The sequence below is a fragment of the Nannobrachium achirus genome, assembly GCF_963921795.1.
Source record: "Nannobrachium achirus genome assembly, chromosome: 4".
Lineage (NCBI taxonomy): Eukaryota > Metazoa > Chordata > Actinopteri > Myctophiformes > Myctophidae > Nannobrachium > Nannobrachium achirus.
Window position 1 is genome coordinate 22444648 of NC_137813.1, and position 72089 is coordinate 22516736.

At 44.1% G+C, this 72089-nt stretch overlaps 4 protein-coding genes across 4 annotated transcripts in view; all 4 read left to right on the top strand.

Annotated features, from left to right (window-relative positions):
* Window positions 1–14125: 14125 nt before the first annotated feature.
* Window positions 14126–38599, top strand: LOC308283732 (cytohesin-3; the record flags this gene model as incomplete). The annotated part of the gene is made up of 7 exons (XM_080724203.1): window positions 14126–14186; window positions 16231–16379; window positions 17858–17969; window positions 22909–22985; window positions 24313–24384; window positions 25107–25261; window positions 38475–38599. The coding sequence occupies 7 exons, from the start codon at window positions 14126–14128 to the stop codon at window positions 38545–38547; spliced, it is 699 nt and encodes a 232-aa protein (XP_080580329.1). The 3' UTR covers window positions 38548–38599.
* A 5180-nt stretch (window positions 38600–43779) lies between these two features.
* On the top strand, window positions 43780–50869 carry LOC308282763 (glioma pathogenesis-related protein 1-like). Its single transcript, XM_080723152.1, has 4 exons — window positions 43780–43979; window positions 49181–49435; window positions 49622–49734; window positions 50836–50869. The coding sequence occupies exons 1-3, from the start codon at window positions 43788–43790 to the stop codon at window positions 49685–49687; spliced, it is 513 nt and encodes a 170-aa protein (XP_080579278.1). The 5' UTR covers window positions 43780–43787; the 3' UTR covers window positions 49688–49734; window positions 50836–50869.
* A 4618-nt stretch (window positions 50870–55487) lies between these two features.
* Window positions 55488–61711, top strand: LOC308284449 (volume-regulated anion channel subunit LRRC8D; the record flags this gene model as incomplete). Its single annotated transcript, XM_080725067.1, has 5 exons — window positions 55488–55868; window positions 57104–57715; window positions 58579–58829; window positions 59854–60231; window positions 60589–61711. The coding sequence occupies 5 exons, from the start codon at window positions 55488–55490 to the stop codon at window positions 61709–61711; spliced, it is 2745 nt and encodes a 914-aa protein (XP_080581193.1).
* Window positions 61712–66300: 4589 nt separating this feature from the next.
* LOC308283865 (ATP-dependent RNA helicase DDX39A) overlaps window positions 66301–72089 on the top strand; it is an 8101-nt gene continuing 2312 nt past the window's right edge. The window contains exons 1-7 of the mRNA XM_080724371.1: window positions 66301–66389; window positions 67684–67903; window positions 69285–69412; window positions 70172–70448; window positions 71015–71133; window positions 71556–71687; window positions 71875–71984. Of these exons, the coding sequence (XP_080580497.1) occupies window positions 67693–67903; window positions 69285–69412; window positions 70172–70448; window positions 71015–71133; window positions 71556–71687; window positions 71875–71984 (977 nt within the window). The 5' untranslated portion in view covers window positions 66301–66389; window positions 67684–67692. The remainder of the gene's footprint in view (window positions 66390–67683; window positions 67904–69284; window positions 69413–70171; window positions 70449–71014; window positions 71134–71555; window positions 71688–71874; window positions 71985–72089) is intronic.

Genomic DNA, 72089 nt, shown 5'->3' on the forward strand with positions numbered 1-72089 from the left:
ACAATTACTACACACTTACCAGCCACAATCCCATCTATACCTGGGAGGGAAACGACTTAGGATCCGCAGATTCCACACGCCAGTTCACCAGTACTGAGCTATGTTACAGACCATTACAGACTAACATAAGGACACAGACTTCCTGATGGAATGTCAGTCATGGGACCAAGACAGAGAAGTAGGCAACGATATGGTGCGTATTTCCGTCAGGCAATGAAAAGCTTTGCAGGCATGAGACAAAGACCTGGGCTGGGTGAGATGCGTTCAGAAATCTTTAAACAATTTCAACCTGGTTGTCCCTATTTTGGGCATTTAATTAAAGGTCATTCTTTTTTATTATTATTATTTTAATTTACACATTTTGAATTTTACAAAATAGCAAAGATAGCACATCTACAAGCTCACAACACGTTTTGGTGTGATTCATTGTGATCTTGTAGATCACCTATGTTTGTCATACAACAAAGTATAGCAGTTAAAAGATCTTTCTACTTTCTACTACTCTATTTTATAAAGGATTTACTGCTATATATTGCATTAGTTGCATTAGTCATACAGGATGTTTTTCATTCAGTCACACTGTAGTTATCTTATTTTCACTTGAGAGCTCCTGCATAATGTTGAGTTGAGAGAGAAGTTGTAGACTGAATTGAATCTTAACATCTTTCCCACAGGGTTTGTTTGTCTGTGTGTCACCGAGCGTGGCACACTTTTCCAACCTACTTACATCATTTGGAATTCAGCTGGGTTGCACATACTTGCAGCGATTGCAGCAGCACAACGTGGAGGCTGTAGTACTTGTGTAAGATGCTCCTGAATTAGATTCTGTAGAGTAGTGGGAAATCATGTTGTGGGGTGCTGCCCGTGTTTATGTGCGTTGCCATTGTTACGGGTGTACTGTGGGCCAGTGGTTGTAATCAGAGCACACATCCTCTCCATTGTCCCGTAGAAAACCTGGAAGAATTCAGGAACTAAGTGGCTTTCGTCCGTTGTGTATGCTGCTGTGCTGTCACTGGTACTGTGCATTCTCACATCATGATGTAAAAGGACATCATGGGCCGATTGGGCCAAGCGGACAGAACTTTACAGAACACATTTATTCTCAGCCATAATTCAGGTAGTATGAGGTTCGAGTTTCGAGTCCATTTAAGTTAAAACGTTAAATAGCGAACATGGGTGATTTTCAAGCTCACGTGTAGCATTGCAACACATAGTGAGTGAGTGTGATTTGAAACAAATCTCAGTGCCATGGCATAAAAAGTCAAGAAATTCATTAAATTCATAACAATTGAAAATCTTCACCTACTAACATGCCCAACATAGGGACACCAGGATGAAAGTGGTTAATACTGTAATTACTTTGCACCAGTTCTGCCACCATTGGCAGTGCAATCTAAACCCATGTAACGAAAACAAGGCAACCAGTTATCCCACCCACCTCCTATCGACCCCCTGCCCTGCCCCACCTCAGCACACTCAAGTGGATCAGTATGCAGTTCCAGCTCCACTGCGGCTCCCGTGCCAAGGAGATTGGAAAAGCGTGACCGTCGATGGGACTTCTGACTTAGTGATCTGTCAATAGCTGCCCATCCAGCGTATGGTTCAGATCCCCATCTCTCACCTCTATCTCCCAGAGCATCAGTCAGTTGGCTGTCTCGAGATGGGACCCAGGTCATTCCTGTCTGGAAGAATGTCTGCCTTTCCAAGAATCTCATACTGGCTGGAATGAGGAGCAAGAGCCATGTATTATTCAAGACCCTGAGTGGTTTTCAGACTTCAGATGATTGGGATCTGTTGGTTCAATCTGAGAGCTCGCCTGGGCAGCCATGCCAGAGAGTCAGCCGCCACCACTGCCCATGTGCCTATACAAGCACAAAGGCAGAAAGGATTGTAACCCAGACAGTGATCACTGTGAATATCAACCATAGCTTTTGAGATTATATCAGGAGTTCTTCATCCATCAGTATTTGAATCAAAGCCCCTGTCATCGATGCCATGAATAATTTGTATGTGATGTATTTTTACTGAGTTGACTCTTTTGACTTAGTGAAGCAAGGCCAGTCTTAAGTGAGCATATTACAGTAACGAAGTCATTATGATGGACTGGATAATATGTGACTTCTTAGACAGAAGTTCTTACTGATGTGATCAGACCAGATCATATAACCAACAGATCATCATCATTATTAGCCTCGTAAACCGCCCTCTTCCGGAAACCCTGGATTACGGAAGTTGGTCGTTTACTAGTCTAGGCTACATCATTATCCCAGATGATTTAACATCATGGCTTTCTTGAGGCTTACTTATACTACATCAAATGAACGTGTCGACAATAAAATTGACTAACCCATAACCCATCCTAAGCCATATTTTCGACACTGCTGGCATTTTCCAAAGCCTTTGAGAGAAATGAAAATCAACTTGAAACCTGTTTTAGATACCGGTAGGTACTGTACGTACAGAGATCCAACACACAAAACTTCATGCAGGTTTGGACTTAATATAGTTTTGAAAAGACAAAAGCAGTCCACGAAGAAGATATTTGTTTATGATCACCACACAATGATTTTAGCCAACACTGACTCAGTTAGACGATGGAAAGTGAGGGTGCGAATTCAATGACCACCATTAACAGAAGTAAGTACTGCCTTCGGTGCTGTCTGTGTGTACTGTATGTGGGTGGGCACTTGTTATTTATGTCAGGTCGCACTTGTTGATGGTGACGTCACCAAGACTACTGGTCCCTCATTGGCTGTTGATGATGACGTCACCATAAATGCTGGTCACTGATTTGCTATGGGTGTAAACACAAACAAAGGACGCGACAGAGGACGCGAAACACAGAACTTGCGCGCTCTGTTGGTGCAAGTAATTCAATCTGTGAAGTCTCTGTCAGGTGGTCAGTAATTGGTAACATGCCTGTTCACAGAGATTACTTTTAACTACCCCTACCATAGAATAGCAGTCTGACCCTGCACTACACTTTACATTCTGACCTCATTAAAGGGACTACACCATGAATTTTCATTTTTCCAATTTTTATGTATTTTCTTGGTGTCCCACCAGCAACTTCTATCCTCACAAAGTCCTATTTCTGACCATTGTGTCTTTCTCAGTTTATGGGCAGATCTATGTTAGCATGTCTCAGAACGGTCCTGATTGTGAAATGTCAGATTTGTGATGTCACAAGGCCTGAGAAGGAGGCAGGAGGAGCTGGGAGAGGGTTGGGGAGGGGTGGGCAGGCCTGAGAAGGAGGCAGGAGGAGCTGGGAGAGGGTTGGGGAGGGGTGGGCAGGCCTGCTGAGCAGGAGGTGGGGAGGAGTGTGGGGCCAAAACTGGCTCAATAGCGCAGTCCTCCCACTCAGGACAAGGTGGTACTGCAGCTGAAAATGCTCTGAAAGCCAGGCAGAAATGACAGGGGCTCTGTATTCAGGAGTGGTAATTTAGCCTCAAACCTTTTCAAAAACGTTTTTGGGACACAAACAGTGTTATATAAATTATTTTTAAATGCATGGTGTAGGACCTTTAACGTTCTCCTTGACCCCAAGAGGTCACAGGGACTAGCCACGGTTAAAAGAGGTGTATGTAGCAGGAGATTGGAAGACAAAGATGATGGAAAGTGAGGGTGTTAATTCAATGGCCACCAGGCCCTTGGAAAAAGTTGGCACTAAGCTTGCACAACAGCAGACTTTGAAGTCCCCCTCCAGACACGTTTTAAATAATGTAGATATACTGTATTTTGCCTGATATTTTGAGTAAAGAAGTACTTTTTTACTTTCTTAAAAAAAAATGGAGTCTTCGCCGTAAAGGAATGCGACAAAAAATAAAAAATCTCCATGTATTCAAGGCTTCACAAGGTAAGTAATTGATTGAAAAATATAAGTAATTTCGGGGTAAAAAAAGAAAACTCTGAAAAGAGACTGTAAGAACATCTTTGAGAATTGAGAAATTATGGATCTATTAATATGGTGATTTTAAGTTTCACTATGTGTCTAATTTGCTTTAATATTAGGCCGGTGTTTGCGAGATTGGTGACATCACACAGTTCAGATGTTGAGGCAGTACAGAGAAGCTCCTTGAATGTGAAAAGGCCACCCTTGTGGAATGTTCTGCACATATAACAGTTTGTGTAGTCAGTCAGGCCTCCACAACAAGAGGTACGTTTTTGAGTGTCAGGGACATTCGTTGTAGTCATAGACTCGTAGTTACATACTCTTCCATTCAATGCTCAAAGTCCAAAGGGAAATATCTAAGCACTCAAGTTTAAAGCATTATTATGATGTATTGATTGCTACTGGGAAAGCCAGCCCTGTACGCCATAAGAAAAGGCTGAGTGGTATTGCATTGATAATCTATAAGCCTATGCCTGGGGTTAAACATGGAGTATTCGTCTATAGCCAAGCAATATGGATTTTTTCAGCAGGGCAGGTTTCTATAAGAAGACATATAGGCCACTATACTCCACATACTAACACACATACATAACCGCGCACTTACACACTCCTCACCAGGCATTGTATATTCATTCATAATGCAACAGATGCCAGCACTGCGCAGTACAGAACTAGTTGCACCCACACAGTATTATCAGATTACTGTGGGTTTTCTTCTCTTACATGAAACCACACAGTGGAGGTGGGGGACTGACACCCAGCAGCACAGTGGGTGTACATTTGTCCCTTTCTCTGGGTCAAATGGGCTCTTTGAGGCAGGGATGGCGGGATGGCATGGTGTTTTGTGCATCACAAACGTAGTTTGCTTGCAGGGGGTTCCCTGCTCCACAATCACTGCCTTATGAATGAAGGCCTTTACTGGAAGACAGGAGGGCCACAGGCTGGGACATTTTGTGCACCGCCTGTCAACTGTCTTACCTTCTCTCCTTTAAACATGTGTGCGTGTGCGTGCGTGTGTGTGGGAAGGGTGCCATCTCTGCCTGTCTATCTTTCTCTAGCTATGACTCCGTTTTCTACAACCTTTCCCCCCACTAACCCGTTCCATCTCATCTGCATACGGCATCAGGGCTTTCTTTCATCTTTCAAAAGCCTTTCACTCTCCCACTGTCTTTAGCCAGTGATCCCCACACTTGACTTTTCAGCTTATCTTGCTCTCTGTCATTCTTTGGTTTAGTGGTTTAGTACATCAGTAAGTCAGCCTGTCAGATGCTGCGTTGGTCTCGTTGTGTGACAAGGGACCGTCGCACATTCTGTGCTCGTGATTGCTGCCCATCCGTGACCGAAGGAATGAACCATGAGTAAATGTGAGCATCGTGCCCCCGGAACCTAATGATCCATTCAGTGGTGCAAAGTAACTATGTACATTTACTTAAGAACTGTACAATTTTGAGGTATTTGACTCCACTACATTTATTTGAAAACTTTAGTTACTTGTTACTTTGTAGATTCTGATTATTATGGCAAAACATACATTAACCACTTGACCTCAGCCCTATATACGTTTTGGCCATCTGAAAACAGACGATCTACAAGCTCACACTGTGTTAGGATGCAATGCATAGTGAGCTTGTAGATCTGCTATTTTCAAAAGAGTTCTTACACATTTGAAAACTTGAACATTCTGCATAATGAGTATTTTCTACTTTTGGTACTTTTAAGCACATTTTTGATGCCAGTACTTTTGTACTTTTAATTAAGTAAATTTAGAATTCCAGACATTTACTTGTAACAGTCAGACTATTTCTACATTGCAGTATTGATACTTTTACACAAGTAAGAAATGTGAGTACTTTTCCCACCACTGGTCACATTGTCTCACTGAGGCGAGGGAGAGAAATGGAGAGACAAGACAGTGGGGGAGAAATGGAGAGGAGAGAGAGAGAGAATGAGACCAAGTGAAAATAACTTCAGTTCTCTCCCTCTATCATTGCATAGGAAAATAAGAAAGGGGCAGTAAAAGTCAGAATCGCAAAGCTGCTTAGTGCTGTGCCTGTGATTCAGTTGGGGGATTTGAATCTGCTCTCACGTCTCACCCCCACTTCAAGCTCAAGGATGGATGTGGAAAAATGATAGGGGGAGCATGCGCACGCCCGCGCGCGTGTGTGTGCGTGTGTGCGTGTGTGTGCGTGTGTGTGTGTGGGTGCGTGCGTGCGTGCGTGCGTGCGTGCGTGCGTGCGAGAGAGATAGAGAATGAATGAGAAGGATGGCGTAGGAGAAGCACAATGTGCCACAGCTCCATGTGAAAATGACCTACTTCCTGTGGTTGTGTGATGTGTGATGTGCGGAGGAGTAGTACAAGGGGGGGGGGGTCCTCTGAGGGGACTGGGGGAGAGAGGTTGACGTGGCACGGTTAAATGAACGATAAGGAGCCGGCTCTGGGGACCTACGGTTGAATAATACAGAATGTTGGTAGTGTGATTTATTGCGTGTGTGTGTGTGTGTGTGTGTGTGTGTGTGTGTGTGTGTGTGTGTGTGTGTGTGTGTGTGTGTGTGTGTGTGTGTGTGTGTGTGTGTGTGTGCGCTTGGCCGTGCGTTCGTGCATGAGAAGGAGAGAGAGCCCACCTGTGCATACATACAGTATGAATTGCTGTGTGCGCCTCGCTGGTTGACACGCAGTAAAACGTGCTTGTTATTTGATATTCCTGCTCCAGTTGGTATATGACCCACATCTCTCTGCAGTGTTAATTACCTCCGATGAGGAGGCAGAGACAGGGCCAGCTATCAGAAAACTAATATTTGAAGATGCAGGCATAATTTGCCAGATGTTCAGCGTTGGGAGCATGTGTCAAACGCACAGCTCTTAAAGCTTCAATCCGGGACAAGTTTTGAGCGAAACATTATTTTAACCAATCTCTATGGTGTTAATACAACAGTAACTAGCACATCTGCTGTGGCTGGAGGTGGGTCCGTACTATTCCATTGAGAATGTTTGATCCTGGTGTGGTAGGACACATATACACATATATTGACAATCTCAATATAGTTATTTGAAGCAGACGGCGCACGGACGCTAGATGCACCGCCATTTTCGTTGTAGTCCAGACATTGTTTCAATTACCTCTCTCCACAGGGAGCTGGAGACAGTGGACATAAAACATACAGAGTGTAGCTTTAATTTATATTTTTTCCACTCTGCGGTCTTGGCCTGCTTGGCACTGGCAGGTACTGGTGGCAAATGGGAAAAATCTGTCTTCATCTTTAGGTATAGGCAGTAGATGGTTACGAATGTACGAATCCAGGTGGTTACGATGGGGCCCTGACAGAATGAATGTAGAAGAGTAGCCCTGCCTGTAGCCAGCTGCCTAATATCTCCCTTTGGCCAGGGGAGGGATTCCTCTTTGAATGAGTAGCAAAGGTTTGGTCTCCCATGTGGGAAGTCCTGGGTTCGAATCAAGGAATAAGATACAGTACGTACTGTAGAGTGTAGACCAGTGGTTCCCAACCTTTTCAGGCCTCGACCCCCAAAAGAATCATATTGTAGCTGGGGGCCCCCCACCCTGACGAGCACTAAGAGTTGAGACATTACACTTTGTACAACACGGTTTTATTGTGAACATAGCAGATTTACATGCTCACAACGCCTCGCATGTAGAATAGATCGGCTATTTTCACAATTTCTGCCTCTAATATTTGACAATTTTGTCCATTTTAGAGGTATTAACAAGTCCTTAAATTGTCACTTTAGAAATGTGCAGATACCCTCCATACACTTAAACTTGTATGTCGGTTTGTTTACTGAAAACAATGTTGAAGATTAAGTTAATCATCCGGGGACCCTCCAAAATAATTTGGGGTCCCGACCCACTGGTTGAGAACCACTGCTGTAGACAAGTCTCACTCTGAATAGAGCACCTGCCACACTTTAATCATAGTGTACTAAACTGGGTCATGAGTAATGTGTTTGGGATGGGTTCATACAGTAGTTATGAAGAGGTCACTGGCAGCCTAATCTATGTGGCTGTCTGACAGGTTAGGTGAATGGATTTTAATCCCATTATTACAGTGCTCTCTCTCTCTCTCTCTCTCTCTCCCTCTCTCTCCCTTTCTCTTTCTCTCTTGTCACCCATTTTCTCTTTCACAGTACCCGAAGACCTGTCTTTGGAGGAGCGAGATGAGCTGTCCAATATACGACGGAGGAAAAAAGAGCTCCTGGACGATATCGAGGTGAGTAACACAACACATCTATAAGCAGAAGAAACAGTTGGTTCATTTGTGCCAGTGTCAGCGGTATAGCTTAACATTAACTACTTATACTTAGTCGTATGACACATGGCAAAAACAGCCGATCTACAAGGTCACAGCAACGCGTTGTGAACTTGTAGATGTCTGTTTTAGCTATTACATCTATTGAAAGTTTTGGAAAATGTTAGCCTACAACAACAATGACATGCCCAAAATATGGACGCCAAGGTTTAAATTGGTTTAGAGAACTTTTAATTTGGGTGGGCACAGTGGAGTGGCGCATAACATGTCAATCAAACGTGCCACTTGTACTGTATTTCTGAATCAATGGCGCTGCCTTCCTCTGGGGCGGTGGGGGGAGGAGGCTCTGATGTCTGACTATCCTGTCTCTGTGTCGTCGTTGGAATCGATAAAACACTAATTGTGGTCTATGGAAAAAACTCACAGAGCTTTGCTAATGTCCTGTCCCCTGCACTGCAGCGACTGAAGTTCGAAATCGCAGAAGTGATGACTGAGATTGAGCAGCTAACCTGTGTGGGTGAGAGGTGAGTTCCCTTCCTGTGGCTCTTTCTCCTATCTCTCTTTCTTGCTAGTAAAAAAAAATCAGTCAGCCGTGCTTTAGCTTCTCCCCTTCAAGCCTCACACCTGTCCTTATGGGTGTGAGTGCATATTAACATTAATGTGTGTTATCCCCCTTTTGTTTGTTGGGTAAAGCGCTGTATTCCCATGGCTAAATATTTGCTAAACACTCTCCATTCAGAGGTCTCATTTTGATTACTGGGTGATGCAGAGTGACACCATGTGACAGCCTTTGTCCCAGATGCAGCTGGTGAAGGTGCACAGGCTATTTTAGGCAAACGGAAAGAGTAGGGAAAATACATACGCAATCGCACACCTGCTCAGGTGGAGAGCTGAGCTCTCTGTGATATAGTACATGTAAACACAGCCACAATCAGCCTGGAGTGAATACTACTGGGAGTGAAGTATGTTTCTGCAAACATGCACTACGCTAATTTTATTAAATATAAAATTAGCAATGAATTGGATCTGGTATTCTGAGAAAGCACATATCCCAACAATAGGGACTCCGAATCCCCTATGCGTAAAAGAAGATTCAAAACGACGGGTGGTAGCTGGGGTGGTGGAGGTTGCGCAGCAGTTTTAAAGCAGCAGCAGCAACAAGTGGTCAGCAGCATAGACGCAGTAATGATAATGATAATGAATTTTATTTGTATAGCACTTTTCCAAACAGCGTTACAAAGTGCTTCACAGAACATGATTAAAAACAACAACATACAGCAAAAAACACAGAAAACACAACAAAGCATAGAACACTAATGATACACAATCAAAAAAAAAAAAAAAAAAAAAAAAAAAAAAATACAGTGTACAGAAACACTTCTTTACACGGTTATAGGAAACACTTGGTGTAAAGGTACGTTTTTAATAATGACTTGAACCTAGGCAGGGATGGTGCTAACCGTAGCTCCACTGGCAGTTCATTCCATAACCTAGGTGCCCGAGCGGCGAAAGCACGATCGCCCCGGGTTACCAGTAGCCAGCTGCAAAAGGCAAGCAAGGAATGAGCAATTCAACTTCCCCATTAAAATAGGGTGTTCTATATATTATGAAGTGAGTATGTGATTGGTATAGAATAGAAACATGCAGCTGAGACCGACCGATGATCGTCCAGCAGCAACTGCACTGAGTTAAGGTGGTTGCACACTGCTGCGTTTTTCGGGCCGAATATCGGAGTGATTTTCGGAGCGCGTGAATAAAAAAATCAACCTCACGTTATGTCAGTCACGTTTGCACACTGCCGCCCGTTTCGCGCACCACTCGGTCCCTTGCTCTCTCTATCTCTCTCTCTCTCCTTGCCCTGAAAAACGCATTTCGCAACGAAAAACGCAGCAGTGTGCAACCAGCTTTACCTGACAGAACTTGCTCTGCACATGTACTGTACTAAGCGCAATGCTCATTGCTTCATCTGCAAACTCGCAAATACACAGCAGTGACAGCGTATCTAATATAACCTTGTACAACATGTGACCAGTTTTTTTTTGCTTAAGCTCACTTGGAGTGCTGATGATGGTCTGAGGACAAAACACACTCCTTTTTTCCACTGTGTCACTTTTTCAATTTGTAAATTAATGAATGTCTATTTGTCTGTATGCAAGCCTTTTTTGTTTATTCTGGATTGTAATGCTGGCCTCTTGCAACTGGTTAGCTCTGTCATTGGTAGTCAAACATTTCTATTTTAGCTCTCACCATATTAACCCTAGCATCCCTATTTTGGGCTTGCGATTGTAGCTGAAAATGTTCAAAACGTTCCCATTTTTATTTTTAAATAGCAGATCTACAAGCCTGTAGTTGTTGTATGACAAAGTACTGCATGTGGAGTTAAAGTCGTTGAACTTCCTCCCTCAGCAAACACAGTTGTAGATGTAATGCCATGTCCTGCTGTTCTAACATCACCTGACGACAGTCTGTTTGCAAAACCACACCCTTGGCTAACACAGTATGTGTGTCAGAGTAGCACATTATTATGCATGCTGCACGTGAGCTGATAAAAGGTATCTGTGTGGATGGTGATGATAAGTGACAAGTGATAGACGTGTTATTTTTTCTTTCCTTACCACAGCAAAACAACGCAAAGAAACAAACAGATCGCTATGGGGAGAAAGAAATTCAACATGGACCCCAAAAAGGTCAGCTACTGTATAGCTTGTGAGCCACACTGCTCCTCTTGTCCGTCAAATGCGCCAGTATATGGTGTTACTGAATTTCACTGGCCTGCCTCGCTTTTTATGATTCTCTTGGAAATCTGATTTCCTCCTACATAATTGCCTTTCAATTCACCCTTTGTCAGCCTCCTGGTTGGTCCCTGACTGACCAACCAGCAGGCTCTTTCTGCCTTGTTCTGCCCTGATTCCACCCTGGTTCCACCATATATGGTTGTTTATGTTGAATTTGCTGAAACATAATTTTTGGAGAAGAAAACATGATATGCCCAGTCACTATACTGCACCTGAGATGTTCCTTTTTACTGACACCAAGGTTAAAATAAGAATTGAATACAAAGAACATCAATACGAAGCAATTTCAATGGTAGTGGATGGAGAGACAGGAATTTTGTCCAACCACGAAACAGCAACCAATGGGTGCGAAGAGGAGCACGACCATGGGCGGGACTTGACAAAGGGTAAATTATGAAACCAGTACATCAAACTTGGATGCTGTCTGTTTCTGCACTTTACCTCTTGGGGGAGTTTGGCAGTCATGCAATAAGCCATGGCCCCATCGCTAGATCCTATCTCAACCGTGTATCTTGAAGAATGAGCCGCTATAATATCCGCCAGCCACACGGCACTGACGGCAGGTCAAAAGGTAATGCTATAAATCCGCCCATAAGATATAACTGAGGTGTATATCTCTCTGTGTGTTTCATTTTTCCAGGGGATCCAGTTTCTCCTCGAGAACGATCTTCTCCAGCACACCCCCGAGGACATAGCGCAGTTCCTCTACAAGGGCGAAGGCCTCAACAAAACAGTCATCGGGGACTACTTAGGGGAACGGTGAGCCTTCCATTTCGTTTGCTGTCAGGCAGAAACCTTGTTTCTCCGTAACTTCTTCTTGTCTTTTCGTAAATGAATGCCCCACTGCGGTGTCACACAAAAGTAGCAAAAATAGACGATCTACAAGCTCACAACATATTGCATCTTTAAGACAATCTCTGAGCTTGAGAAACACATTTGAACTTGTAGACCAGTGGTTCTCAAACTTGGGGTCGGGGTGCTTGTCAGGGTGGGGGTCCCCAGTTCACATTATGTTTAGTTTGGGGGTCACAGCCTAAAAAGGTTTGAGAACCCCTGTAGACATAAAAGTTAGTGTTTGGGTGTGTCCTTTTTTTCCTAAAGTCACATACGAGGTTTCCACCCGACAGTGTCGGTTTTGTCCCTCTGTATCACTGTCGTTGTGTCACATCCACCCCAAGGGGAGCACACTCTGTGCTGGGCACAAAGCCCCAGGAAATTGGTAGTCTGCTTTTATGGAGTGGAGGAGAGACAGGGTTGGGGTGGGGGGGTGCTGCTATGCCAGTAAAAGAGCTGTGCGTACATGTGGTTCTTATCGGAGTGAAATCAATGGCGATGGGACTGTCAAAACAACATGGCTTTCACGCTTCCTGGCTCAGGCAATGCGACACAGCGGCTTTCTGTCTGAGACTGTCGCTGTGACTTGGCAGCAGAATGTCCCTCTCTATCCTAAACCCCCCGACTTCCCTTTAAAAAATAAGAACAAAAAGAACACCTGATAATGTCAAGAAGAAAGATGGAGGAAAAAAAAAGACTGCGTCTAAATTAATTCCATATTGAGAAGATCTGACTCATAATAGTTTTAGGGGTGCAACAACAGTTAATCGATTATGAAGATACTAGAAGTTTGCGGCCCTTTGGGCCGCAAACGTCTAGAGTTCAGGCCGCTGCGTGGCCCTCACCGCCATGTTGCGGCAGTGTGGTGTGTGTAATGGCCAAATATGGGTAAAAAAAAAGTTTTGAAAAAAAAGTTTTTTGAGGAAAAAAGTGTTTTTTGAGAAAAAAAAATGTTTTTTGAGAAAAAAAGTTTTTTGAGGAAAAAAAAGTTTTTTGAGAAAAAAAAATTGGAAAAAAAAAGTTTTGAAAAAAAAAGAAAAAAAGGATTGGTGATGCGATGACGTGGTGTATACGGATGTTACTGCGATTGAGGTGAAAGAGAAAAGTGGAAAGTTGTGAGCTAACTATTAGCTATTTGGCTAACTGTTTCCGGGTCGACTTGAGGCTATTTTATACAGAGGCAAAATATGAGGGTAATAACGAATACAACTGTATACAGAGGTTTGGAAACGACATCTTGCAAAGGTGACATGGGTGTTTGAATTTTTAAGCTATATTTAGTACATATGTAGTACATCTTGGCCAAGTGGTTTGGTATTTTAAGTTAGCGATACATGACCCGGAAGTAGATCACTTACTCTTTTGTAATATAAAGATTGAATGTGAATAGTGAAATTCCCTGATCTACAAGATTGCAATGCGTCACATTGTTCCTGTTATGAACTCTCAGGTTTCAGAATAATCGTGAAAACAATCGATAGTTGCAGCCTTGACAGATAATATAGAATATATACTGTACCAAGTGTCTAAAGGAATTCCGCATTGAGAATATCTGGCTCATCTGAATTATTGGTGTGACGTGTGACATGTGTGCCTTCTGTCCCCTCCAGAGATGACTTCAACATCAAGGTTCTCCACTCGTTTGTGGAGCTTCATGAGTTCGCAGACCTCAACCTTGTGCAGGCATTAAGGTAGTGTGTGTGTGTGTGTGTGTGTGTGTGTGTGTGTGTGTGTGTGTGTGTGTGTGTGTGTGTGTGTGTGTGCGTGTGTGTGTGTGTGTGTGTGCGTGCGCGTGCGTATGCATTTGCATGTGTGTGTGAGTGTGTGCGTTGCGTGTGTGTGTGTGCGCGAGCGTGTTTGCATGATACTTGCAGTTATTTTGTCTGCGAAGGCTAGCAGTCCTCATGTGAACAGGACAGGTTCAATCAACAGAGTGTTTAATCTATTTTTAAAATGTGTTTTAGTCTTATAGATTAAATAAATAAATAAAGGCTACACTCTGGACCAGTGTCGTCTCCACTGATATTAATTTATACTCTCCCCTGTATTTAACTGTAGAATCTAAATAGCTGAGGCCTATAGGATTTGTGATTTATGAATATCCATTGATTGTCATTTAGATTAGCATAATATCAATACTGCATAATATCTCATTAAACAAATGTATTTCTCTCTTTCTCCCTCTGTATGTCTTTATCACTATGTCTGTCTGTCTGTCTGTCTGTCTGTCTGTCTGTCTGTCTCTCTCTCTCTCTCTCTCTCTTTGTGTCTCTCTTTCTGCTGTCGTAGGCAGTTTCTGTGGAGCTTCAGACTTCCCGGTGAAGCCCAGAAGATTGATCGTATGATGGAGGCCTTTGCCTCCAGGTATTGCCAATGCAATCCTGGCGTCTTCCAGTCCACAGGTAACACACATACACACACACACACATGCACACACACACACACACACACACACACACACACACGCCCTTAGCCAATGAGGTGCGGAAAATCTGGGAGTGGTGTTAGCTGGAGTATTGGTTGAGCTTCACATGACAGTTAGCACGCTGCAGAATATAGTACGAGCGAGCCCACACTGTTTCGTAGGAACAGTATCTCTAGTTTAGTTATGTCATTGTAGACAAATATATCCTCACGTTTGTTGTGAGCTTGTAGATGGGCTATTTGCACTATTTGTTGTACAGCAATATACTGTACTGGGCATCCATATTCTGGGGGGAAACATTAGCCAGAAATTGCAGATCCATATGTAGATCGGCTATTATTGGTGAAGAGATTTGGTGTAGATAGAAAACGTGGTCAAAGCACAGTTGTAACTCAAGTCCAGTTCTCTGAGACTACAGGGGTTTCAGTGGTTAAATGGTTAAATCCATCTCCACTGGGAATGAGTACACTTTCACAGAATTCCTCAAAGGCCGCTGTATCGGGTGCTATCAATCCCAACTTGACTCCATGTCAGTCCAATTAGTTCTCCGTTGTTAGGTGGTAGATAGGTGGCTATACTTGCTGTGTAATCAATATATACTGTATGTGGTTCCAGCAGTGATAATTCAATTGATCGGCGGTCAATAGCATGGGGTCATTAGCACAGCGTGGACAGGTCACACGTGGCCTTGGGTCCTCATGCCAGCTACAGGGAAATGTTAATGAAGAGGGCAGTCATGAATATTAACACATGCCCACACACACTGATAATACTCATCCACCGGAACTATAGTGTTGGCACTGTGGCGTGTGTGTGTGTGTGTGTGTGTGTGTGTGTGTGTGTGTGTGTGTGTGTGTGTGTGTGTGTGTGTGTGTGTGTGTGTGTGTGTGTGTGTGTGTGTGTGTGTGTGTGTTCGTGGATCAGGGGTATTTGGTGTGAGGAGTTCTGAGACTGAATTACAATTCTGTGGCTTATTCTGTGCGTGTGTGTGTGTGTGTGTGTGTGTGTGTGTGTGTGTGTGTGTGTGTGTGTGTGTGTGTGTGTGTGTGTGTGTGTGTGTGTGTGTGTGTGTGTGTGTGTGTGTGTGTGTGTGTGTGTGTGTGTGTGTGCATGCATGCGTGTGTTAGTGTGCATGCGTGCGTGTGTGAGTGAGTGTGTGACCTAGATTATAGGGCTCTTCCCTGATTAAATTCTCTGTTTTATCGGGCAGGGTCATAAGTGAGAAGACATGTTAATGGATTGCTGTTTGATTCATCATAAATTGTTCCTGTTCTGTCAGTCTTGTTTGGCGTATAGGTCCCTCTTTTGTTTTGCGAAAATCCCCCAGGACTTCATTGTACGTACTACTGTACATGTATTGAGCAATTGGATGCATTATTTATGCATTGCATTCGATTGTTTGACAGTCTATGCTACGGTATACACTATACTGTATACTGTAGGCTCACTAATCTGTGTGTTCCCGTTTGGCTTTGAGACCGTCAATCCAATGCCTGTCAATTGACGAGAACGCCTCATAATGCATTTCTTTGATGTTTATCTGTGAACCAGATCTGCGTGATGCGCCCATAATTCATCTGCACAGTATCTTTGAATCTCCTCCAGCTTGAGGTTGAGCCCAGTCCTTTATTCCACACTTTCTCCCACTCTGTTTCTGCTAAATAGAATCTTTAAACAAACAAGTGAGTGTGTGTGTGTGAGGTTAGGTTGTGGATGGATCCTGCATCCTATGACAGTCAAACTTTATTGTCTAACATTGTTTTGAAGCAAGTTTCAGCATGGAAATCTGGATCTTTGGATCTACTGGATCTCTTCTCCACTAGTCCCTCCCTAACATTTTAGTCCAGTTTTTATTTTGTTTTATTTTGTCTTAGTATTAGTCATCATAACTTAGTTTTTATTCAGTTCTTATTCAGTTTTTGTCAGAGAAAAAGGCAGCAGATGAACATTTTGCGTCATACAGGTAGTTTTAGCCAACAAAATCAACACTGACGACAGTCTTATTGTCTTGTGGTCTACAGACACCTGCTATGTGCTTTCCTTCGCCATCATCATGTTGAACACCAGCCTCCACAACCCCAACGTCAGAGACAAACCCCCCGTGGAGCGCTTCATCTCCATGAACAGAGGCATCAACGAGGGGGGAGACCTTCCAGAGGACCTGCTCAGGGTGAGTAGACACGCTAACGTTCTCAGTGTCAATTTACGGCTGAGAGCTACATCACAGAGTTCAATTAAAGGTGCAATCCAGAGTAAATAAAATGTCACTTTAACCAATCTGTATGGTATGAGTATGTTAAATACAATATAACAAACACAACTGCATGGGTTGAAGGTGATCTACCTGCTATTCTTCTTTTTTGCTTTTATTGATAGAGATAGACAGTAGATTGACAGGGAATGGGGGAGAGAGGGGGAGTGACATGCATAAAAGGCCATTGCGATAGGACCCGCAATTCGCTGTCAGGCTACACTGAGGCTAGGTGCCTGGACCAATGTGCTGTGGTGAGGTTTGACCACTACTGGTTAACAAGAGGTACTGCATGAAGCTCAAAGCGTAAGACCTCCCCTGCCCAAACAGGCAATCCGTCTTAGCTTAGCAGTACAACCTTTATGCAGGAGACATGGGTACAAATCTCAGGTATCATAGGCTCTGCATAACTGTAGTCACCCCCGGAGCTTCCAGAAGGTGACTTGTTGCCTGTTGCTGGGGATTTTCACATAGCTTCATTTGATTGGCTCATTTGTGTGTGTGTGCGTGCGTGCGTGCGTGCGTGCGTGCGTGTGTGTGCGAGCGTGTGCGAGCGTGTGCGTGTGTGTGTATTGTCAACCATAATGGTTAAGTTGTAGGAATAGGGAGACAAATACAGTGACATAGAGTGAAGGTGAGGGTCACAGTTAAAGCGTTTCACAGATAAGGAGCCAGAGGCTGAGATGGAGAGAGAGAGAGAGAATGTGAGAGAGACGGAGAGGAAGAGAATGTGTATCTTTCTAGACAATGTATTCTTTTTCCCCACTCTGCCGATAAAGAAGTCATGCCTCGGTAATTGAGATGCTACAGCTCAGCTGGATGTGAATCAGCAGCTCCAGCAGCCACTGATGCTACTAATCTACCCTCAACTCTCACAGGGGGAGAGAAAAGAAGAAAAAGTAAAAGTAGTTCAAATCACGTAGCCTGAAGTGTGTACCAAAGTGCCCTCAGCTCCACTTTAAGTTCAAAAGGACACAACTTTGAAAGGAGTAGCTCTTTGTTACCCACTGTCTCACTTTTAACAGTTTCTACACCAACCAGCTCTATGAGTCATCATACCGTCTCTCACTTTCCTTTAACAAGACTGAAATAGAATCTGCCAATACCCTTTTTTTTATGCACCGCTAATCTAAGGACGAGTGTGAACAATAATTGAAGATGCAGCGGTTTGTCTGTGCACGTGTGAGGTGTGTGAACGTGTGTTCATTTGCAAGTTCTCTTGAGTGATAATGCTTTGCTTTTTAAGATGAACCTTTATCCATCCACCGGAGGGAAATTCAGGTCTCACCTCATTTATCCCTCTTCGGTTATTTTGTATTGTTAACGTTTCTCTGTCAGTCTCTCTCCTCACACACTAATTCTCTCTCCCAACCCCCGTACTCTGCTTCACTTCGCAGAATCTATATGAGAGCATAAAGAGTGAACCGTTTAAGATCCCAGAGGACGATGGGAACGACCTGACGCACACCTTCTTCAACCCAGACAGAGAGGGCTGGCTGCTCAAATTAGGTGAGTGCAGTGATTCTCAACAGACTCAGAGTCTGTTATGCATTACACCAGTGGTTCTCAACCTTTTCAGACAGCGACCCCCAAAATAATCATATTTTAACTGTGGACCCCCCCCCCACCCTACGATCACAGAGTTGAGCATTACATTTTGTAGAACACGGTTCTATTGTGAAAATAGCAGATCTACATGCTCACGAGGCGTTGTGAGCATGTAGATCGGCAATTTCTGCCTCTAATATTTGACAATTTGACCAATGTTCACTTTGTCATTTTAGAGGTATTTTAAAAAGTCCTTAAATTGTCACTTTAGAAATGTGCAGATACCCTCTATACACTTAAACTTTATGCTGGTCTGTTTGCTGTTGAGTGAGAAAACAATATTGCACATTAAGTTAATCATCTGGGGACCCCCCCAAAATAATTTGGGGACCCCCCTGGGGGTCTCGACCCACAGGTTGAGAACCACTGCATTAGACCAGGACCATTTGTTATTATTCTTTAAGTGTTAATTTAACTGAGTGTATGAAACTATGAATGGAACCAAATTTGCCTCCATTAGTACACTCTCTGCGTTACAGACCTGTGAGGGTCCATTTGGCTTCTAATTCTAATGTTAATCATTTATATGAGGGACCCCTGCCTAGAACGAGCACTACTCCATCCATCCATCCATCCATCTTCAACCGCTTATCCGGAATCGGGTCGCGGGGGTAACAGTTCCAACTGAGACTTCCAGATTTCCTTATCCCGAGAAACTTCCTCCACTCCCTCCCTCCCCAACGAGGCGTTCCCAAGCCAGTTTGGAGATACAATCCTTCCATCTGATCTTTGGTCTGCCACGGGGTCTCCTCCCAGTGGGACGTGCATTGAGGACCTTCCTAGGAAGGCGCTCTGGGGGCATCCGTACTAGATGCCCGAACCACCTAAGCTGACTCTGTATGTAGTTTTGTTTTGAGCATTCTTACTCGCCAATAGCATCACCACAAAATGTAAACAGGGAAGTGAATGTAGTCTCATGCATCTCTGTGGTATCAACGAACGCTTACTTACAGCGACAGAAGCTACAATATGACCATGCCTTGCCAACTAAACTACTCGCTTGCTCAAGCGACATTGTGCGAATTGAGAAGGGAAGCGTTAAATAGCACAGGTAACTGATTAACAGCAAGAATTCGTTTTTATTCCATTTACGGAACATAGCAGGAATTGTGGGGAGGCAGAATGTGAGTTTAAATGGTGAAACAAAAACATATGATTGATTGACGCTTCACTGCGTCACACTGGCTTAACCTTTTTGTAGCTATTGTAGCTCGTCACACATGTGTCAGTTTGTATCTTAATGTCACTGGCTTTCCATTGAAAATGGCTTGCCTGTCATTTTGTTGCTGCTAGTTAGAACACAGCATCACACTTTAAATAGTGACTTAATGGAATTGTTATTTACGGGTTATAAAAAGATATTTACGGCCATATTAAACTAGATTTCTATGAAGGCATTCAGTAGGTACCACGTTATTCATGAAAGAGCCGTATTTAATGACAGATAATACATGGTGGAAACTTGCAAGTAATGTGCTTTGAGCCATCTTCATCCAGTGCCATTGCTTACTGGTTTAGTTACTGTCTAAATAAATGCAATCCATACGGCTGAACACTATGAGATCCTTTGAGACATTACATTTCTTTTATTTCATGTATTGTAAAGCCAGAGCTGTCTGACAATGAAGTATTTTTAGCCTGTGAGCTGGGGAGTGATTTTAATAAAAGCCCACCATAACAGGCAGGATAGTGTTCACACCGGTGTCAAGCTGCCCTGTTACCATGGTGCTGAGTAGATCATACTGTACAATTTCCTTCAGTGCACTTGTCATATCATACAATATATAATAAATAACCATGCCTGGAATAAGAAAAAAGGCACTCTTCAATTCAGTACCTGAGATGAATAACAGTCTAAGTCTATATATCTTTTTTAATATAGATATTTTTTGATTTACCAGACTGTAAACCACAAACTAGTCAATTTTAATCTGTTAAATTGTTAATGCATTCCCCCCTCATTTTGTTCAATTGTCTGTTTTAATGTTATCTGCTCCCTTTGTCTGCTGAATATTGCTTGTACAGACTTATACTGTTTTTCCACTTTCCACAAGTAAATTCAACAAAATGAGGGGGGAGTGCATTAAGAATTTAACAGATTAAAAACTTCTAGTTTGTGGTTTACAGTCTTGTAAATCAAAAAAATATCTATATTCAATTTTTAAAATATGGACTTAGACTGTTTTTTGTCTCAGGTACTCAATTGTGTGCACGTGAGTGTGTGTGTGCGCGTGTGTGTGTGTGTGTGCGTGCGTGCGTACCTGCGTGTATGTGCGTGTGTGTGTCTTGCTGATTACACTTCCCTGGTGAGCCAATACCGTTTTCAGGCCTTGTTTCCACTCTGTAATTTCTCAGGTTTGTTGGCAAGGCCTGACATGTGTTTTGGTTTGTTTGCATGTGTTTTTGATTTGTACCTTAATTCGTTCCACACCGTAACGTTGCACTCATTCATTCCTGTTGTTAGGTTCTCACCTCTCTCTGTCTTCCACATTAGTTCCTCTATTGATTCCCTTTTAACTTGGACTCTTTAGAGACATTATAATAGTAAACATTATGGTACGCACCTGGGATTTGGTTCACTACAGACACACACACACACACACACACACTCACACACACACACACGTGCGCGCACGCATACATACACACAAACGCACACACACATGCATGTGCACGTGCAGCCCCGACCTGCGCATTCCAGCATCTCTATGTAACGTCTCCCAAGACTCATCAAACATAACGCATGTGTCCGCTATAGCCACAGTTTCTCTTAAAGAGCCAGTATTATTATATTTTAGACTGCGTCCTCCATGAAACAGGTGACATTAAGACCTTCCAATGGCAACATTTGTAATTCAACGCTCTACAACCCTGCCAGGTGTGTTTTTTAGCAGATTTCTTTCTTCACGCTGGGCCGAAATGAGGGATGTTGGACATGCTAATACTAACAGTGCATGTGAGAGCCTGTTGAAATGTAAAGGAAATCCACAACATGGGTGAACACACACACACACACACACACACACACACACACACACACACACACACACACACACACACACAGGGACTCATGTGAGCTGCTTTGAAAATCAAGTGGGGAATGCAGAACAGTGTCAAAAGTACAATTGTCTTCTACCAACAGGGATAGTTTATGCAATGAGGAACTAATCAGGAATTCTAGGTCAAACGCTAGTCCCAAAACACACACATACCAGTTACAAAAAAGAATACCAAACGCTTGTGCGAGTGCATGTTCTTGTGTGTGTGTGTGTGTGTGTGTGTGTGTGTGTGTGTGTGTGTGTGTGTGTGTGTGTGTGTGCGTGCGTGCGTGCGTGCGTGCGTGCGTGCGTGCGTGCGTGCGTGCGTGCGTGCGTGCGTGCGTGCGTGCGTGCGTGCGTGCGTGCGTGCGTGCGTGCGTGCGTGCGTGCGTGCGTTTGTGCGTGTGTGTGCGTGAAGTGTTGGAATTTGGTGCCTGGACGGCCTGCTCTAGCTCTCTGTGTGCTTGTTTTGGTTCATGTTTGCGCAGACAAACGTGAGATGCTGAAGTTGATCTAGGGTTTAGTGTTTACATATTGTATGTGTTGTTTACATGTGTGCATTCAGGCATGTGCATACCTGTGTGCACTTGCGTGCGTTTGCTGCTTGAGGGTTGCTTTAAGTCTTAATAAGTTAAAAGTAGTAGTGTGTACACCTCTCCTCAGATATAATAGGGTTTTGCCAGATGAGATGGACCTTTATTGATCGATCGCTGGATGGAAGTCAGGTGTCACAGCTACAACAGCAGAATGACAGGGGAGAAATATTAAGAGTCAAAAAAGGTTTGGCAATGTACATCCTAGTAGACCATGTGCAAGTACACCAGAGTCCATGCACTACTGACTCCAGGCAGTAGTCAGAAGTCAGTAACAGACAGTACAGGTATGGGTAACCGGAAGACTCACTCCAAAACACGCTACACCCCATTTTTTTCCCGCCAACTGCACGCTGGGGCGGTTCTTGTATTCTTGTATTTGTTTTACTGAGGTTAAGTTTAGGAATAAGGTTAGGTTTAGGCATAGTTTACTGAGGTTACGTTTAGCGAGAGACGGTTACAAGGACACTGGATTTGCGTCCGGGGAGACTGTGTTTTGGGGGCAAGTGTTTTGGTATTCCTTGTATGAGAGTCAAGCTTGATTATGGAGCCTGATGGCTTATTTGTCCTGTTGCATTTAAAGAAGAGTGGTCAGCCATGCCGTAGTAATAATTGATCAGCTGTGAAAGTCATTTAACGAAGCTTGAAGGTAGAAGAGTTAAGGTTGGTTGGTTGGAGATGCTGTTACAGGTAACAGGAAAAGCCAACCTAAAACAAAGCCGACTCAAACTCGTTTCCCAACGGGTCTGTGGCCTTAAGCTAGATGCAGAATGGACTCAAATCAAATCTTTGCTTCTGGGGGTCCCTGGAACAAAATATTTTGCGATGGGGGTCTGTGGCCAAATACATATCATGCTGGGGGTCCTTGACATGACAAAGTTTGAGAAACAATTATAGCAACATAAGTTTATTTTCAGAACACTGTTAGGATTTAGAAGACATTTGTAGAATGTGCTTATCAGTGGTTATTAAGGACCCCCAAAATGTGTTTTTGGCCGCGGACCCCCATCTCAAAAGATTTTGTTCCACGGATGGACCCCTATTGCAAAATATCTATTCTCTCTCTCTCTCTCTCTCTCTGTTCTTCACCATGCAGTTGTATTACACTGAGAATCATCCCACAAAACTATTTGTGTGGGATTGTTTTCCTGAGGGGAGTCCGCCTGTCTGTCCCTGTGGTCATTGTGTCACTTCCTCTCTTCCTGTCAGGGGGCCGAGTTAAAACCTGGAAGAGGAGGTGGTTCATCCTGACTGACAACTGCCTGTACTACTTTGAATACACCACAGTAAGTCACAGGGGAACAGGGGCGTCACAAGGGGTAGGAAAGTGGGACTGAGTTACTAGGGCCCAAGGTGGAGGGGCCCTAGTAACTTTAGCTATTGAAAAATAGCAGATCTACAAGCTCACAGCGCCGAAAAGCCGTGAAAATGTGCGCAAATCTTTGAATATAGCCTATGTATTTTTTAAGCGAACGTTTGTAACTCAAATTTTGCTTCCGGGGGGGGGGGGGGGGGGGGGGTCCGTGGCCAAATTCATATCAGTTTGGGGGTCCTTCACATGAAAAGGTTTGAGCATCACTGACATGGAAACATGGGTTTCTTGCACACATTTTTAAAAAAATTCAAAAATAGCAGATCTACAAGCTTGCAGCGCGGCACTCGGTGCCGCGCTGTGAGCTTGTATATCTGCTATTTTTCAATAGTTAACATTCATGGGGGGCCCGCAGTGAATCCTTGTACCCAGGGCCCAGAATTTGGTGTGACGCCCCTGCGGGGGAATGTTGTTGCGTTGATAAAATGTTAACATCTTCACAGTATACTTGTTCTCAGTTTATGCGTGTGTGTGGCTGCGTGTGAGCACTTTCATCCATCTGTGTCTTTCTGTCTGTCTGTACTTCTTATGTAAGTTTGTGTGTGTGTGTCCGTGTGTCCGTGCGTGCCTGCACGCATGTGTATGTGTATGTGTGTGTGTGTGTGCGTGTGCGCGTGAGTGAGTGAGTGTGAGTTGTCCTTGGAAATCTTTATCAGTTCATGTGCCTCTCCATGCCTGCTAGCTGCTAGCTCAGCAGTGTCCTCCTCCTACCCTGGTATTATCCTTCAGGACACTATCATTATGTCCCGTCCTCTGGACAGCCTGCTACACACACACACACGCAGGCACGCACACACACACACACACACACACACACACACACACACACACACACACACACACACACACACACACACACACACACACTCACACAAACAATCTGCTCCATTACCGAGCAAGGGCTCAAGGTTGATTTCTGAGCTTGCAAAACATGTCACAGCACATTTTTGTCCTCTTCCTCTCTCTCTCTCTCTCTCTCTCTCTCTCTCTCTCCCTTCTCCTCTTTCTGTGTTTTTTGCCTTTTTTTATTATTATTTTTTCTTTCATGATTAGTTAATGTCACTGTTTCTCTTCTTCCCGAATCATGTCTCCTCTTGTTCTTCCTTCCTTCCTTCCTTCCTTCCTTCCTTCCTTCCTTTCTTTCTTTCTTTCTTTCTTTCTTTCTTTCTTTCTTTCTCGTTCATCTGATTCTATCTGTGTTGGTCTCATCCCTCTCTGCCTCTCATCCATGTCTCCTCCAGGACAAGGAACCTCGTGGCATCATTCCTCTGGAGAATCTCAGTATCAGGGAGGTGGAGGAGCCTAGGAAACCAGTGAGTGTCCTCCCCTCACTACATTATTCTCACCTTGTTACACTTAACTTCTATGGCTCAGCGCACCGTGGCATTAATAGCTCATGGCTGATTAACCACTATATCAGGCGTCTTCAACGTTTTCAGGCCAAGAAACCCTTAGCTGAGAGAGAGATGAAGCAGGGACCCCCTCTACATTTTGTATAAATGTGTGATGCAGATTTTCATTGATTTCATAGATAGATTCATAGACTTGTTTGACAGCGCTGTCATCAGTCTATGTTGGATTCATGTTAATGTGTATTTTCAGACATTTAACCACTTCAATCATTGATATTTTGTAAACTTGACCTTTCACTATGTACTTGGTCTGCTCTTTTTGTCTAAAGTTCTCCTCAGAAGAATTATCCTATCACACAAGGATTTGGCGGCCCCCCTGTAATAACTCTGAGGACCCCTTGAAGACCCCTGCACTAGGCCTATATTAACCCCATATACATAATAATACTATAATGACATGGACAAAAATAGGGATGCCAGGTTGAAAGTGATTAATGAAAGCAACACAGTAATATCTTTTCCCCCTACAATTACCATATGAACCCTATAGGCTAACATCATGATCACAAATCTTGGCGGATTTGTACGGAACCTAATTGTGTGAGGTTTTCTTACAGGGCGGAAACCACAGTATGCTGCAGTTTATCTTTAAGTTGTTTCCACCGTATATTCCTCTCCTGCAGAACTGTTTTGAGCTCTACAACCCAAATCACAAAGGCCAGGTGATCAAAGCCTGCAAGACAGAGGCGGACGGACGTGTGGTGGAGGGCAACCATGTGGTGTATAGGATATCAGCACCCACGCCAGAGGAGAAGGAGGAGTGGATCAAATCAATCAAGTAAGACTCCAGTGTTGTTTTTGACAGCAAATTTTGATTTAGTTTTAGTCATAGTCTTCTGAATAAAATGTCATTTAGTTTTAGTCTAATTTTAGTTGACTAAATATCATAAGATTTTAGGCGGCTAAATCTACAAGTTGATTTAGTCGACTAAAATGTATTTTGACAGGCCTTGATGGCATCGTAATGACTGATTTTACACTTGGTTGTGTGCTGAAAATAGCAGATCTACAAGCTCACAAAGCGTCGCGCACACCTGAGAGCAACCAAACATAAAATTACTCTTCTCCACTAGCCCCTCCCTAACGTTTTAGTATAGTTTTTATTTTGTAGACAAAATTGTCAATCTATACTATAATTTTGCGAATGTCTGTCTGTCTGAGTGAGTGAGTGAGTGAGTGAGTGTCTGTCTGTCTGTCTGAAACAGCGTTTCTCCTCGGTGGCTGGAGCAATTGATCTGAAATCGCATCACCATAAGCATATGAACACACCTGACATAACTGTGAAGCCCGTTTGTCACTTTCACAAATCGTATGCTGTATATTAGCATTTTTATGCTGTATCTATATCTATTTAGCCTACAGTACCTTTTGTGACCACACATGTTAAGGGAGGGGCGCTGTTGTTCAGGCCATGCACAATCACACACAAACCCACACACACACACACACACACACACGGGGGGGGGGGGGGGGGGTGTGTGTGTGTGCAGGCGGGCGGGCGGGCGGGCTGGGGGGGGGGGGGGGGGACAGTATCTCTGTAGCCATTAAACGAAACGGGTTTCTTACATTGATGCTCCTACATCATGCAAGCACCAGTTAAAGTTACTTTCCATCCCTCATATACTGTGTGCACAGTGCACATCCCATAACCCACACACTGCACATCATTTTGGAGCTCATATCTTTGAACGGGTAAGGGCTAGTATATTTAGTTTTAGTTTTAGTTCACTAGTAAAGACCACACCATCAAACAATATCAGTTGGGTTGTATTTATTGAATGGATACAGTGTGTATGAATGGAGACTGATTGAGGGATGGAGTACTGAGGATGGTGTGGTGTAGATGAGTTATGTGGTGTAGAGGAGTTGTGCGGTGGAGATGGGCTGAATAGGTATGGGTGCTTGTTGGTCTGGGTGCTAGCAGGTGGCGGTTAGTGGTTCCAGGGGGCGATGGACCCTGGGTGTTTGGCTTTGGGGTCCTTGGATCTGGAGTGGCGCCGAGGTCGATGGATCTGGAGTGGCGCCGAGGTCCATGGATCTGGAGTGCGCAGAGTTTACGCTTTAAGGCCCCATCTGGAACCTGAAGGAAAGGATGAGGAAATGTTAGTGGAGCGCATGAGAAAAGTGTGGAGATTGGGGTGGTGGAGGGATGCGAGAAACGGATCAGAGGGTAGTAGGTGGAGGTGGTCGTGTATAAATACAACCCTTGGTTGGTTTGGGGGAGGAGATAGGGGAGGAGTTGTTATCAATGGGATCACAAGCAGGTGAGCTTGGGAGGAGTAGAAGTCAGCCTGATTGGAGGCAATAACATAGTGGGGAGATAGTTCTCCGGTGTGGTCTTATTCCTCCTGAACTTACGTTGTACCAACAGCATTTCACTAGTAAAGACCACACCATCAAACAATATCAGTTGGGTTGTATTTATTGAATGGATACAGTGTGTATGAATGGAGACTGATTGAGGGATGGAGTACTGAGGATGGTGTGGTGTAGATGAGTTATGTGGTGTAGAGGAGTTGTGCGGTGGAGATGGGCTGAATAGGTATGGGTGCTTGTTGGTCTGGGTGCTAGCAGGTGGCGGTTAGTGGTTCCAGGGGGCGATGGACCCTGGGTGTTTGGCTTTGGGGTCCTTGGATCTGGAGTGGCGCCGAGGTCGATGGATCTGGAGTGGCGCCGAGGTCCATGGATCTGGAGTGCGCAGAGTTTGCGCTTTAAGGCCCCAAAAAGTGAACACATGGCATGGGCAGGGTTGGACCACTAGAACGGATGTAGGCGGACTTCGCAGGTAGAGGATCGAAGCATTCGATTAGTTTAGTTCGATCGGTGTGAACGATATGGAGTGTACAGTGGGTTACAACATTTAGCGTCGCCAAGTCTAAAATGACACCTAGAGGTGTCAAGAGGTGCCTAGAGGTACCTCTGTCAAACACGCCTCCAAATTCTTAGCCGCGCCCCCTAGAAATGTGATATTTTATTTCAACGTGTAGTGTGGCTGTTCAGCCACGGGGTGGCGATTCTTCAATATGAGTCGACTATTCGAGTCTATTACTTGTTGGTTACTTGTTATCTCTACCTGCATTGTGAGCTTGTAAATAGTTTCTTTTCAAGTTATTTTTGCACTCAAATTGTAATTATTTGTTTAACCCATTTAGGCCTAGGATTATTGACTGCTTTAACTATTGAAAAATAGCAAATATACAAGCTCACATGTAGATCTGCTATTTTTTTTAAATCATGATTTTTTTTGCAAGTCTTTGAATATATCTACTTAAAAGCGAACATTTGTAACTCAAATATTTGCTTCTGGGGGGTCCCTGGAACAACATATTTTGAGATGGGGGGTCCGTGGCCAAATACCTGTAATTTTGGGGGTCCTTCACATGAAAAGGTTTGAGAACAGCATGATTTCGATTTTAGAGGAAGGATTTAGAAGTCGGGTCAAAGATATTCAAAGACTTGCACTCATTTTCACAATTTTTCAAAAATAGCAGATCTACAAGCTCACAACACCTCACACTGCAAAGTGTTGTGAGCTTGCAGATTGGCTATTTTCGGCAAATACTTTAGGTGTGGAGGGGAAAAAAGAGCATACTAAGCAGTAAGCACAGAGGTTGAGGTACAAAAGGTTGTGGGGGTCCCTGCTTCATCTCTCTCTCAACTAAGGGGTCCTTGATCTGAAAACGTTGAAGACCCCTGTATTAGTGTATTTTTCTTATTGAACTTTTTTTCCCCACATGATTCCACAGTAGCTTAAGGTGTCTCCGGAGACTACCCTTCCCCCTCTTCACACCTCATACAGACTGGTTCTCTCTTTGCATTGACTCATTTGCTTCAGAACACAACATGCTGTCTATCTATGCTGTCTATCTGTGTCAAACAACACTGTTAAATGGCTATTTCACTTTAAAAGGCTCATGTCTCACCACAGATATCATGTTTGCTTTTAGTCTCTGAGCACATACACTTTTCTTTATAAACTTTAAGAGAACTTTCAGGTCAACCGTAGCCTATACTCCTATTTTGGTTCAGTTTTGTGAGCTTGTAGATCAGCTGTTTTCACCAGTTTGTTTCCTGGGAAAATGTCTAATTTCCAGAGACTCTGTGGGTTCATTTAGGGGGGTGGTCATTTGTACACAGTCAGAGTTAAGGGGAGAGAGACCTTGACATTTGGAAGTTTGAGAAGCACTACTGTAGAACATAGTTAATAAAAACTTAGTATACATTTTTTGTATAGCCTCCTCTTATCACTTGATTAAAGAAAACATTATTTGATAACGTTTCATTGTGCTCCTAAAATTATTTATATTCTACCAGATGTTTCATGTGCCACTTGTGAAAATACAAAGCGTCAAGACTTGCTTGTAGTCACACCAGTAAATGCAAATACTTGGTAAAACCGGTTTCACTTATGCGCGGGGGAGGGATTGTCCCAGCCTCCCCGAAGGCCAGGACAGAATTGAATCACTGCAGTAAATAGATTTGCCCTCATACCCAGTGGTGGAAAACGTAAAAGTATCAATACTGTAATGTAGCAATACTCTGTTAAAGTACATAATTCAAAATGTACTTGAGCAAAAGTATGAAAGTATTGGCTTCAAAATATACTTCTTATACCCTCTTGTGCTGATAAATACAAGATTTGTTAGAATGAACAAAAATATTTAAACATTGTTAGATTTCTTTTTGAAAAAGATCTACAAGCTAGATTAAAGTGGTTAAGCTGATTTTGATACTATATACTGTATGTATATATATATTCTAGGGCTGGGAGAGAGAGAGAGAGAGAGAGAGAGAGAGAGAGAGAGAGAGAGAGAGAGAGAGAGAGAGAGAGAGAGAGGCGGAGAAGTCATCAAATGACAGAACGTTGTGACACAAACAATTACAAAATAATTGGTTCACACACTGTCCCAAAACAACATAAACGTGACATAATAATAATAAGCTAAATATAAGGAAACGAAAAAGACACAACTTTTGTTCACATGTTCAATTGAAATTGTTCTTTATTTGGAAACAAGGCAGTAGGCAACATTTTTCCAATAGCCTCATAAAGTTGTTCATAAAGATTTATTAGTTGTCCCAGACACCTGGACAAACATTTGATTGTGGTTTAATAATAATAATGTAATGCCATCATGGTCATAAATGTAGGCCTAATGCCTGTAGAAATCCTTCTCCATTCCTCCTCTTCTGGTAAATGTCAACGTCTCAGAAGAAGATGTGACAGCGAGGAGGTTTTTGAGAACCAAGCCTCTGACATGACCAATCGCTTTTGCTTTTGTGAAAGGGTCCCTTTCTAATTACAGAGTGAAAGGTCAAGTTAAAATGTCAAACTATTATTTACCACACTGTTTTTCAATACTTTTCGGTAATCATGACATTTTGTGAGAAAACATACGTTTACATTGCCAAAGCAAGTGTCAAAAAATTAAATAAAAACAGTCTATAAGGGAGAACATGGAACATATACAGTAGGACGGTTGGAGGGGGAGCAGCTGACCATATAGGCGACCCTCTAGACAAGCTAATTGCTTCCAATACACAAGTATCTGTGCCAAACATGTTGAACCAGTTCTATTGTCCGCCCGTGTTGAATTGACGGCACACGCAGGCTTCATTGGTGTACTGAGTACATTTACTCGAGTAGGCTATTTTTATTCCACTACAATCTTTTGAAAACAGTTAGATACTTTGCAAATTTCGATTATTAGGCTATATTATTAGGCCTTTCTCCCTGGCTTTTGTTTCAATGTTAATATTATAGATATAGATTCCTAGGCAACCAACCAGCAGCATTGGACAATAAAGTCTACATTACATGATAAAGTTTACACCGCTCTGACTTCTGACAGTGCCTGTCAATCAGTTCACACAGCTGCAGTATGTTAGATTGAGTAGACCTCACCACATGAAAGGCAAAGGCACGCATGGACTTTTAATAGCCTAATCATAAGCTAAATGCTCGGGTCTCTCTGAACCTCGGAAATAAACGGATTTCAGGACAATGTCACAGGTCTAAAAAAAACCAAAAAAAGAATCAGAACGGGACGGAACTGGACAAGACCATTACGGGGCCACTCGGGTTACAAAGCATGTCTCATTAAAAACAATATATATTTTATAGTTGAAGGGTAAATACACAATACTAAAGTAAAATACAAATACCTCAAAATTGAACTCAAGTAATTCTTAGAACTTAGGTAATACATCATTACACCAACACCAATTACATCAAATGCAAAGAAATAGTAGAATTAGTTGGCTAATCTAAGAAAAACATGGGTAGACACGTTTTCAAACCAACAAGGAAACAAAGACAGACAAGCGAACAGCAGAGCTTTTCCATAATGAAACATGCTCTCTCTGAAACAGTGGAACTGTTATTAAGTGCTGGTAATAAGCTCATTGTCATGTGAACTGTTAACTTTATAATTATCCGTTTTAGTCCCATAGCCAGTTTTAAATGGACCCTTACAAATACAAATGAGACATTTAATTAACATTTAATGAAAAAGTCCTATGCCAAAATGTATTTTTACTTCATTTAAAGTATAATTACTCTCTATTATCTACAGTAGTCTCTTCTGTGGTTCATTTCAATTCATTTCAATCCCCAGCAAAATAGTTAAACTAATTGCTCTGCTATGCCATCTAGTGTCACTTGACTGTATTGCAGAAGATAAGCTGAAAGGACGGCCTCCTATTTTTAGACACTCCCATCTCCAGAGAGACCGGTGGGTGGCCAGAGGTACCTACAGATACCTGAGGCGACTCAATTTTCTGTGAACCACTGTAGATGGGGTGACAATTGGTTGTACGGGTGTATGAGGAAGGAGCGGCTAGACAGGAATGGGTTAGGGTGATCGTAGCAGTGAATATTGGAGTGAATACTGGAGTGAATACTGGAATGAATATTGGAGTGAATACTGGAGTGAATACTGGAATGAATACTGGAATGAATATTGGAGTGAATACCGGAATGAATACGGGAGTGAATACTGGAGTAACGACGGAGGTGGCGATGGAACCGGGTCCGAGTGATAACGGTGCCGGTTTCGGAAATGAATAGTGGATCGGAAGGTGAAGCGTTTTGGGACCGGCGGGTAAGGAGGTGGCGCACGAGTGGCTCGAAGGGACTGAGGGGTGAATTTAGCTTAAAAGGTAAATGGGAGTCGATGCTCCGTATTGGTCCGTTTTACTGTGCCTGAGCGTGTAGATTAGGGTGGAAGGGTCTAGAATTGTCAGGTCGGCGAGGCAGGGGTGGTGAGCCGGATTGAATCTGGTGTTGGACGCGGTGAACTCCGAACACCTGAGGAACCCGTAAAGGCCAGGAGGAATACTGGTTCGAGTGTGGAGTCGGTGGATGGGTTGGCGTAGCCGGAACGGAGTACCGAGATACGATCGGCGAGTGGTGAGGTGAGGGGTTGGCGGCTAGGAGGATGACGTGGCTCGTACCGTCTAATGCCTTTAAGAAGCAAAGAGACGTGGGGATGTGAATGGAAGGGGTGAGGAGCGCCGGTGAGGAGTTAATACCGGCGAGGTACGCACGGATAGTGTACGAGGGCATAGACCGGGAAGTGTGGCAGTGGCTGATGAGGGAGGCGAGTGTGGCTAGGTCTAGGGACGGGGAATGTAGCGCATAGGCGGAGTGAAATGATTGGAAATTCTCCGGGCGGTCCAGTAGGAGGACAGGGTGGACGGCGTGAGTGACAGGAGAATGGTTGTGTTGGGCGTGGTGTATGAGGTGGCAGAGAGGGTGGTCTATGGGAAGGTCATGTGAGAAACGGAGGTACCGGAGTGGGGTGGATGTCCGCGTCTGGAGCCAGTAGCCTGAATTTCCAGGTGAGCCGTCTGAGGAGGGACATGATGGGGAGTGAGGAGGAATGGCCTTTGTTAATGATATCTACAGTGGTTTGATTGTCTGAGTGGATGAGGACGGAGCGGCTGGACAGTACGAGGGCCCAAAGAAGCCGCGACAAGATCTGGTGGATCTCAGATGGCACGGGTGGACAGGAGGAATGGGTAATCGTAGCAGTGAATACTGGAGTGAATACTGGACCTTGAATGGATAGAGGGATGGGTGGATGGATGGAGGGAGGGAGGGAGGGAGGGAGGCATGGAAGGAGGAAGGGAGGGAGGGAAGGAGGCACATGAGGAGGAAGGGAGGGAGGAGGAGGGAGGGAGGGAGGAAGGGAGGGAGGGAGGAGGAAGGGAGGGAGGGAAGGAGGCATGGAAGGAGGAAGGGAGGGAGGGAAGGAGGCACATAAGGAGGAAGGGAGGGAGGAGGAGGGAGGGAGGGAGGAGGGGAAGTGAATGATGGATGGATGGAGGGAGGGGGGGGGGTAATGGCTGAACGGGACCAGCTGGATTTTAACTTGGTGTAGGCCAACGTGTCCGCTGTGCCGGTTGGAGGAGGCACGCTGTGCCGGTCAGAGGGAAGAGGAGGCACGCTGTGCTGGTCGGAGGGAGGACTGGTCGGAGGGAGGAGGAGGCACGCTGTGCCGGTTGTCGGAGGAGGCACGCTGTGCCGGTTGGAGGAGGCACGCTGTGCCGGTTGGAGGAGGAGGCACGCTGTGCCGGTTGGAGGAGGCACGCTGTGCCGGTCGGAGGAGGTATTCATCATGGGCTGCTTTGAGGGAGCCTGGAGGTGGTGGGTATGGGTGGGCATGCGACATGGGCTGTGGAACTTCGTACCTGGAAATTGCATGACAAAACAAACAAGGGAACAGTTGTGAACGTGGTTAGCAGTGGATGCCGAGTAGGCTGTCGCTGGCTATATCGCTGCTGGACTGAAGGCAGCTGTGGGTGGGAGGGGATGTTGTAATGGTTTAGCACTGGAAGCCAGGTAGGCAGTTGCAGGCAATGGCTGCTAGGCTTAAAGGCAGCCGTGATAGTAAAGGCTATGAGGGGATGTTGTAGTGGTATAGCACTGGAAGCCGGGTAGGCAGTCGCTGGCTATGGCTGCTGCCTGGGCTGAAGGCAGCCGTAATTGAAATGGCTAGAAGGGGGAGTTGTAATGGTTTAGCACTGGAAGCCAGGTAGGCAGTCGCAGGCTATGCGGCTGCTGGTCTGGAAGCAGCTTCGATGGTGACTAGGTGGGGATGTTGTAATAGTTTAGCACTGGAAGCCGAGTAGACGGTCACTGGCTATGGCTGCTGGGCTGAAAGCGGACGTAATAGGAGTGGGCATACGAGGATAGGGACAGAATGTAGTGCGACGATGTGATGTCACGACAATGTGTTGGGATGGATGGATGAATGTGGATGGATGGATGAATGTGGATGGATGGATGCGTGGATGGATGGATGATGGATGGATGGATGGATGTGGATGGATGGATGGATGGGGAGATGAATGGATGGATGGAGGGAGGGAGGGAGGGAGAGATGGATGGAGAGATGGATGGATGCATGGAGAGATGAATGGATGGATGGAGGGAGGCAGGGAGGGAGGGAGGGATGGAGAGATGGTTGGATGAATGGATGGATGGATGGAGGGAGGGAGGGAGGGATGGATGGAGAGATGAATGGATGGATGGAGGGAGGGAGGGAGGGAGGGATGGAGAGATGGTTGGATGAATGGATGGATGGAGGGAGGGAGGGAGGGATGGATGGATGGAGAGATGAATGGATGGAGGGAGGGAGGGAGGGAGGGAGGGAGGGATGGATGGAGAGATGGATGGAGGGATGGATGCATGGAGAGATGGATGGATGGATAGAGGGATGGGTGGATGGATGGAGGGAGGGAGGGAGGGAGGGAGGGATGGATGGATGGAGAGATGAATGGATGGATGGATGGATGGAGGGAGGGAGGGGGGGAGGGAGGGATGGATGGATGCATGGAGAGATGGATAGAGGGATGGATGGATGGATGGATGGATGGATGGAGGGATGGATGGATGGATGGATGGAGGGAGAGATGGATGGATGGATGGATGGATGGATAGAGGGATGGAGGGAGGGAGGGAGGGAGGAGGAGAAGTGAATGATGGATACAGCATATGCATTCAAAAGGCATACAAGGGACATTGACGGAATAAAATGTCGCAATGATGTGACGTCACGACAATGTGATGTCATGGGTCAGCTCTAGACATGCAGCATATGCATACAAAGGGCATACGAAGGACACAGGCAGATTATGATGTCACAATGAGATGTCACAACAATATGATGTCATAACGGGTTAGCAGCTATAGACATTGAGGCATTACTCACTCACAGACATACGTATGGACAAGATGTGACGGTTTTCATAGTTAACTGTGGCCTACGTTGCAAGACAATTAACACATGGAGGTGGCAGAGCGCATGTGCATAACGATTTATACATGAAGATTAGGTGGTGGAGAGTGTGGGGAGGTGAGTGTTTGTTTTGCAAATGGATGGTGGTCCATGCATTGTGATGGTAAAATGTCACGTTTTAGACAAATGGAGCAATGGGACGCTGGTGAGAGAATAGTGTGGGGAGTGGTTAATAACCCGAAGGGATAGGTGGATGTATGGATGATTGGATAAGCTGTTTAGGATCATGCAGTGTTAGCCTTAACACCATTTATTAGATATAGAACAGAATGGTGGGCTGGTGAGGACGATGGGGGGAGGAGTGGTGGCTATGAACAGATAGATGTATGGATGAATATGGTTCGGCTTGTTGGATTACGGTGAATGTATGGCTGCAATGGAAATGATCATTGTAAAATGATACCATTGCTCTTGCCTGTATTGTTGTTGGGACTGATAGTATTCAATGAATCAATGTAGAATGGTGGAGGTTGGCGAATGAGTAGGTGAGGATGTGCTGTGGGTATAGGAGTCGGGTGTGTGAAAAGATACTTAGCTTTGAGTGTTGGACAGAAAATCATAGGCAGGGCTGAGCAACTCTGGATCTGGGAGTGACGTCATCGCTGTGAGTTGTAGCGGAGGTCCCGTGGTTGAAAACGAGCGCTCCTTGCCTTAGCTCTCCTAGAATTTAGAAACTCGCGTCCCGTGGAGCGAGCCGGCTTTGAATGGCGGCGTGGGAGAAATAGGCTATTTCGCTAGCCGCGGAGGTGTCTTGAACACCGTGGCGGTCGGGACTGGACTGACTGGTTGTGTGAGGATAGGACTGGTGTGGTGTTGTGATGTGCCGAACCGGGACTGCCTCGAGACGGCGTGTGGAACCGGGCCGCTGGCGAAACATGTTAAAGTTAGTGGCCACGGAATGAAACAAGACTGTGAGGTTGGTGTTTGATCTCGCTAGCTGGTGCTGGATAGAAGTGATGGCATCGCTGTAGTAGTACGAGCTGGCATCTGTTGTGGGTTGTAGGAGGAGGAATTGTAGGCCTACGTTTGTAGTTAATATTATTTAATCGGTTCGGTTGACCCAGGGACGCGTTGGTGAGCCTGAGCTTGTGTGTGTCCATGCGAGAAACGGATCAGAGGGTAGTAGGTGGAGGTGGTCGTGTATAAATACAACCCTTGGTTGGTTTGGGGGAGGAGATAGGGGAGGAGTTGTTATCAATGGGATCACAAGCAGGTGAGCTTGGGAGGAGTAGAAGTCAGCCTGATTGGAGGCAATAACATAGTGGGGAGATAGTTCTCCGGTGTGGTCTTATTCCTCCTGAACTTACGTTGTACCAACAGCATTAACCGCAGCTTTGTTTTTGTTTAGTTTTTATTTCATTTTTGTCAGTGAAAAAAACACAGTCGACAAACATTTTATGTCATAGTTTTAGTCGACGAAATCAACACTGCTCCAGTGCAGGTCTACTCAGCAGAAGCACCTTGACTTTTGCACACTTTTGCATCGTCTACTGTAGAACAGACAGAGGAACCATTCTTTGACAAATGCATGATGTCAATGGGATTTTGTGAGGCATGGCTTGTTTAGTGAGGTTCTCACGTGCTGCAGTCCACCCACCTCTTACATCACTGGTTCTCAAACTTTTTATATGTCCAGGACACCCAAATTGATATGTATTTTGTCATGATCTCCCTTATGAAATCATGACTCCCTTATGAAAAGCTTTTGTGCCCAGAAGATATTTTCAAATATTTTCAAGAATAGCAGATGAACAAGCTCGTAGCACAAAGATTATGATGGTGAGCTTGTAGATCTGCTATTTTTGAATTGCCAACAATGAATGAAGTGGTTAAAACGATTGTGATACTATGTTAACTACTCTTGCTGGGGACCCCCTGGAACTCCCCCCAAGCACACCTGGGGGTCCCCGGACCCCACTTTGAGAACCACTGTATTACATAACCTAGTTGCTGGTGCCCTCAGTATTAAATCCCTTGTAATTGCCTGCGTAAGAGATGGCACAATGTCAAAGACAGTTGGCTCAGTGGAGCACTGTAGCACTGTAACAATCTCCCCCAGAAACCCCTTCTCCAAGTGTATTCACAGGGGAAATGGAGAGGGATTAGTCACCGCTTATAGCACCCCAGGGGGTGAGCCAGTATTATGCCCAGCAAGCTTAACCCAAAGAGGAGGCTCCAATCTGGGCTAACGCATTAGCAGCAGCCCCCCATAGCGAACAGCGCCGTCCATGCACCTCACCAGAGGGGTCCACGAGAACCCTGGGTCTTCTTGCATCGGAGATAAATGGCCTTTTATGGAAATCGTGATTTCACCACGTTTTCAGTCATAAATGTAGAGTTTCATGGGGGAACACTTTTAGTAGCAATCAGCTGCATTAGTAGAGAAACTGTACCTTTTCCTATGCAAACGTCTAATAAAGTCTTCAAAAGTCGACCACCGGCTCGATAGCTTAATCTTACAGAGAGACAGAGAGAGAAAGAGAGAGAGGTAGAATGTAGATTTGTAGAAAGACATTTGTGTATTTAATGTAAGCTTCCACATTCATTGATCATATTTGAGATGATATTCATTCATTATGCTCGGGGTAGCAACAAACGAAAGAGCATTTCATATTCAGTCATCTTTTCACGGTTGGGTTTGATCTCTTTGCATTGAAATTTCCCTTGCAGTGGCGTTTTTGTTTTCGTTGGGTTGAGGAAAAAACTACAATAAGGTTTTAGGAAAGAAGGGGAATTCTCCTCGTGCACGGCACCACTCTCGATCGCGTTGCAGCGTATACGTGAATGGTAGATCAGCGTCACTGTCGGGCAGAAACCTCGTATCTCCAAAGTTTCAAATGTGTACATTATTTCGCAAAGCAAAGCCCTGCCTCATCATACAAGGCTGTCACACAAAAGTAGTGAAAACAGCAGATCTACAAGCACACAACGACTCGCACCGCGAGGCGTTGTGTGCTTGTAGATCAGCTGTTTTCACTAGTTTAAATCATTTTTAAAATGATAACTACAAAACAAACGTTTTTTGACATACAAGGTTTCCGCCCGACAACGACGATATCCACAATCCGCAGCGAGGGGGGTTGAGCTGCCTCTTGCTTTGTGCTGCCGCTAACAGGATTTAGCAGCCGTGAAACTGGGCTCCTCTCTGTAGAGCCCACATGGCTTCCTGACTCACTTTGGTCTCGTTGTGCAGGGTGCTGTTTCCGTCGCCCTGAATAGGGAGAGAGAAAGCTGAAGATTCAGTAATCTGGAGCACTATTGTTTTCACTCGCACAGACCCATAAACCTGCTGAACAGCAGGAGGGAAAGAGAGAGCGTGTGTGCGTGTGCGTGGGTGCGTGTGTGCATGCGTGCGAGCGTGCGTGCGTGTGTGTGTGTACGTTTTACTATGTGCTTGGCAGAGTTCTAGAGTGGGGAATCAGTAAGAGGTTCCAGGGAAACTAACAGCAATGGAACCGGAGTACGAGTGTGTGTGTGTGTGTGTGTGTGTGTGTGTGTGGGGGGGGGGGTCCTTCAGAAACCATGGAAACCAAACTAGGTCACTGCACAAACTTTTCCCCCCCTTTTTTTTAATCTAGTTAAAGTGGGGGGTTGTATGAATGTGCCTACATTTCCATATCAAAGATGCCCTCTCTCATGTGGCGTTATTATTTATTTCATGGCTACGCTTTGATTGGTTCCCTCCAGGGCCAGCATCAGCAGAGATCCCTTCTACGACATGTTGGCCACCAGGAAGAGGCGCATCGCCAACAAGAAGTGAAGAGCGACGGGCTCCTCCTTGTCCTAGGCTCCATCCAACCCTGCCATCTTCTCCCCCAGTCCCCACACATGCACACCGCACACACCTACTACTTTTCTCCGGCCATGGACTTGGAACCCCCCCACCATCACCTTCGCATACATACACATCATTGTCACCACGCAACACACACACACACACACACACACACACACACACACACACACACACACACACACACACACACACACACACACACACAATCATTCGTCCTGGCTGTTCAAAGCCAGGCACTTGCCACAGACATGAGTGTCATCTCTTCGTGGTGCACTGCTTTATTGCAGCCTCTGGAGGCTTTAGAGACAGAGATGCCAGTCTCTCCCCTGGACCGACCCCAAGTCCTGAAGCCCTTGAGCTGGACAGGCAATGGGACAGAGTACTAAGAGGGACAGGAAATCTCCAGGACTCAAAGATTAGAGCGCATCCTTATGTCTAGTTTATACTTAGTTGCAAACTGGTGTCGCACAACCAAAAATAGCGGATCCAGAAGCTTCTCAGCGCTGCAAGCTTGTAGATTGGCTATTTTCAGTGCTTGACACCTGTACGCAAACCAAGTACAACTCAGGCTTTACTCCTCCGGGACCCAGTGGACCAACATATGAGCAGACCTTCTTAAGACCTACCAGCCGGTGTTTGCTGATATGAAATATGCTGTCTCCTGTTATCCCCCCCCCCCCCTTTCTCCATCTCGGTTCCAAGCCTACCCCTACATCTGCCTCTCATACTCTCCCCCGCTAATCAATGTGTGCCATGTGTTTTCCTCTCTGCGCACAGCTCAAGAAGCACAACTGCCATGTCTTTTTATTTCCTTCTCAGATGCTCCTACGTGCATGTGAAGTATTATAAGCTCATTTTGAGATATGTTTGTACACGTGCGTAATGTGTCTCCGTGAGTGTGCGTGCGGCAGGCAGCCATATAATGCAGATGTCAGTGCATACAGTGAGCGTGTGTGTTTGTGTGTGTGTGTGTGTGTGTGCGTGTGTGTGTGTGTGTGTGTGTGTGTGTGTGCATGTGTGTGCGCGTGTGTGTGTGCACCTCACTGTGCTTTATGTTGTACTTTAAACTCAAGAGTTCAAGATGTTCGTGCTCGAATCACTTACAGAGGGCTAAACCGTTTCCTCTCAGGAGATGATGAACAGCAGAGCGATGCATGATGTCAGGGAACGCAGGAAAGAGTGAGACAGCGAAGGAAGTGAGCAGAAGGAGAGTCAGGACTGAACACTGCGATGGAGGCTCACCCGGACCGTGTGGTCGTGTCTCTCTGGTGCTGCGTTCGTCTCCCCAGGTGCCATTACAGCACTGTTTCCCAAACAGTGGGTCGAGACCCATTTGTGGGGTCACGGACCAATTTTGTATTGGTCACGACTCGGGTGAAAATCCCATGTTCTTTTCCTACATTTAAAAACATATTTATATTTAAATGTTTTATATAAAAAAATATCATTGTATACATTTACAAACAAACACATCTTATAATGATGAAGTAGTGAATAGTTGATCTACAAGCTCGCATCATTGCGCAAAGTGACGCTTTGTGCGCTTGTAGATCTGCTATTCATGTCACTAGTTTGGGTCCCGGGCAAGCATCGTCTAGACTCTCTTTTGGGTCTTGACCTGAAACGTTTGGGAACCACTGCATTACAGGAGCTCTGCTCAGAAAACCTCAGAGATCAGTGCTAGGTTAGATTTAGGTTGAATTTATCTCTAGGCACAGCGTTACAGTCTTGAGTCAGCTGGACTGATATCATATATTTGTGTGGACCACAGAATATTGAAATACTTTTATTTTAGTTACGTGTGTATGGTCCTGTTGCGTAGGCTTATATGGAGCCTACTTTTTAACAACAAAAAAAGCCCATTGAGTAGAAAAGGTATATTGAGTTGACATTTTGAAGAGCAGGCTTGATTTATGCCTATGCAATTGTCCATTAGGGTACCAGTCAGATTAAGCTTGTGTTTTTTTTTCTCTCATGGCCCAAACATGTTGGACTGTCAGTGAGTATCGATGTGATTCTGTATGCATTTGGTTTGTAAAACTAAAGATCATTGCTTGCTTTTTGTGTTCCTCTTTAAAAAAGAAAGAAGAAAAAAAAAAGATATAACATTTTATATTTATTTTCATTTGTGAAATTGTTTATCACTACCCGTAATATGTTAAACGGTATACTGTATGCTTAAGTTATGTATGTGTATATAGTGTATAGGTTTTCTGTTCCCCTTTTGTTGTTGTATACAGTACATATTATGTCATTATGTTTTCGCCAACTGGCACTGGAATTCTCATTCAAATTCAAGTTTGGGGTCTTCTTTACAAAAGCCTTAAACATATTCATGTTGAAATTGATGATGTAATGATGACAATGATTATGGTGGTAGTTAGTTGTGATGATGATGATGATGATGATGATGATTGATGTTGATGACATTGGCCGTGTTTCCCAAAGCGATTTTAGCCCTTCGTATAGCTCACGCATGGTCCTAGAGACCAAGCCCTGACCGTCATGTTCCGGGGATTACATGGGTTCGGGCAGAGCGAATTATTTATCCCTCTACAACTACACCAACATTCAGATTTCACAAACAAAGTGCTTAATTCTATAATTACCCGTATCCTCTGTGTTCTTTAATAAGAAGCATTTTTATATCCGATCGTTTTCTGTATTTCCTTGTATTTCCTGGTGTTCCCCATGCGCACCAACCCCATCTATGGATCGATCGAAAAAATGGCTTCTTATTAAAGAACACGGAGGATCCGGGTAATTATAGAATACCGTACCATATTTAGACAGGTGTGAGACTTTATTAAGCACTTTGTTTGTGAAATTTGAATGTTGGTGTAGTTGTAGGGGGCTAAAAAAGTCGCTCTGCCAGAAACCATGTAAACCCGGGAACATGACGGACGGGGCTAGGTCTCTACGACAATGCGTGAGCTACGAAGGGCTAAAATCGCTTTGGGAAGGCCAATGTTGGTATGGAGGCAATAACTGTGATAATCATAAAATAATATTTTATTTATATCTGATGATGATGATGATAATGATATTGAAATTTCAACGATGGCCATAATGTCAAGGATGATGAATATTATGATGGTAATAACAGAAATGGTTAAAGTTTCACTGATGTCAGAAGTTATATCTCTGACTGATAAGGTCTATAACCAGTAGTTTTCTATCTGATTGTAAAATAAAAGTGAAGACCCTCAACGTTAGGGTAAGATATTACCTTCTATTGCCCTTATATGGGTGGGTTATAGCTACATTAACTTTTATATTCTCTGTAAAGGCTGTTGGTCATGTTGTACATTAATGTATCGACATAAAGTATACATAAAGCTTACAGCAGATGTATGCAGTATTTATTATTGATGCCAGTCTTGACCTACATATTTGCATGAATAATCAATGGATTACCCAGATATTCATTTCAAATTAATATCATTTCTGAAATTGTCCAGTATTTACAATACATGTTCTTGTTCATGCAGTATAGGTGTAACTAGGGGCTATTTTTACACCAGTCAGTGATCTTATTAGGGATGGAATTTATCAGCTGAAAGTGTATAATGACCATGGGGATCTTTTGAGTTTTTTCCCCCCCATTTTAAAATAGAGGAGGACATACATAGACACATGAAAATTTGTGAGCCGTACTTTTTATGAGTTCATTTCATTAAGCGTCCTGCTAAGCTTGGCCAATGAGCCGAGTGTGGGACATACATACGTACCGTACATAAAAACAGACAAAGCCAGATGTAGGAGCGGTTAGCGCCTCTCAAAAACCATATGTCAATCATCTATGACGTACAGTATGACTCCAAATTTGGGAAAGGTTTCCGCTCAACCTGAAGTTTTTTGAACCCCATTCACTTCCAGTTATGACTAGAAAAGCAGTTCCTGCTAAACACACACAAAGTATATTTTGTACAGTAGAAAATGTACACATCCCTACTCAGACAGACTTTCGATTCAGCTCAAGCCCAAGCTTAATATAAATGTAGACATAATTCATTTCCCGGTGGATTCCTCTCTGTGTGTGTGTATAATAACTGCGTAAAGCTGAACAAGTTGAAGTTATTCTCATAAATATTCTACTATACTAGTAGGGACATTTGGTCTCACAAGTACAGTAGCCTATAGTAATACACACACACACACACACACACACACACACACACACACACACACTCCTGCAAACCTCTCTGCTAGTTCTCTTCTCTTAACCTCTAGCTCCCTCTGTTGTACACTGGGAGTCAAAGGCGGTAAGAGGCTGCTGTAATACAAAATCTCTGACATATTGATCATTCATTTCAATGTGTTTCTTATTAACTGTACTCAATTAAGTTAATGTTTAGTCTGCAATGTTGACCAGTGACCAGTGTGTTTTGTCATCTGACACCCAAAACCTCATCTTTTAAATACATTAATTTCCTTTGAGGAAATGTCTGATATGCGTCAACAGTGTCATTATGTTGGGTAATACCCTAACCCTAAAAAAAATCCTGATTTGGGCCACACACACATAAAAAACATATTTTTCAGTATTTGTCCATATTTTATTAAAGAATAACACCCCTCACCAAGTGGGCTCACTTCACACTAGAAAGGAAACATGCTTACTCAGTTATTCGTTATGTGAAAGTCCTATGACGTCTATAACATCTGACATCATACATACAATCCCTTTTATGCCCATACATGGAGATCCGTGTCTGTAGAACCAGCCACAAGGATATGGGCTGTCTTGGCCATATTCTGTTAGTGTGGTATGTGGTCTATGTGGCCTCCATATATGGGCATTCCCATATGAAGTCCTGTTAGATATGGGCTTAATATTCCATCTATGGACATAAAAGGGATTCTGTTTGTGTGGTTCCCCTGACATCACAGTGAAGTCACCTGTGATGTCACAGTGATGTGTCAGGGCAACCACAGTGTCAGGCGTGACAGAGATACCTCAAGCTGAGAACGTCACATACTAAACTGCGACCTACCAATAAATACCTTTCAGTCACCAGTCCAGACCTTAACATAGACTTTGGGCCCCGAACACACAAAATAGCATAGGATGTCACAATCACAACAGAAGTGTCATCCTATGCTCTTGGGGGTGTAACTTGCTGTACAAAAAGTGGCTGTGACAGAGAGTACAGTATCAGTCATCACACCTCTGTGAAGATTCTGAGTGATCACTGTAAAGAATGAGCTACACACTGGATCGGCTGCTGTTTGCATGGATTTTGATGTTTTCCTCCCTTCTTGTTGAGGTTTCTGGGCAGCGTTCAGCCTCACTGCCAGCAATCACGGATGAAACATTCATTAATGATTGTGTGGACACACACAATAAGGTGCGGTCATCAGTCCAGCCACCTGCAAGTGACATGTTGCATATGGTAAGCATGATATCAAAACAATGGTTGTTTTTGACAGCAGACATTTCGACAGGCAAATGCAGATGATGGAGTAATATGAAGTAATTGTGGGTGATATTAAAATATCACTGTTACTACTGAGCCAGAATGAAGGGACGAGTTAAACCCTATATACTTTGTTATCCGGGCGGGTTCCCCCTGTACTTAGTCCTCTCCTTTTTGCCTCCTATACCAATTGTCTTCGCCGCAAATAGCCTATCTTTTTGCCGAATGTTAAAGGAGTAGTTCACCCCCAAAATGCCTTTTTTTCTATTGATTAGTCACGCCATGAAGAGTAGAGTTCAATAATATTTTTAGTTTTTTGTCAAAGACAAAAATGTGATAACAATAAATGTACCCCCATTCGTTCCGGATGGGGACCCGTTTCGAAACGGGTCCCCATCCGAAATCAATGGGGGTAAATTTACTCGAATCAAATTTTATGATGTTGGAACAACAAAGGTTCAGGAGAATAGACCACACCGGATAACCACCTTCTCTCTTCCCTAATCATCTCCAATCTAACCTGCTTTTCTCCTCCCCACCTCGCTTGCTACAGGTCTAACTGATAACACCTCCTCCCTTATCTCCTCCTACCAGGTTAATCAAGCGCTGTATTTAAACCTGGCCGTGCTCACAGCACTTCCCTGCTCAGTTTCTCGCATGGGAACCCACGCAACAGTACTTCGTACTAAGAGAAACTTTGCTTTCGCAAAAACCTGTCCTAAACGACATTAAACTACTACTACTACTACTACCATTCTCATCACCCATCCGCCACGATGGACCCAGATGAGCCAATGGAACTCAATGCCTCGGAGGACGAGATCCCTCCAACCATCGACCTCCGAGTCATTTTGGACAGACAGCGAGCCACCGTCGCTGCCACCGCCATCACCACCACCGCCACCACCACTTCGGCAACTTCCACCACCACCGCGCCGCCACCCGCCCTCACCCCCACCCCCGCGGAACTTCACCACGGGCCGAGGAGCACTCCTACACGGAGCCACCATTCATCCCCAGCACGCTCCACTCACCGTTCCACTGCCGCCTCCGCTCTTCGCCCGTACACCAGGAGCCGTTCTGCCACCTCCGTGCCATCTGCCAGGTCAGTCACTCCCTCCATTGCCATTAATGATTGGACCATACGTGGCTTACAGAACGCCCTGACTAGTTTAAACGTAACATTTCCCCGTGCTGCAGTTAAAGCCACTTTGTTTGATCTATACTGTAATGCTATGCGAGATCCCTCCATGCCCGGTCCGTCGCACGTCGATGACGCGGGACCGACAGGCACGTCAGAGGGAAACCCCGGGGAATCCCCGTCCCGCCCACCCCCTAGGAAAGCTCCTCGTAAAACTCGCCACGTCGCTTCCCCCGCCATTTCCCCCGCTGTCACTACCAGAGAGAGTGTTTTTTACTGGTGATTCAGTCAGAGTGTATGAAAGGGTGCGCTCGTTTTATTGTCCACGACATTGCAAGCGGCGCGAAGGCCAGCGGACCTTGGTCCTGCTCTTCGCCCCCGAGCGCCGCAGGCGCGAGTGGCCGCGAAGAGCGGGCCAGGGCCGCGCGGCCGGCGGAGCGCCGCGCGAGTTACGAAGCCGTGGTGAATGCAATCGTTATATTTATGCCCAGGCCGTAAGGCCTGGGCAAGCCCACGATAAACGCCCGCGCAGTCCGGTGCGCATTTCCGAACGCACCCTTTCCCCACACTCGGACTGAAACACCAGTAAAAAACACCATCCCGTCACTACCAACGTCTCTGCAACCACTGTTCACTCTTCCCCATCCACGTTTTCCAACCCACTGCTGCACTTACTTAACATGTATGCACAGGGGACTGCACAAACCCAAACCCCCGTCCAATCTTCCATCATTCTCGGCCACACACAAACACCCCCCCCTCCCCCCCGCAATCAGGCCACGGGTCTAACGACCCAGAGCCAATCTGTCCTCCCTCCCTCCACCATGCTTAATCAGCCTACTCTCTTCCAACAGGCTTTAACTGCCCCCCTCCCCCCCACAGCTAATCAGCTCACTTTTTCCCAAACCCAGGCCCAAACTGTTCCCCCTCCCCCCACCATGTTTAATCAGCCTACTCTCTTTCAACAGGCTTTAACTGCCCCCCTCCCCCCCACAGCTAATCAGCTCACTTTTTCCCAAACCCAGGCCCAAACTGTCCCCCCTCCCCCACCATGCTTAATCAGCCTACTCTCTTTCAACAGGCTTTAACTGCCCCCCTCCCCCCCACAGCTAATCAGCTCACTTTTCCCCAAACCCAGGCCCTACCACCCATTCTTCACTCCCTCGCCACGGCCAACCAGGCCGCTTACTTCAACCCACAGCTACAAACTGTCCCCCTGAACTACCTACCAGTAGCCCAGGCCCACGTCCACACACCCATACCTCAATTTGCTTTTTCCCTCTCCACAGCCCTGCCTGTACCCGTACCCCCGTCGGCCATCGCCGCCAACCCGATGCCGGTGTCAAACACCCTTCGCCACCAGATCCTCCAGGGTATGGACGTGGATTTAGCCGCACTAATCAAACCCTCCGCTTTCTCCCACCAGGCCAGGACCGTAGACTGCGGAGGGGTGTCCACCACCCTCCGCGATCTCAATTCCTCCACTAACCCCACCATTCTCTCCCCCACAGAGTTTGTCCTGGCTTTCTCCCTCTACCGGAACGTCATTTGTTCCGTTTTTCCCCTACCGCAGGCAGGAGCTGAATGATTATATGCAGATAATCATCGACCTAGCCTTACGCTTTTCGGCTTGTAGCGGCTTCCTTTGGGGTTCAGAATGGACCAGCCGCTCTGTCCTCATTCCAGTATTCATTCCATTATTCATTCCATTATTCTCTCCAGCATTCACTCCAGTATCCACTCAGACAACCAAACCACCGTAGAGATAATTAACTAGGCAGTTCCTCCTCACTCCCCATTCACACGTACATTCGCTCTAATGCCCACGACCTCCGCCAAGCTCACTCAGTGCTCGTCCATAAATCACGGCTCCTTTTTGGGGACTCTGTTCGGGCCCAGCCATAAGCTGTCCAGAGACAAGCCGTCCAGACACAGGCTGTCCAGAGCCCCAGAGCCAAACTACCCAGGGCTCGTGCCCCGAGCACTCAGCCCCCCCCGCCTTCTCCGCTCCACTCAGCAATGCCCGTCCTCGCTAAAACATCACAATCCCTCCCGTTAACTCACTGGGTTCATTCCACCATCCATCAAACCATTCACTCCTCTCCAACCCGGCCAATCCCCCCATCCACAACAGCAACCATTCACTCACTACAGTCACGGCGTTCCGCCGCCGTCCTGTCACCTAAGCAAAGGCGTTTCCGCCTTCTCCCTGTCACCCAAGCAAAGGCGTTCCGCCTTCCCCTCGTCTAAGCAAAGGCGTTCCGCCTTCCCCTCGACTAAGCCAAGGCGCTCGCCGACCTTCCTGTCACCTAACCAAAGCGTCGTCGCCGCTTTACTTAGCAGGTGTTGTCGCCACCTTCCTGTCACCTAACCAAAGCGTTGTCGCCGCTTTACTTAGCAGGTGTTGTTGCCACCTTCCTGTCCCGAGGCACCTCCCTGGCCTCTTCTTTTCCCCATTCTACCTCCAAACGTATTTCCATGCCTCCATGTTCTCCAAATACATTTTAATAAATACAACCCAAGTGTGTCTCTGTTTGATGGTGTGGTCTTTACTAGTGAAATGATGTTGGAACAACAAAGGTTCAGGAGAATAGACCACACCGGATAACCACCTTCTCTCTTCCCTAATCATCTCCAATCTAACCTGCTTTTCTCCTCCCCACCTCGCTTGCTACAGGTCTAACTGATAACACCTCCTCCCTTATCTCCTCCTACCAGGTTAATCAAGCGCTGTATTTAAACCTGGCCGTGCTCACAGCACTTCCCTGCTCAGTTTCTCGCATCCCGCCTCCACCCCATTCTCCTCCCTATCTACAGTAACTAACCTTCTCACGCATCCTTCTCAGATAACTAACATTCATTTGCATCCTTCCACAGATACCAGTTCCAAAAGGGGGGACTCTGTTCGGGCCCAGCCATAAGCTGTCCAGAGACAAGCCGTCCAGACACAGGCTGTCCAGAGCCCCAGAGCCAAACTACCCAGGGCTCGTGCCCCGAGCACTCAGCCCCCCCCCGCCTTCTCCGCTCCACTCAGCAATGCCCGTCCTCGCTAAAACATCACAATCCCTCCCGTTAACTCACTGGGTTCATTCCACCATCCATCAAACCATTCACTCCTCTCCAACCCGGCCAATCCCCCCATCCACAACAGCAACCATTCACTCACTACAGTCACGGCGTTCCGCCGCCGTCCTGTCACCTAAGCAAAGGCGTTTCCGCCTTCTCCCTGTCACCCAAGCAAAGGCGTTCCGCCTTCCCCTCGTCTAAGCAAAGGCGTTCCGCCTTCCCCTCGACTAAGCCAAGGCGCTCGCCGACCTTCCTGTCACCTAACCAAAGCGTCGTCGCCGCTTTACTTAGCAGGTGTTGTCGCCACCTTCCTGTCACCTAACCAAAGCGTTGTCGCCGCTTTACTTAGCAGGTGTTGTTGCCACCTTCCTGTCCCGAGGCACCTCCCTGGCCTCTTCTTTTCCCCATTCTACCTCCAAACGTATTTCCATGCCTCCATGTTCTCCAAATACATTTTAATAAATACAACCCAAGTGTGTCTCTGTTTGATGGTGTGGTCTTTACTAGTGAATGTCTTAGGAATGTGACAAAAACCAAAAAATATTATTGAACTCTACTCTCCATGGCATGAGTAATCAATAGAAAAAATGTCATTTTGGGGGTGAACTACTCCTTTAAAGGGCCATTTCACCTCTGGGACAACCCAATCTTATTTTATTGTTGTTTGGGAGACGATCAACACAATCCTTAGAGAGTTATTTTTTGTTCTGCTTTGTGCATCATATGATGCAAAACGCATCACTAGTACATGCTGAAATACTAAAATTATAAAAAACACAGATTTAACACAAAATATAACTCAGGATTGAGTTGATCGTCTCCCAAACAAACAATAAAATAAGATTGGGTTCTCCCAGAGGTGAAATGGCCCTTTAACCTATGATATAACATACCCATAATAGGGGACATTAGGGTTCAATATTCATGTGATATGTTGATCTGCAGCTGTTTGATTTGTATGTTCCTCAAGACATGGGATGAAGGCTTGGCCATCACCGCAAGGGCCTGGGCGAGGAACTGTGAATTCAGATCCAACATCCATCTGTCAGATGTTCGTCGAATGCATCCCATCTTCTCCTCTGTGGGAGAGATCATATGGGCAGGCAACCCCCCCTCCAGCTTTGGAACCAAACGTGCCATAGACGCATGGGTCAATGAAAAGAAAGATTATTCTTACACTGACAATGCATGTAGGCCTATGACTGTCTGCGGCCACTTCACACAGGTACAGTACCGGTATATCTCCACATGCCAAAATGACTAATGACTATAGGCTATACAGTATATATTGTTTGTAGTTCAGTGTTAAATATAAATTAATGAGTCTCTGAATGAGGGATATTAAAAAAGTGAATCTGATGCCTACAACATATGTGGTCTTTGTTCAACAAGGTGTTTCTTCTGTCCCTAGGTTGTATGGGCAAGCAGCTACAAGGTTGGCTGCGTAGTCCAGCACTGCCCAGATGGTGTCAAATAGACAAATTTTAGAGACGCTGCAATTTTTGTCTGCAACTATGCCACAGCGTGAGTTGAAACATGCGTATTGCTTACAACATGTAAGTAGCCTACCACAATAATAAGGAAGCTGACTTCAAAATGATAATTCAATATAGTACTACTTACTATTGAATTATCATTTTGAGTAAGCTAACCCGAGTTATATTGTAGCATATGCAAAAAACACCTTTATAGGAGCAACATCTCTACTGTATTTCCTGTAACAGTATAGGTCTAATATGCATGATTTCACCAACAATCAACATGTCCAATTCACTACTTAAACCCAATGTACTTGGTTGACCGGGGTCCACAGGGGTCTATCTTTGGCCTACTGTTTTCGACTTCTACTCATCTCAACGTGACATGTTGAGCTTGTAGATTTGCTATTTTCACAGAACATTGCAGCGCCATATAGGGTTCACCATTTGGTAAAATATATAAAATAAATCTGCTGCAGAATATGTCTTGAAAGATTAGGGTTCAAGTGATAAAGGGATTATTTGTCGAATCTCGTCTCACATTGAATCAATAAAAACAGACATCTTGTCTGTCCTGAGTCTCCTGACAAGACAACTTCATAATACAGCAAATACAAAAATAAATAAAACAACTTTTTAAACATAGGCATAGGTTTCATTCTGGATTTTATTTTAAAAGAGTAGTAAGATGAAAAGTAATCTAGTTTATGATTCTTCTACAGGGGCAACTACAGGGGAGAACGACCATATAAAAGAGGAAACGCATGCACTGGATGTGAGGGTGAATGCAAAGAGAACCTCTGTTGTAAGTACTCTTCGGGGCTGTCACGATTACAGATTAATTCTCACACAAATAACTGCAATTAACGATTTAATGGATTTAATTATAAACAGAATTGCTCAATTTAAGGTGTTATCAGTCCATCTTAGTGCCTTTTCTTTTTGGTCTCATTGCAGACAACCAAACAAGAGATGAACAGCCAAGTAAGTAGAATATACGTAACTTTCATTTGTGACACATTATGATTTGGTAATGTATTGATTAGGTAGGGCATTGGTCAATGATTGAACAAATATAATCAATAAGCTAATAGACAAACAATTGTACATGTTTAAGGGAATCAATCTGACCTGACCTCTGTTCTAGACTACAACTGGAGGCCTGACTGGGATCCTACCCCAGTCACCTCCAGTCTGGCTGTCCTCCTGACCAACCGACCACTGGCTCTACTCTGTACCTTCGTGCAACACTTTTACCCCGACATCGTCTGCGACGAGTAGCAAACATTTTAACATGGTTAAGAAAATGTGCCCCTCCTTTTTCATATTAGTGTGGCACACCCAACCGGGCAAGCAGATTTTTTTTTTTAAGATTTATTTTTGGGCTTTTTGCCTTTATTAGATAGGACAGTAGACTGACAGGAAACTGACGGGAATCGAACTGGCGACGCCGACAGGCATTGATGCCGAAATGGCAATTCCTTTATGGTATGCGCCTGGTCCACTAAGCCACCAGGCGCCCCACCGGGCAAGCAGATTACCGTATTATTAAAAAAATATATACTTTATTGAGTCAAGAACTTGTAACATTCTCTTTAAATGCCTTTTCTTTTTTTTTTTTATTATATTTATTTTCCATTTATTTAACAGGGCAAGCAGATTATAGTACTTGATCAGCTTTATTTTTTATCTCTACCCCAAATGTCCCTTATTTAAGGATTGGTCAAGCTTCAAGTGACATCACAAGATATATAACCTAATTATTAGGCTATATATCTTGTAAGGAGCTGACATATTATGCCCTAATATAATAGGCAACCACAGTTGTAATTTCCTAGAATTGCACCTTCCTCGTTACTTGCGCCAGCAGAGCGTGCAAGTACTGTGTTCTGTGTCTGTATCCAGCTGACAGTACAAAGGCAGGGCCTTTAGCCAATGAGGGAGCAGCGTTCTCGGTGGCGTCACCACCAACCAACTCAGTCTCATCTACCACCTACCCACATACCCCACTGTCAGACAGATACAGACAGTATCGATAACAGTACTTGCGCACTCTGCGATATATGGCCATGAGTGCACAACGTTTAAGTTGGCACCTCGACAGAGTGCAGTCTAGTTTAAGTCCTTTAAGCCTCTACTTAAAGGACTTAAAGTTTTCAAAGTTTGACCATTTTGCCCATTCAAGTAAATGGGGAAAATGAATTCACTAATACATTAATGGCCATATTGAGATCTCTGTGTCAGTCCTTGTCCCTTTTATGCCCCTGATGTCATCAATATTAAGTCCATATTTTGGAAAGCCCATATATGGACATACTGTGTCAGTCTCATGTGGTCTATGATGTCAGACATCTATAATGTCAGCCATCTCCATATTTGGGAAAAGTTAACATTTTAATTAAAGTCAATGGAGAAAAGTAATTCACAAATAAATTTATAGATTAAAATATATAACTTTATATACACCAGTAACTCAGTAAGACGCCTAAGGGCAAAAAGGTCGCGCAACAAGGGCATAAAAGGGATTCTATTGTATGGCCATTCCCAGATGGGCTTAATATTGATGGGCATAAAAGGGATTCTATTAGTGTGGTTGCCCTAACACAGGGGTGCCCACACTTTTTTGACTGGAGAGCTACTTTTAAAATGACAAGCTCAACATGATCTACCCACCCCAAAAAATGGGGGGGGGGGGGGCTTTGGAATAGTAGCGGCACTGGCGTTAGAATATAATACAAACACACTTGAAATGGGAAATGGAAGTGATACAAACGCACTTGAAATGGGAAATGGAAGTGATACAAACGCACTTGAAATGAGAAATGGAAGTGATAGGTTTTTGGGTTCTTTGTATTGCAACTGACTTGAAACCAAAGCATTTCATGGGGGGTTGCCTACTTTAGTAGCAAGGGAGCTGAAAGGCAAGTCAAGTCACCATAATTCAAGTGACAGATTCCAAAATAAGGGGTTTTGTGATTTTTGTTTATAATTATTTCCCTTTATATTAGGGGCATGTCAGTCTTTGTGATACTGGGTAGATCACAATCTAGGGCACCCCTGCCCTAACACAACAGGGCATCATCTGGGAATCATATGTAGATGTTAGCTCCATATATGGAGATCTAGGTGATGATCCAGTCAAACTGGAACAATACGCAGGGGCGGCATAGCTAAGGGGTAGAGAAACCGTCGTTTATAGAGCACGAAGTTCGAATCCAGTTCGAATCCGGGCTCCCCCTGATTGGTTAATGGTCATTGGTCACATATGATATCACATGGAACAAACCTGATTCAGGCCCTCTCACAGCTCTCAGTGCCTTTTTATGTAAATTGGCAATGGAATATATTGTCTTGACTCGCCACACCTTCGGCTGGCGGAGACAAAAAAAGCTATGGCCTAAAATGTGAATAATTATGCTGTCTTGGAATGTTTTCTTGTAAAATAATAAGTGAAACCTACAAGTTAAATTAAAACATCATTATGAGACCCCCCTGCCCTCCCTCTTTCTTGGCATTTAAAGAGTGCAGTGAGGCGACTTCCATGGCCTTAAAGAGGTTGTTGAATTAGATTTCTTTGCGCCATCCTTTCGTGTCATGACAACGGGTTAGAGCCACTGCCAACAGTCTCTCACAATTGAAGAGTTTGTTGCAAAGTTTCACAGTCTATTCACTGGAGAACCGGACAGCTCCGGAATGAAGCCGCTGGAGTGTTGAAGAGGCAGCAGCACGGAATTTAGATCCCGTTTGGTGTTTTATCACAACATTCTAAAGAATTTGAGGGTGGAATAAACAGCAACCGAAGCAATTGTCAAGGTAGGGAAATGTTTTCCCCATTTTTATCCTATCGTTTGATGAGACCTTTTATACCACCTGTTTGTTTAATGATGACCATGTCCTCTGCACAATCAAAAGCTCTGCATTCAATTAACCCTAAAACTAACAATTGGAACAATTTAGGCTAGTCATTAGTCATTAACAAATTGTTTTGAAGGAATGTTCAGCCAGCCAGCCAGCATCAGCATGTATTCATTTAAGGTTTTACCATGCCTGTATTGATGATCATGATTTGACAAGTTAGATGGTACACTTGTCATTCATAGCCTATATTATCCTATAAATTATAACACAAGAAACAGGAAATGTCCTATACTTCACATAATAACTATGTCAAGAATCTTTTATTCAAAATTCTTCATAAGAACATCAAATAAAGTATAAATTAGGCCTATCAGAAGACAGTTGACATTCTTGTGATCTTTATGTCTATTAAACCAGTCTACTTTGTAAGTTACAACTGGCACCTTGAAGTCTTTGAGTCTTTGCTATGCCTATATGCTTTAATTTAAGGTCACTCATAAAACAAAAGAAAGGTAATACAAGTTTGTTAATAGCCTTAATGCCTTATTAGATTGCTAAAATAAAACTATTGATTATAGTATAATTATTTAATTTATTACTTTTAAATGTTATTTTACAAAGTGTGTCTTAAGATACAGCCTATAGGCTACTCTAGTAACCCTGTGATCACTGTGATTAGCCTATTAACTGTAATGTGTACCGTTGTAATTGACTTACATTCATGTATTTTGTAAGGATAGGATAATTCTATTACGGAACTATAACTAATCTGCTTCCCAATATAGTTGCTGTTAAGGTTTATTCCTTTGTGGTTTATTACAAATTAAAGGGATGATTTCTCTATACCTTTACATTTTGTACTTGGGTTAGGGTTAGGGTTAGGGTTAGGCAAAAATAGCCTACAATTTGTGAACTTTTCATCTACCCAACCATTGAGTTATGAAATGTTTAACCCATTTGGTGTTATTTGTTTGGTATTGGGTTGTTTTATACAAACTCAAGACTTGAGTCAAAATATTTTTTTAGACCCAACCATAGGGTTATAAAATATTTGACCCATTATGGATTATTTATAATACAAATAATTCAGTTGTTGGGTTGGGGGTGGTTCCGTGAACCCTGCGTCCATATGAGATGGAACCATGAGTTAAAGTGGTAGTGAATTGGCTTGAATGGATTGGATCTTCATGGTTCTCATCATGGTACCATGTTAAAATTGCAACGATACAGTGAAGATTAGCATGGCGCCAAGCTAAAGTTGGAACAAATAGAGAATGTCAGCATGGTGCCATGGTATATCTTCTCTGTATCATTATATTTTTATGCTAAAGATAGCACCCTTTCTCCAACAAAGGACGCTTTGGAAATACGTTTGAAATGGTTGGAATTAGTTGTTCAGGCTAAAACCTGTATGAAACCGTACTATGGACCAATATTTATGTAAAATATATATTTTGAAAAGCATGGTGGGGCCCCTTTAACCCATTCATTGGGTAGAATTGACCCAGGGCTGTGATACATTTGACCCAGAAATTGGATTAAATATGTAACCCATCTGTTGGGTTAAAATTAGCAACCCATTTTACTGGGTCAAATTAACTACTGTTGGGTTGGTCCACTATTGATCCCCGCGTTGGGTTAAAAAATAACTCAAGTTGGGTCGTTTTTAACCCAGCATTTTTTAGTATTCTCTCTCTCTCTCTCTCTCTCTCTCTCTCTCTCTCTTGGACATTTCGGCCTATATGCCTGAAATAAGGACACCAGGTTGATTTGAAAGTGGTTAACATGTGCTGTCTTACAGCACATCAGGGTGCTCGTCAGGGTGTGTGGGCGTGTGGTGGTCCCCAGGTAAAACATGATTATTTTGGGGGTCGAAGCCTGAAAAGGTTGAGAACCACAACCACTGTCTTACAGGAAGGACCTGGGGGAAAGGAAGCCGCCATGTTCTCCCTGTCGGAGCTGGCCTCTCTGAATGAACGTCAGAGCAGTTCCAAGCTGCTGAAGCCCTGGTGGGAGGTGTTCATGGACTACCTGGTGGTCCTGATGCTGCTGGTGTCCGTTCTGTCCGGCACCGTTCTGCTGTCCCGGGACAGGGTGGTCTGTCTCCCCCTGCTGGACCCCCCCGCCACCCCCACCCCCACTGCCACAAACCACAGTCTGTCCACCGTGACACCACAGCAACCCCCAAACTCCAACAATCCATCTGCAAATAAGGCTTCTTCTTCTCGTGAAGCCCCTCACATGGGTGGCCACAGCCCAAATCCTCCAGCCCAGGGTAGACGCACTCATCTGGTCTATCAGCAGTACATATACATCAGCCAGGTAGGATCTACTGGCTGTGTGTGTGTGTGTGTGTGTGTGTGTGTGTGTGTGTGTGTGTGTGTGTGTGTGTGTGTGTGTGTGTGTGTGTGTGTGTGTGTGTGTGTGTGTGTGTGTGTGTGTGTGTGTGTGTGTGTGTCACACACAATGCGACACACCAATGCGACACGTTGTGAGATTGTGAGTTGTGGACGCACCCACAAAGGTCCACGTCACCTTCATTACACATCCATTTATTCGAAATAGTATAGCATAGTATAGTATAGTATAGCAACTGAATTCAGGTAACCTACAGTATTACCTTTTCATGTGAACATGCAACACAGAACTCCGCACAGAAAGGCATAAAATTCAGGACCTTCTTGCTGTGAGGCAACAGTACTGAGCCATACCAACACCATATAACAAGTGGACATCAAGTATATAAATTAAATCTATAGACTATAACATTATAACAACTATCTATTGAAAGCTTATATCTAATTTGTGTCTGCTCTTCCTGTTTGTTCACTGTTTAGATTCTAAACAGCAACAAGCCGAAAGAGCAGACACAAATTAGCAATGGAGCCAAGCATTTCTGGCTGATAGTCTTGTGTGGATAGAGGCCAGTGTTTTGACTCTGATGCCACTGACATCAAAGTACCCCTGTTCAACCACTTTCAGACTGCCATTCCTATTTTGGGCATTCAACTTGTAGTTTGGCAATTTTCTTGTTGTACAACAAAGTATAAAATAGGTCTTACGTTGTTAAGACCAGACCACAATGGCCATTCCAATGCCCTAGCATAGACTATTAAAGGTTGGCAGAATATCTGTCAGTCCCTCAGAGCGAATATCTGTCAGTCCCTCTGCTCTGAAGATGTGGCCAAAATGCTAGCAGTAGTGGTGGGCCCACCACCACCACCACCACCACTCACAGGCCAGGTGAAGAGGACCACGGCCTCCAGGAACTGGCATGCAGTAATTCTTAGACAACTTGTAAATATCTGGGAAAGTAGTGAAAAGGCAGCTAAGCCAGCTAAGTGTTTTTGAAGATGTCCATTATCTGTTTGTTTGATGTTTTTGATGTTGATTTATTGACGTATTACCTTGCTTACTGTATTACCGTGCATGTTGTATTGATGTATTACCTTGCTTATTGTAAGTCGCTATGGATTAAGAGCGTCTGCTAAATGCCTACATTTTAAATTGTTTGATAGTTTGTTTGTTTGTGTTTTGAACATCTGTGTCTCTACTAGGTGTGCTATCATGAGGCTTTGCCCTGGTACTCTCGTTTCTTCCCCTACATGGCCCTGCTGCAGTCCCTGCTGCTGCTAGCCAGCGGCTCCTTCTGGTTCCACTTCCCTCTCACGTCTGCCCGCATCGAACACTTCCTGGCTATTTTGGCTAAGTGCTGTGAGTCGCCGTGGACGTCCCGCGCCCTATCCCATGCTGCCCAGCAGGAGAACATCCATGCCAAGAAAGACGGAGAGGAAGAAGTAGGGGAGAAGGAGGAGGAGGCGGCGACACTTCAATCTGCTCATCCCCCGACGCCATCGTCACCCTGGGTACCACGTAACCGACAGTCCAGCTGGGACTCGGGCACAGACAGTCCTCTTTTGAAGAGAGCAGACAGTGCGTCCACCAGTGGCCCTCCTTCACCACTCACTCGGAACCCGTCTCTGTCATTGGTGAACCCGGCCCCGCAGGTCCCACACGTTAACGCCTCCAAGCGCCTTCGGTTGGCTCCCGGTGATAGCCCCAGACGGGTGGTTAGCCTGGGTAAGAGTGACGGGGAGCAGGCCAGGGCGCTGTTCGAGAGGGTCAGGAGGTTCCGCGCCCACTGCGAAAGCTCCGATGTCATTTACAAGGTGAGATGTCATCTGGAGGTTAGGAGACTCAAACCCTGGTTCCCTGTGCGAGCGCCAAGATTTCTACCTGTTGAGCTAATATAGAAAGCTTGTATGGGCAGCCGCAGATACAGTATGTTGTTTTGACCTTTACACAATACCACTTTTTATTGTCAACCAGCAGTGGCCCTGCCCAACCACAGGAACATTTCTCAATAGAAGAGCAAGTAGGCTGACTACAACCACCGCAGGTGTATTAGTAATACAGGATCAACATACTCTCCATCTATACCCACCCTACTAGCCTCGGAAACCCAGACTTTTATTTAATACCCTACAGATTGGTCAAAATGCAACTTTGTCCACTGAACTGAACTAAACTAAACTAAACGGTTATAACATTTTTGACAGAAACACAAATTAACGAAGCAAATGTTTTGAAGCTTCATGATTTGGTTTTATTGTTTTCTTGTAATAATCGTTCACTTTCCACATGCATGATAGTAATCTGTCCTTTTGAAAAGTAATCTTAAATCAATACAATGATTATCATAAATAATTATATAATTAATTATTATGTAATATATTCACTGTCAGGCAGAAACCTTGTATCTCCAAGTTTCAAATTTGTAGCTTTTAGGTAAAGTAAAGTCCTGCTTCATCATACAAGACTGTCGCACAAAACTAGTGAAAATAGCAGATCTACAAGCACACAACGCCTCGCGATGCAAGGCGTTGTGTGCATGTAGATTGGCTATTTTCACTTGTGATAAATACAAAATGAACGGTTTTGGACATACAATGTTTCCACCCGACAACAACAATATATCATGCCTGAATGGTGTACTCTATGTGTGAAAATTGGCCCGACTCTCTCCGTTCAGGTGTACCTGGCTCAGACTATATTCAAGTTACTCATGGTGACACTGATCCTGGGCTACAGCACACCTCTGCTGGACTCTGTGGCGTTCCATCACACGTGCTACCCCGAGGAGCATGCCTTACTGGGATACGCCACCTTTGAGTGCACCCACGCCCTGGCTTCACTCCTGCACAAGCTGCTGGTCGCATACTTGACTCTGGTGGGATTGTATGGTCTGTTAGACATTTACACGCTTAGCTGGATTCTGCACAGGTTAGAGCCGCACTATATGTCCATTTACACTTTACGGTACATGCTTAACCACTTAGAAACCATGCTTAGTTGATCGGAGTCCCCCATGGTCTCTATATTTTACACCCCTCCACACCAAATCCCTTCACTGAAAATAGCAGACCCTAGGGTTCAAGTGGTTAATATATTAAGCTATTAATGGTAGTAATTCGTTGTTCTATTGAAGCAGTGACACTGACTTCAACCTGGCGATTAATTATTACTGATAATAAATACTGTATTAGATCGATAGAAATGTCTGTCTGGACTGGATACAGTAGAGGGAGGATGGTAAATGGTCTGAGAAAATCTAATATTCCAAAGGATTCAAAGGGCATAATTAGATAGATGTTTATGTTCCAAATAACATGTCAGAGGCTGGATAATAAGGTTATCAATATTCTGTACTTCAGGGTATTTTTAGTTAGAATTTTCTTGATTAAATGTATGTTTAAAAATAAACAAAGCAGGCAAGACAATTCTTCTGTTGATTCAAATTAAATGATTATTACTCTGTGAAAGGCACTATAGTTTCTTTCAGGCTTTTGCTCCGCTAAGAAATAATCTTGTTTGACTGGGTTGTGTATTTTCTTAACTACTTGGCCCTATTTCATAAATCGAATCATGTGGCTCAAATGTGGATTTCAGAATTCATGTGGCCAGTCAGTAGTCATCTATGACATATCTGAGACTTCCATTCTTTTGAAGGCATAAACCATATATGGTTTGCAAGATTAGCTCCAGAAACACAGATATAGGCTCGCATCTGAGGAGCCATGCTTAAAAAAAAAAAAAAGAACTTCTACAACCATGCCTCACAAGCCTATTTTGCCTATAATGACATGCGGAAGCCAGGTTGAAAGTGGTTAAAGAATAATAATGGCTGGGTCGCCTGGGTGGTGTATGTGCTATATGTTTGTATAATATCTAGTATGTGTAGAGAATATAACATTGAATCAGCAGCATGATATCAAAGTTGTGTTTGTTGGTTGTGTACCCTGCTCAGTTCTCTACGACAGTATTCCTTTCATGCGCTGAAAGAACCGTGTTCCCTGAGAGACGTACCCGACCTCAGCAATGACCTGGCCTTTCTCTCGCACATGGCCGACCAGTACGACCCTCTGCTGGCCCAGCGTCTGTCCGTCTTCCTGTCCCCCGTCAGCGAGACCAGGCTGCTGGAGGAGAACCTGGAGAGGCGCTTCGGAGTGGAGAGGCTGCGTTCCATGACCAGTGTGGACGCAGAGGGCCTGTGCAGGCTACAGCTGGTAGCTCTGCCTCGCCTCCCCCCGGCCCTCTTCACCCTCAGCCAGCTGCACGTCCTGAAACTGGAGCTCATTGCCGACGCCAAACTCACTGCACAGGTCGCCAATATGACCTCGCTCAGGTGAGGTTGGGTTGAGGCCAAAATCGAAGAATCTCTCACTCATTTGTATGTAGGATTTAACAATAGAAATGTAACCTTAAATAATATTGAGACCTGCTCTGCAGAAATCGGATTCTGAGTTGTAGGCATATTCACTGAGGGAAAGAGAAGATTATTTTTCAATTGAAGATATATAAAGCAAAAGTAGAAATTACTTAAAACTTACCTATTACTCTCTTTCTAATAACACTCAATTCAGTTCTATTCTTATTTTGGCTTACTTGCCTGTTTTACCCGATCTTTTTGTGAATCTTACATTGAAACTTCCCTTTACACTCATCCACTGTACTGTATGACTCATGCCTGTCATTCCAACAGGGAGCTTCATCTTTACCACTGCAGTGCAGCTGTGGAGCCAGGTGCCCTTGTATTCCTCCAGGAGCGCCTAGAGGTCCTCCATCTCACCTTCACCCAGGCCGCAGAGATCCCCGGCTGGGTCTACTCCCTACGTACCTTACATGAGCTCCACCTTACTGGCCGCCTTGGCTACGAGGGTGGGGTGGGCCGTGGCTGGGCACTGGGGAGCCTCCGCCACCTTCGCCACCTCCGTGTGCTGGTGCTTCGGGGCATGTTGCAGCGGGTCCCCGGGGAACTGTGCGAGGTGACAGGCAGCCTGGTGAGGTTGGAGATCCACAACGAGGGCACCAGGTTGCTGGTGTTGACAGGGCTGAGACGCATGACCAGCCTGACAGAGCTTCAGCTACAGGGCTGTCAACTAGAGCGCCTTCCCTCTGCCTTGCTGGCTCTGACGAACCTCCGCACTCTTGATCTGCAGCACAATAACTTGAGAACTCTGGAGGAGCTGCTTAGCCTGGCTCACCTCCGCCGTCTTTCATGCCTCAGGCTGGCCTATAACCATGTGCTGGCACTACCTGCCAGTGTTGGGGTTCTGCGGTCCCTGGAATTCTTAGATCTGTCCGACAACCAGCTCCAGAACCTGCCCTCCGCTCTCTTCAGTCTCCAACGCCTTCGCAGGCTCCTACTGGCTGGCAATCTGCTGCAAGTGCTGCCAGCCGAGGTGAAGGCGTTGCAAATGCTCACAGAGCTGGACGTCTGCAGGAACAGGCTGGAGATTCTTCCCCAAGAGCTCTTCAGTGGCTGTTTGGAACTGCGCATCCTGAATGTGGCACACAACTCCCTGGGTTCTCTGCCTCCAGGGATTAGCGCTTTGAGCCACCTGTCTCAGCTGGACCTGCGTAGCAACAGCCTGGAGGAGCTACCTGCGGAGCTCTGCTGCTGTTCAGGCTTGCATGGAGGTGGCCTGTTGGTTGAAGACTGGCTGTTTCACTCTTTGCCACGCCAGGTGAGGGACTTCTTGACCAAGCCCAGCTCCCCTTCTGGTAAATCATCAGAGACACATTCTCGTCCAGAGTCAGACAGTTTCCCTTACCTCTCTGCTGCACAATGGTGCTTCTCGTCTGCCTTGGAATCCCGGATATAGAGCTATAAATGCATACAATCTTGTTGTTCTATTGTGAATAGGACATTTGAATACTGACATATTAACGCGTCCAAATATGTTCTGTGTCTGTCGAGAACTTGTGCTCGGTGCCTCGGTCCAGGTGAAGTTCTCGGAATTCTCTTGTGGATAATTAGATTAAAGGATAAAAGATGCTCTTTCACCTAATTTAACTAACTTAATGCTAACATAGCTGTATAAAAGCACTTAGTATGCTGAAAGCTTTTTTTAAATATACATTTTATATTTACTTCTATAATTATTTTACGAAAGTATAATTCTTTAAGAAAGTAGGACAGATTATTTAACTGTTTGTTTGCCTATCATTGAGCAACAACCCTTTTCCCTCACTTTGCGGCTTTCATTGACTTGTGGCTTGGAATTGAAAATGAAGCTGGCTTCAGTGAAGTGTTTGAAGGCTCACAACATCGCTGTGCTCTTAAAGTAATATGCTTATGTTAGCCTATGAAAAACAAACTTGAGTAAGCAGCCTGGACTACATTTGCTGGCACACTGCTGAGGAGTTAAAGAGAGCCTAAAAAGGGACCTCTTGATTCTCAAAAAAGCTGAGTCAGATACCAAAACAGGCTTTTGAACTGTTTTAATACTGCATGAATAGCGGTCCTCCTACACTAGATTTGAGAAGCTATGCTTTATCTTAAAGGCTGCAGCTCAGAGGTGCAACATGCTCAACAAACTTCTTATATTATCCAAATATTATGGTCATAAAGATTTTACATGGTCTCTCTCCTTAATAATTAAATTTTTTTTTTTGTTATCAATTATTTTTATTTTCCATAACATGAAATTAGAGACATACATATGAATAGAACAAGAAAAAGTAAAACATTAATTAAAAGAAAAATGCAATTAACAGACAAACAACACAAACAATAGCAAAAACAAGAAAAGGAAAAGAAAACCCACCCACCCCCTTTCCCCGGACCAACACGGAATGTACAATAGTGCATGCCTGTGCTAGGCTGTTACCACTATATAGTGATTTCTTGAATCATAGCCTTAAGCTTATCTGCAATGTCCGACCACATATTAATGTTTTCTTCTTTTGCTCCGTGTAACCTTGCTATCGACTGCTCTAAATATACTATATCTAGAAAGGTTAAGGCCCATTGGCGAAACGTTAACGTATGAGGAGGTTTCCACCGCGTAGCTACCATCTTCTTCGCCGCCGTTAATCCAGCAAAGAAGATGCGCTTGCGTATATTGTTTAGTTGCAACTGTGAGACGTCATTTTTAATAATTAATTTGAGAGGCTAGACCAATTTACAATTTAGGCATTTAGCAGACGCTCTTTATCCAGAGCGACTTACAATAAGCAAGTATCAATACATCAAATGCATAGAAATAGTGTTCTAAGAAAAAGGATGTAGGGTAGTCCAAGCACCTATTCTGTAAAAGCACTTTATATAAAACCCTAAACAAATGCTATCCAACTTTCATGTAAGGTCATTGATGGTAGGCGAGTGCACTAAGTGCTATGGGGTAAGGTGGAGTCTGAAGGGGTGAGTCTTCACACCACGGCGGAAGCTAGGGAGTGAGTCTGTTAGTGCGACAGGGAGTTTATTCCACAGTTTGGGGCCAGGCCAGGAGGACGAATTGTCTAGGACGAGTGGATTTTTGTCCTGGGGTTCTTAGCGAGGGTTCTGTCAGCATCCCTGTGTTAGCTGATCTGAGTGAACGGGTGGGGTTGTAGGGGTCGATCAGGCTTTGGAGGTAAGGAGGTGCCATACCTTTTGCTGCTTTGAAGGCCAGCATCAGTGGAGGGAGCGGAGAAAGGGGGAGACATGTGAGAATTTTGGCTGGCTGAAGACCAATCGTGCCACGGCATTTTGGATCAGTTGGAGAGGCTTAAGTGCACATGCCGGGAGGCTATAGTGAGGAGAGAGTTACAGTAGTCAAGTTTTTATATGACAGATGTCTGGATGAGGAGCTGAGCTAGGCTGACCAATGAGGAGAAGTCTGTCTACATCTACATAATGTCTACACAGTCTGTGTATATGACTGTGATTTGGCTTCAAGAATACTGCGGAGTTTCCTCTTAAAAGGAATCTGCAGCTTAATGTAGGGTGACCATATTTTCAGCCGCTCAAACCGGGACGCGAACCCCTGTTGCGTGTTGCCTAAAACCGGGACCCTCAAAACAATGCGCACGTTACCGTGTACATTCTCACACAATGCGCACGTTACCGTGTACATTCTCACATACGCACCGCAGGGTTGCACACAGGCATTGAGTGAAAAACGGTCAACCTGGTCAACCTAGCTTAATGTTAAATGTCAAGCTTAAAGGAAGCTGGATATTAATTTACACAGTAAGCTGATAATTGTTTGTTACACAAACTTTTGTGTTTTGACTCAACCCCCTATGAAAAAAAATAATAAAAAAAGAAAGAACATGCTTTTACATTGAAACAATAAACAAACCAAATAAGATGTTTAGATTTCCTCCTATACTACACATTTTAAGGTGGCTTACTGGAACTAAAAATGTGTAAATAATAAAGTTAACTGACAGACTCACTGACATTTCCCAAAAAGCTCAAAAGTTCATGAATTAAAAACAAAATGCTATGTTTTTCCCCCAGTAATTTCATGAAGAAGTCAAAGAAAAATCTATGAAATTCCATTAATTAAACAAACAAATGGTTCGTGCAGTGTTGTGAGCTTTTAGATCTGCTGTTTTCACTAGTTTGGGTCACACACTAACAATCTAATTCCTTGAGCTAAAAAGTTCGTAATGGATACATTTAGCAGGGGAACGCCTCTCCTCTATCCACACTTCCTTTCAAAGTCAAATGCAGTTTCAAAGCTCACACCAGTCAATGCAAAACAGTCCCTAAAACGTCTGATCAGCAATGCAGTCAACACTTGGCATATGCATAAAGAGAGACAAAGGTGAAACAAATGTGTAGGCTATTCAATAGGTGTGAAAACTGAAATACCCGTTATACCCGTTGTCAGAGTACCCATCGTAACCGCCTGTCTGTGTCTCTGAGCCTGAAAGCAATTCTACTCATATGATGCATGCAGACCATCACTTCCATGGCAGTAATGCTGCAGAGTGTGAAAGAAATTTGCTCAGTCTTATGAGCAAATATATGCACAGACAAGATCCACAATTTGATGATCAGCATTAGTGGGGCCCCCTATAAGCCAACAATGTACTGTACGTCACATCATGCCATGGTTGAGAAGCCACTGCTCTGCCTGGCAGGAGTCATTAGGCTACATCTCAGATGGAAAGCTGGGAAGGCTGTGTTATCATCAGTTTTCACACAATACCCAGCAGCCTATGCATCATTGTATTGTGTTTATACTGTACAGTAGGCCTAATAGGCTACAGTAGAAGTCTGTCTCGCTTTTTTGTCTTGCAGCAGTTATTGGATGATCTCCACTATGTTTAATTTTTGGAAGAGAAGTGAGCAAATCGCTTCCAAAGCCCTGAATCCCTTAAAGTTAAAGCTCCAATCCAAACAGCCCAAAACAAACTGATTAGGGTCATGCTTGGCCTTTCTTCTCGGGCCCACCTCACCGCTTATCACCACATAAGTGTGGGGTGGCTCACAGTGGCTGACAGAGCATCTTGCAATGGGCCTGGTGTACAAGATACACCAGAGGCAGCTCCACTAATCACGTTCAACCCAGATTTGGCTCTTAAAAAAGGCTCAAATTCGTTCTCCTGCTATACCACTAACATGTGGAACACCCTACCACAAGCCCTAAAGGAGTTTAAATCCTTAGCCTCTGCTTCTTCTGTTTATTTTATTTACCTTTTATTTTTATTTTTTCTGCTTTGTAATTGATGTTATCCGATGCAAAGTATGTTCTATCCGTCTGTCTTTCAATGTTACATGACATACATAAAGTGGTTCCTGTGTAAATAAGCCGGAAAGCTTACTAGGATCTCCTTTTACTTGACCTTGTACCAGTGATTTGTACTGTCATGAAACTGTACTTTTTCCTATGCAACCTTCTAATAAATTCTTCAATCAATCAATCAATCAATCAATCAATCAATCAATTAATCAATCAATCATAGGCCTACTGTTGTGTATGAATGAATACATACATGCAATTTCTGTTTGTGTGTGTGTACACGTCCCAATATTGTGTATCAGGGACAGCTCCAGTTTTTTTTTATATATATATATAATATAGGTCTATATTAAAACACTTTTTTCACTGATTACCTTATTTATTACTTATAGGCTATATTACTTTTACTCTGTGAACTGTTCTCTATGATTTGAACACTGGAGTCAGGACTCAACTTCTTGTGTTCTTCCTTTTAGCACCATTGTATAATCGTATCGTAGCCTACCACTGTACTATTTGCACACTGTTAATAATGTATTCAATCAATTCTCAAACAACTCTATTTTGTCGATACGACGCTATCCCGCTTCTTCTTCTAACTGCGTCAACCTTCAGAGATCGACAGGCAGCGCTGTCCAATCACGGTTCCCCCGCGAACCGGTAGTGGCGACGGACGCCCGTATCCACCAATCACGTCAACGCATTTTTCCCAGGGGCGGAACTTCCGTGCGATCGCATAAACCAGGCTCCAGTCCGGCCTTCCCCATGCGGTTCAGGTTTGGAGCTTTGCAGAAGACGTTTTAGTTTAACACCGTGAACTAAGGTAAGACGTGTAAACGTGTATTATTTGCTTTAATTTCTGCTTGTTACTCAGCTCTGCAGTTTATCAGGGTAAACGGTTGTTGATTTCACGGTCTACTAAATATGTGTGGTTTTCAGTCTCCATGTTGCTATGATAAAACAGTTTCATTGTTTCTATCAAGATTATTTGGCTAACGATCGCACCAGCTAGCTGACGATGCGATCCAGTCAGTCCAATGTGGTTGTATTTCTTTGTTGCTCTGGTTGCGAAATCAGTTTATTTCGTGGAAGGAAAACAAAAAGATTACTAAAATACGATCATTTTGTGGTTCGTGCTATATAGCAAGGTAATGGGGAATGGCGAACAAAGCCAGTTTGTGTATAGCTTCTTAGCTAGCCACGCTAGCATTGTTATGCAACATACCCTGCCTATACTACTATACATTAGCGGTTAGCCTGGCTCATCATCCCCACAGGCAGACTGGTTGTTTGCTACTACTATGTGTTACTTCCAGAACATTACAGTACCGTTACTTTGTAACCCAAAAAACACTTGAAGGGATATAATCTACCACTGGTTGCTAAGGAGTCGCATTGAGGTTAAAACACTTTTAGAAGTGAGACCTGGCAAAGACTGCCAAAGCTTATACAACAATAGAAGTATGCAACACAAACCAAAGTGCAAAGAAATATTGCGTCTAAAAACACAGTACACGATTTGAAAACATGGCCATTTCCCCCTTAAAATAACAACAAATCCCATTTATATGTAAAATAATAATGTAATGTTGAGGTGTTGCATTTTGAGTTTTGACTGCAAATCATTCCATGACCGTGGGCCCTGATGGAACAGTAAGACAAGCAAGCAATTTAGATAGCTTTACCAGTGTTGTATTCTACCTATTGCAAGGGCTGGCCAACCAAGGCAACTACATACAAATTCATTGAGATGTCCTTTTATTGGAACCTGTGATTCATCTTTTAAGGCTGAAATACTGGGTGGACAAAGTAGAGAAACATGCAAACTTATACAGCATCATAGTTGTCAAGCTGAGACATGAAAAGATCAATCAGGGTGGTTTGTTTTTCATGCACCCATACGAGTACTTGCAGAAAATATTTGGAACAAGCCCAGCTACTATACTAGCAGGCATGCAAAAAAAAGACCTGTGTTAATTTGTAAAGCAAATGGCAATATTAAGTTGTGAATAGCAATCCCGCTACCTGCGGTGAGGGTAATGCAAATTGTCGCTTGGCACTGTTCCTGCCAAAGAGTGCTTAGATTCACACAACTTACTATCGTTTCATTTTTTCAGACAGACACCATGGCTGAGAATGATGTTGACAACGAGCTGCTCGACTATGAAGAAGATGAGGAGCCTCAGGGACCAACCACAGAAAGCGCCACCCCGGCCGGCAAGAAAGAAGTGAAGGGTTCATACGTCTCCATCCACAGCTCTGGCTTTAGAGACTTCCTGCTCAAACCAGAGCTGCTCCGTGCCATCGTCGACTGTGGTTTCGAGCATCCCTCTGAAGGTGAGGATGGTTTTAATAGTTTGTGCTTTTTACCAAGTCGATTTGGTAAGATGCTGAGGAATTGGCTCTGGTCCATAGCGTTACAAGTTCTCAAGCCATGTGACTCTTTGTCTCTTGACTTAAAGGAGGACGTTGCCACTTTTCAACCCATCTTCATATAATAGGTCCGACTCCTCACTAATGTTCATAATAAAATAGCACATTTTTTTTTCTACTCGGTCCAAGTATCTTAGGAGAGCTGTGGGAAGTTCAGAAATCCATTGTCTTGTGACATCATTTTCCAAAAAAACAACAATATTTTAAGATTCTTTTTATTTTTATTATTATTATCGCGAGAACAATAGCTTCCACTTTAACATTGCAAGTTTTCAGGAATAGAAAGCCTGTATTTTCTATTAGCTTGGATTCCCAATCGATGATGTCACAAGATGATGGGTTTCTGACCTGCCCACAACCCTCCTGAGGAAAAAAAAGCTATTTTATCCTATTTTATCATGAACATTAGTGAGGACCAATTATATGAAGATAGGTTGAAAAGTGGTGAAGTCCTCCTTAAGTAAAAACAAAGAATACACTTTCTCTACTCCCAAATAAAAACTAAAAACGTTTTAAGGTGTTTAATGGAAGTTTTCTAATAATAATTTGGGCATGTCAATAATAAGATCTGTAAGTGGAGTAACTAAAACATTTAAGTATATTCTTTGTTTGGTGAGTAGCGAGAGTATTCTTATTTTTTACAACTAGAGAGACTGCTACCTGCGGTATGAAAAGAACGCCACACGAAAAGAAGTCACATGGCATTAAGGAGAACTCTAAACACTATGGACCAGAGTTGCTGAAGGGTTACAGTATGTCTGACCCCGTTAATTGGGAGAAGATGCTCCCATATTTTTATTCAAGACAGACGCACGTTTCATATTCTACTGGAGGTATACCTGACAAAGAGCTCCAGCATGTCGAAACGTGTCTGCCCTTGAATAAATATACAGAGACTTTTTGTCCAGCACCTGTCGCAATTGTTGGATGTGCGTGCAGTGCACCACCGAAACTGTTGCTGACCTCGATGGCTGTTCATTTATAATACAAATGGAGGTTATTTGGATGGTCTTCTAATGCAAATAAAAGGTTTAATAAAGCTCAAATCTGTGCCTTTAAAAACAAAGATGCCATAAAGCAAAATTAACGGTCTCTTCCATAGACAGAAAGTTACTCAGATGACGTGTAGTTCATAATGACTATTTTCTAAATGGATTGATTTGTATAAAATGTTTGTCTGTGAATAATCATTAAAATAGTGCTGAAATAACATAATAATGATGATTTTCATTGTTGTGTAGGCAGTTAAATGCATTAACCTGTTTTCTTTGCCTTTGTGTCACAGTCCAGCATGAATGTATCCCTCAGGCCATTCTTGGCATGGACATCCTATGCCAGGCCAAGTCTGGTATGGGCAAGACGGCTGTGTTTGTGCTGGCCACACTGCAGCAGATTGAGCCAGTTGACGGACAGGTCAGTACCTATGTTTAAAAGATTGAATGTCTGCTGGTTTTTGTATTTAACCACTTGAACCGTAGGCATTCCTATTCTGGGGGAAACATTTGCCGAAAGTAGCTGAAGATCCTAGATTATTTCTATGCATTTGATGTATTACCTTGTGTTACCTCACAGTGCGTCGCACCACATTGTGAGCTTGTACATGGGTTATTTTCAGTGGACAGATCTGGTATGGGGGGGACCACAGCAGCATTTATGTAATGTAATTTTGCAGATTCACAGGCCAACTGAAACATGTAGTCTATGTGCGTTGAGTGTTAAAACCTTCTATCATGCTGGTCTTATTTTAACCAGTTTCATGTGTGTTGAGTGTTAAAAACGTTCTAGCATACTCATGCTGGTCTTATTTTAACCAACCTGATTCATACCATTGTATTGGGACTAGCAAATACGTACACACAGGGAGTGTCTCTGAATCACGGGATGTTTACACGGCACTGAAGTGGCTTGGTGATTGATTAATAGAACACAAAGAAGACTGATTAATAGAACACAAAGAAGACACAGAATTCATGCTTAAATTAATGTAAAAATGGCAAGAAATCATATTGGAATTACAGTATATACATTGACTAACTGTGCCCCCAAATGCTTCAGTTAATTTCGAGTGAATAAAGTTAAAGGGAGACCTTCAGGCACAATGTGTGTACTCTATAGTGCTCTAAACACTCTGTAGTGCTCTAAACACCCATTTCCCCCCATCTCCCCACCCAGGTATCGGTGTTGGTCATGTGTCACACACGAGAGCTGGCCTTCCAGATCAGTAAAGAGTACGAGCGCTTCTCCAAGTATATGCCCACTGTGAAGGCGGCGGTGTTCTTCGGAGGCTTGGCCATCAAGAAGGACGAGGATGTGCTAAAGAAGAACTGCCCCCACATTGTGGTGGGGACACCGGGTCGCATACTGGCTCTAATCCGCAACAAGACCCTCAACCTGAAGAACGTCAAGCACTTTGTCCTGGATGAGTGCGACAAGATGCTGGAGCAGCTAGGTATGCAGTCGCTGTTTGATTGATGATGTGGATCAGTGGTTCTCATGTCAAGGACCCTCAAATGAATATGTATTTGGCTGCAGAAAAGATGTGGTATACAGACTGCCAGATTTGGTACTACAGACTGCCAGCAGAGATTTGTTGTTAGATTTTTCTCACAAAGCTCTTCGCATTGTGAGGCGTTGTGAGTTTGTAGATCGTCTATTTTCAGATAGCCAAAGTAAAACATTTTATTCAAAGTGGCATGAGCTTGAACCCTACGGAAACGGCTTCCTCCTCAATATTCCTGGCCTGTGTTCTTGAGCAAGGCACTTACATTGCTAACTTCGCCCTCAGCTGGGGAATGCTAATTTCCCCTGGGATTAATAGGGTCTACAAATAAGGGATAAAGAATCGCAGTCACATGCTGCCTAATTGTATGTGTAATGACCAATTTTAATGGAAGTAAATATTCTTCCATGGCTGCATACGCATCAGTTTCTTTGAATGCAATCGTCAATAGTGGTTCCTTTACAGGTCTACTTGTTTATAACTCAAGTTGCACTGTGTGTGTGTGTTCGGGTCAGACATGAGACGTGACGTGCAAGACATCTTCAGGCTTACACCCCACGAGAAGCAGTGTATGATGTTCAGCGCTACCCTGAGCAAAGAGATCCGACCAGTCTGCCGGAAGTTCATGCAGGATGTGAGTATGCTGATAAGTTTTGCAAGGCAGTGGTTATCATAGTGGGGTCCTGACCCAGGTGTCCTTGAGAGGGGTTCCAAACTTCCAACTAGGTCCCCAGCTAAATGATTACGGTCTAATTCTGCAGGTGTACAAATGGAACCAAGTGGACATGTAAGGATCCATTTGGTTACATTTATACACTCAGTAGTTACAGGGGTCCTGATGGGTACTTGAAGCTCAGATTTGAGGACCACTGGTGTAACGCAGTAGTTATCTCCAATTCTCTGAACCTGAGGTGTATATGCTCCTCTGATCATATGTAAGCTAGCAAGTCTGGAAGCTAGCAAGTCTGGAAACTGACTCAAAGTATAGCCAGCTGTATTATGAAATAATCCATGAAGTTTGTTCATTACCCAACATGTGTTATCCTTCTCTTGCAGCCCATGGAGGTGTTTGTGGATGATGAGACGAAACTAACACTCCACGGCCTTCAGCAGTACTACTGCAAGCTGAAGGACAGCGAGAAGAACCGCAAACTTTTTGACCTGCTTGATGTTTTGGAATTCAACCAGGTAGATTTCTGGGATTATTTCTTAAGAATAATTAACACGGTTCCCTACTCAAAATATTGAAAAATCATTTTTTCCGGTCTTGGATAAGTTGTGTAAAAAGGTTTTAGAAAAGTCCAGTGAGCAGAATTCTTTGTCATTTATTTTGCTTTGTGGTGGTAGTCCTGTAATGTGTTTTCTGTGCCACTAGGTGGTGATCTTTGTCAAGTCAGTCCAACGCTGCGTGGCATTGTCCCAGCTTCTGGTGGAACAGAATTTCCCTGCCATTGCCATCCACAGAGGAATGGCTCAGGAGGAGAGGTCAGTCTTGCACACACGCATTCATTTTCCCCTCTTACACCCACACACGCTTCCCCTCCCTCATAAACACACATTCTATTGAGCTCCAAATGCTGGGTATGTTTA

Excerpts from the sequence above, each read along its gene's own strand:
- LOC308282763 (XM_080723152.1), top strand. The coding sequence starts at position 43,788 with ATGAGCTACACACTGGATCGGCTGCTGTTTGCATGGATTTTGATGTTT. Across the intron at positions 43,980-49,180 it reads CAAGTGACATGTTGCATATG|ACATGGGATGAAGGCTTGGC; the intron begins GTAAGCATGATA and ends ATGTTCCTCAAG. Across the intron at positions 49,436-49,621 it reads TCTGCGGCCACTTCACACAG|GTTGTATGGGCAAGCAGCTA; the intron begins GTACAGTACCGG and ends TTCTGTCCCTAG.